Below are 72,089 nucleotides of genomic sequence, written 5' to 3' on the forward strand. Positions count from 1 at the left end.
CTTGAATAGGGGTCAGACAGGTGGAGGCATTTTTGGAATTGTAGTATTACAATTGCCCCCAAAATATGCAAATACTGGTCACATGACCTCATTAAATATTCAAAATGGCCACCATTATTCTTAATTTACAATGATTTTCACATATTGCTTCTCTTTCTGACCACATTCTAAAGAATTTATCACTTCCCATTTCTCAATTATGTCTAAATGTATACTAAATTCTGTTGTCTACAACTGATGGTTTCACGAAAATGTTTGTAACATCATTTTTATGAACCCAATAAAAGCTTCGTTCAAATCAAAGTGTACACTAACATTACAATCATTTTGCAAAACTCTGAATTTGATTATTTGAGTTTTGCAAAGTTCATCCAATATACATGCAAAAATATAAGAATACACAATTTTATGGTAACCAAAAACAATATTTATTGTTTTTCTTTAGTAAAAAATGTTAAAATTAATGTAGCAACCCCCTAAAAATCAGACTGAAACCCTCAAAATGTCATAAGGGAACCATTTTTGGATAAGGTTGGTTTTGTGGCATGTACATCATTAGTATAATAAAATTAGGTCTTAGAACACAACACTGTCAATGTTGATGATGTCGCTGTCTTTTATAATATTCTGAGCTCTGCATGTCATCTCCAAGTCTTCCTCTTTTCATCCACCAACAGTAACATTGGAGAGAAAAAAAATGCAGAAAGGTCTGCAGTATATTGTCTTTTCAAAGTACAGTACTGTATGCAAAACCTACTAAAACTTTCTCAATTTGTTTTTTTCTCAATTATAAATCGCATGCAAGAAATCTCATTCTGTCTTCAATTGCATTTTGACTGTAAACTCAGACCCCCTTATATGGCGTTAATATTATAACCTAGCACTGGTAGTGAGAATGTCGATATCATTATATGCTATTACATTTTTACGTATTCAGAAACCACAAAGCATTTTAAATACATACAATACCAGCGGATGTTTATAATTCTTACAAAATGCGTTAACTAATGTTACAAAACGCTTTTTATTACAAAACGCTGATACCCTTATTACAAATCGCGTAAACAATATTTTATTACAAAATGCTGATACCCTTATTACAAAATGCGTAGACCATTTTATTACAAAATGCTGATACCCTTATTACATTTTGCGTAAGTTGTTACAAAATGCGTCATATTACAAAATGCCGCAGTACAAATATCTTGGGAACTTTCTAACAAATATGGTTACTTGCATCGTCCGCTCGCACGGCTGGTTAGCCAGACAGAAGTCTTCCACTTACTACGCCGTGCGTGATCACGCTGATATACTGTGCGAAGGAAATCTTATAGAACTTGAAAAATCAGGCAGACCAATCACCGCACACGGCACTTACAAAGAGAAATCCGATATAGCGAAGAGCAGTGTGCAACTACGACATAGATCGACGAACAATCTTCACATCAAAGTTTCCCAGTCACTTACTTGGCATTCTAAACGAAGTTTGTGGAGGACTTGACGATCGTGTTGGATCGAGGTACATTTTTAAACCATGTTTCGCCAAAGTAAATACTTTAGCTAAGCTGCAAGACAGTGCTACAAATTTACACTCTCACTTTGAATGAGTACGGGAAGAATTAGAAATGAAATGTAAACAAAGACAGCGATCGCTGATTGGCTAGTTACAGGTCTCGTACAGTCGTGTGGTAGCGCTTTAAAAACCATGATCTGTGGGTTCGATCGGCCAAGGCCTGATTTCGAGAAGCATCCAGCTGCCCGAACAGCAGGCCTTGGCAAGCAAAGATGGGTTTCTTTTGATGATCTCGGTCACATTAGTATGTCAAATCGTAAATGTTAACAGAGATAATATTTCCTATGTAGTTCAGTTGCATACATTTGAAGTATTAGAGAACCTGTTATCATATGATTTACAGATCAATGGTTGAGTCTATCATTTGTCATTTCCTGCTGGGGTGGAATACTGCATCCTCTGTTGAAAATCAGATAATTAATGTCATTGAAGCAGCTAGGAATATTCTAGGCATATCATTACCTAGTTTTGATGATATATTCATGAAATCAATAAAAAACAAATTTTGGGGTAAGCCTAATTCACGTACCACATGCCGCGCGCCAGGGACTCGTGAGAAATTATTGGGAGGGAGGGAGGGCCTAATAAAAAAGAGTATACGGAATCTAGGAATAGCGTTAGTTTATACATGCCTAGAGTATATTCAGGCAACACCACAATACCCATTTCAACACTACCTTTGTTTCGCCAAACTTACATAAGTCGGGGATTGAAATTAATTAGATGGAATAAAGTCTTTAGAGTTTGACCAATTTCGACACCTCTATATACAGAGAGGCCGACTTTGTCTCGGAGCTGAGTTGTCGCACAGCGAAGAAGTTTGCCTACGGCCGTGTTCTCTTATTGGCATGGCAAACTTATTGGCATGTGAAGACTGGTAAAATTGTGCATTTTGTCGCAAAACCTTCGTGATCTTTGTGACAACTTATGGTGGATCACAGTGATATTTGGGAAAGGGTGTCAGTAATTGTTTTCATTACCAGAAAGTAAATTGAAGTAATGCGGAACAACAAATGTTATGGTAATAACACAGCGTGTAGGTAGAAAAGTTGGCTACAGATGGAGACATACGGGATACCCTATCCATTCACGTGATCGCTAGGTCGGAAGCAATTCACACTCAAAGTCGATGCCGAAAAGACAAAGTGAAATACTATTGGCTGATAATTTTAGTTTTTCTCTATTTTCCCGCCTTTGGCGCAATGTTTTTGCGTTTTGTCACAAAACGCTGCATATTCTGTGGAATACTGCAAACCATCAGCATGGCCTTTTTGAAGCCATGGAATTTCTATCACAAGCACTAATCTTACCGGCCATGCTAAAATTTAGAACACAGAATAGTCTACTCGAGACAAAAAAAAGTAGATGAAATATTTCCGGCCTCACAAACCAGAGATACTGAAAATCGTATTCCATAACGTGCAATGGACTGAAAGGGAAGAGAGCAGCATTCATGTGGGAAGACCACTCGGGGTTGTTATCAACATTCCCCTGTAATTACAGTGATGACTGAAGTTAACGATACGCACTCTATCTTTGTTTACTTGATCCAGTTTGAATTGCAACAACAGTATTCCCCCGAGATCTGATATGCGGCATGTCTGGAGCGGGGAAAATTCACTATAGGAATGTCCATATGACATTTCTAATTTTACCGGCTTTTTATTGCAACACGTGCTGATTTCATCCCCTTAACAAATAGTATCGCCCTATGCGTTGGAACGCTACTGCACTGAAAATCGGCTGAGGCAGAGTCCTGATCCTGCAAAATGCATTGAATCGACAGGCTTTTATCACCGTTTTGCGATAGTGGGCCCTTCACTCACATGTACGTTTGTAAAGTGACCGTGGTTCCAGCCTGAAATTCGTTGAACAAGAAAGGAAAGTCTCTGGCTAGCGTCACAGTGGTTAACTGGAAATGCATTTGTTTACACATGGAGGTATAAAGAGAGAGTCGTCTTTTACCCGTGATTAAGACACCAAGACTGGCCAAGACTGTATCGTGTTTCGAAAATCAATGTTGACCTGGCCTGACACGAGTATGCCTATCGCGTTCATGGTAGGCCTGCCCGCAGCCTATGTTTTGTGATGGGACTGTGGTTTACTTGCACGTGTGCGAAATACAGCGTTTTGGTAACATTTTGATTGATACAAGTTGGCAGGATGGTGGACTTGTCCACAAAATAAACCTGTTTGCAACGTTCTGATTGATACGCCCATACCAGTCACAGTTCGATAGACACCATAGGACCTAGATATTTGTAATATAGCAACCTTAACGTATGGTCTACAAAATCAATGTACAGAATTTTTATTGATCAATTTTTACTATTTCAAATTTACTTGCAGTGTGATTTTGAAAAATACTGGCCCGCCCTCCCTATAATTTCTCTCGAGTCCTTTTCTGCATATACACAGAATCCGCCGGTCCCCAGTTCATGCATTTAGAAGGTGGCGTTGAAGCCCGAATGTTGATTTGTTCATGAAAATGAATCAATGAATTAATGGGAGTGAAAATGCACCTACTTCCGGCTCGCAATACGCGTCGCGTGGCACGCGGCACGTGGCACGTTAATTAGGCTTACCCCAAATTTTGGACTATAATGTCTGACAAGGCTCGTCCACTGCATAGAAATTTTATTAAAATGAGGTCTGGTCCAGATATCACTCAATTAGGTGCGGCGCGACCAAGTTTAAAAACTACTAACCAAATTTCTACGAGGTGAAAATCGCATCGCGGAGACGGTTCATGTCACAATTATTTCAAATTTCATGAAAAAAAAAACCAACTGCCAGAAAATGATCGGTCTACCTGGTTGTTTATGTATTCATAAGAATTATTATGATGACAGGTTAGTCTATGACGTCGGACTATCAAGTACGGTTTCTCTCAGTTGCCGGGAGGGGAAATTTATGGAGGTGCTAACTGGTCCTCGTTAATTGGTATTAGATGATAAACAAAGGCTGGTTCTCGATGGATTACTCTCTTTTGTTCACTCGCCAGGTCCTTTCCATGACGGGGAGACTGGGAAACTACCAAGAGATTCGTAAATGTAGCAATTTTGTCTGGTGGTAATGTGTGTTTTAACAAACGACCCGGTACTTCTTTACAGTGTGAATGTTTTGCCTGTTTTAGATTAGCCAGGATACGAAACCCTCCTACTGATATTCCGGCAGTTCGTATGCAGTGTTCTCTCAAAAGGGTTTGTAGCGTATCGTGCCCGATACCATTTTCATTTGCCGATGTCTGATCAATCAACTCAACAACATATCCGATAGACTAAAAAATACTCCAGTTACTAAAGTTTTTCACGTCTGTCCTTGTTTCTTTATCCGCACGTCAATGTCTTTTGCACTGATAACGTATTGTATCGCGCAGTTACCTCCATGATCGTATTTTAATTGTGCTGTCAATGTACGCATTCTCAAAGCGTGCTCTATTTGAGCGATTGACACAGTGACAATGTCGTTTACAAAATGTGAATGAGAGATTGACCGATGCAAAATAGACGACGTGGAGCAAAGCCAGCGTGAAAAGAACTGACAACACTGTCCGGTGCGACAGGCTTATGATCAGCTTACCACAAGTAAAATTGACAGTTATGGCTACTTATTAAATTCGACCACATTTTGGCTGTTTCACCTTTTGTGAATTGAAATATCTTCCGATGTTACAATACTGCCAGCATTGACAAGCGACGATGTAACTGAGTTGTCACGATCCCCATCAGTTTACCCAAACGTTTGAATCGTGTCTATCCGAGTATGAATAATACCCTATACCTATGGGTGACCGACCATAGCCGAACAATGCCGAAGATCAACCGAGTAGCGTTCCCGTCATGGTAAGGCTGGTAATCACGGAAAAAAGGGCTGGCGTTGAAAAAGTTGTTTTCGTGCAACGTTGTCGGACTACATCAGGGTCGTAGGCAAGCCATAGATCTAGAGTTTTGAGCAAAGGAATTTTGAGTTTTTTTTCATTATTTGAGACACGACGTACGTTGCCATTGTTGCAAGTTTTCAACACGAAATTGTCGTCGTTGACCCCACAATCATGTCGTCACGCGTGCCCTTGAAACAGCAGGAATCGGCAAATCGAAAGAAACAATTGCAAGTCCTGCAGTCGGAGACTATATCTCGGGCGACTGAATAGCTATGTCGCTTTTGGCTATAGTTGTCATAATGGCACCAACCTTGGCAAAATACAACTACACCCTATTGAACTACCAAAACACGTAAATAAAGAATCGTCAGTTCCTACTGAAAATATGTTTGCATGGTCCACTTCCTATGTTTTCTCTGAAACCGAGTAAATGGCCATTACAGGGCAATCACCTCCTCCAAAAACAGAACTACCATAAACACATGTGTTCATGCTTATCAGATTGATTTCCCAATCATAACGTCAACCCCAACTTTGATGAAAAGTCACAAATCTGAAACAGGGATATTTAAAAATCCTTTTTTTACAAATGATTGAACAAAATTTTGCAAAGCGTTGTAAATTACGGAATAAAGTTGAAAATTTTACATTTAGAGAATTTAAATGAATGCGTTGCTTCGGTTAGGTGTGTCGCTTTTATCTTGTTTGCTGTGCATTCAATACTTGTTAATATGGACAGCACTAGTAAGGAGAGAAATTTGGCGTCAGTCTTTGGCCATGTGATTTGGTACTGCTGATCAGTCGACCAAGCTCATTTTTATTGCAGACGCATTTGTTGTGTAATTGGCATTTTTTCCAGCATTTTCAATTAGATCTCTGTGGTGTGATCATTGTAAAGTTGCGTATTTTGTGCGTGTCGGCACTTGTGTGCAAGGGCCACGGTCCTTGTATCGTGCAAGGGCGAATCAGAAATACATAAGGTTTTAAGAAAAAGATCTGTCAACCTTCCGCCGATCCAGTTGATGAAGTTGCAGGGGTGAACAACGAACTATTTGGCTATATGTTGTTTCACTGGACGCTTGTCACTGATACTTGTCTCATTTTGTCATGAAAGTAAATAGCCACTCACATGAGTGGTAGCTTGCAGAATGGAAGTTCAAGCGACGGAACTGCGAGTAAAACCAATCATTTTGCGGTATATTTAATCTACGGCCCCCGTTTGATAATAGCAGAGCCATTTTGATGTCATATCCACCCATGTCGTATGTATCCACCATAGCTGACATGTCAACGCCTTCGACGTGCCAGTCAAGCTAACTCGACGTCATAATTGCGATAGACGTTCGTTTTATCGCTACTAGGTCATCACCCTCTACTGTTAATTATAAGGGGACTTCGGCCGAAAATTTAAAAGATATTTCTGAACTTTTTAACCAATATTTTCATTCAATTTTCACTAAAGATAATGTGACAGATATACCAGAATGTAATCAGTACTCCTGCAATGCTCTTAATATTTTCGACATATCAGCTGATCAATTACTAGCTGCATCGAAAGAGATCGAGCCGACGAAAGCGTGTGGTCCTGATGGCATTTCAGGAATTATTTTAAAGAACTGCGCTGAAGAGCAGTCTGTTCCTCTTAAAATTATATTTAATAGGTCTTTGCAACAGGGTGTTTTCCAGCTATATTCAAGCGGGCAAACTTTGTCCTTATTTTTAATGCTGGGGACCGAACTGAGGTTGGAAATTACAGACCAATCTCACTTTTGCCCGTATTTAGTAAGATTTTTGAGAAACTAGTTTACAATAATCTTTTTAATCATGTTAAATCTGTCATATGTGAAAGCCAACATGGGTTTTTCAGCGGCCGTTCGAATACGACAAATCTGATATCTTATATTAATTATATCAGCTCCGTGGTGGACAAAGGAGGGCAGGTTGACTCTATTTACTTGGATTTTTCAAAAGCTTTTGACCATACTTTATTAATTCATAAACTTCAGTCATATGGTATAAGTGGTAATCTGTTAACCTGGCTCTCCACATATCTTGAATGTCGGTTACAAAGTGTAGCTTTTGAAGAGGAACTGTCATCATGGGGACATGTTACATCAGGTGTACCCCAAGGGTCTATTTTGGGTCCGCTCCTTTTTGTACTTTACATCAATGACATGTCTGAATGTATGAGCCATGCAAATTTATCTTTGTATGCTGACGATTTCAAGTTATTTATGGCCATTACTGATATGTCCGATTGCGTCAAACTGCAACAAGATATCAACCAGGTTGTAAAGTAGACGAGCATATGGAAGTTGTCATTAAATGTTAAAAAAATGTTCATGTATTTCATTCACTTTTGGTATTAATGTTGGCCACTCTTACTCCATAAATTAGAGGACACTCAAAATTGAATCTCCAGACATGTGCTTTATTACTTTCGCGCCATGCTGCTCAAGAATCAGAACGAGGTTATACATCCCTTAATGCAATGCATGGTACGTTATAACAACGTACTGGAAATATCATATATCTGATACACTACATCCCTCCTTTTTTTGGAGATAGACATTTTTCATGGCAATATCAAATGAAATGTTATCACAACGTTAGAAGCAATCAGTTCAATGTTCATTGTTCCTAAACAGTCTTAAACTGGTTGTGATACAAACGATCATCTGATGAAGAAGTAAATGCAATGATTGGTGTCATCAAAATCATTTTCTCTTAACAGTCTCATTCGAAATCAATCCAAAATTTCAATGATATTGACAAATGTTTTAGAACATTTTCAAAGTTACCAGCCCACTACAAAGTCAGAGTATCTTGTTGGGAATTTCGTGGATCTGGTAGGTATTTCCTTACTGCCTACAGGAGGAGTCTTCAATGTCTGTTGACCCTTGTTGGCATTTTCTGATACCAACTGGTCATCACACGATACGTTGATACATGGTAAGTCCTTGCTCGTAGACTGGTTGTCCAAGTGAGTTGGTGAGCTCTCTGGTTTCGATGCGTTGCTGTCAGTGACGTATTTTCTGAGATGTGTAGTATTCCTCGAATGTTGAGCACCATCGGGAGACTCAATTGTAACACTATTTCCAGCCTTGTTTACCAGGGTGTAAGGATTTGGGTTGAATGGGGTGGAGAACTTGTTGGTTTTCTCTTGTTTTACCAGAACTTTGTCTCCAACTTGTACTTCAGAATATTGTGCATTCCTTGTGTCATCCACGTAAATCTTGGCTGTGCCTTTATGCTCAGCATCTCTGTCTCGTATATCCATGTCGGAGTGATGTTCTGTGTTCATCTCTGGTAGTTTACCTCTGATCTTACGTCTGAACAACAGCTCAGCCGGACTCTTTCCTGTTGTTCCATGGTCAATACCTCTGTACTTTGTCACATATTTCCTAAGCTCCTTTCTCTAGTTTAATCCTTCAGCCTGGGCTATGCAGATTCTCTTCATGAGCGATCTGTTTTGGCGTTCTACTTCGCCATTTGCTTGTGCCCATCTTGCTGTAACCTTGAGATGAGTGACTCCGTTGTTGTCACAGTATTCCTGGAATTCCTCTGACCGGAACTGAGGACCATTGTCTGACTTGATTGTCACTGGAAGTCCATGTCGACTGAAGATATCTTCTAAGCAGTCAATTATCTTCTCCGTTGTTGTAGAAGACAGGATAGCATATTCATGGTAGCGAGTATAGTAGTCTACGACGACCAATATGGAGTGTCCAGATGGGAATGGACCAAGTAAATCTGTGGCAACGTCCTGCCATGGACCATCAGACAGTGTTGTTGGTCTCAATGGTTCAGGTTGATCAGGTTTTGCCACCAGCTGACAACCATGACATGATCTACAATGTTTCTCTGCTACCTTGTCCATACCTGGCCACCAGACTTTACTTCTCAGGTTCTGTTTTGTTCCCACAAGTCAAAGGTGTCCTTCGTGTGCCAATGCGAAGGCTTGTGGTCTAAGTTTACAGGGTAGTACAATGCGTGTACCTCTTAGTACTAATTGTCCAATTGTACAAAGTTCTCCTGCTACTGGCTGATATTGCTTGCATTTGTCAAATCTGCCTGTCTTCATAGCAGTTTTCAGCTTGGCAATTTCCTCATCTACTGCAGATGCTTCTTCTACCTCATGTGTTGTTAGCGCTCGTGGGGTGGCATTCAATGCAACAAAACGTACTTATTCTTCAGCCTCGTGCAGATGTTCAGTCTTGTGTTTTCCATCTCTGAATAGACGAGAGAGTGGACCTGGTATGTATACAACTCTGAAAGTATACGGCTGGAGTCGCAAAACCCACATCTCTATGCGAGCACATGGTCGAGATCTGGGGTTGTAGATAGCTTGAAGAGGACGATGATCAGTCACCAAGTCGAATTTCATGCCATTAAATATATGCGTGAAATCTCTCACTAGCCCACACTAGTCCTAGTGCTTACCGTTCTGTCTGGGAGTATATGCGTTCACACTCTGTCAAGCTTCGGCTTGTGTAGCATACCGGAACAAAAGCGCCTTTCTGTTTCTGCACCAGCATTGCTCCTAAGCCTACTGGGCTAGCGTCAGCAATTACCTTTGTTGGTGCATCTTTATCAAAGTATGCCAAGGTCGTTGCCTTTGCTAGGCTCATTTTCAGTTCTGCAAATGCTGCTTTCTGTTCTTGCCCAAAATGGAAATGTATGTCCTTTCTTGTGATTCTCCTCAAAGGTTCTGAGATGGTTGCGAATCTAGGAATGAATCGGCTACTGCAGCTAACCATGCCCATGAAACTTCTCACTTCAGATGCATCTTTGGGTTCTCTTGTTTCCATTACTGCTTTAACTCTGTCCTGTGTTGGCCCTATGCCCTTCTGTGACAGTAGTATTCCCATGAAAACAAGCTCATCCATGTTGAATTGGCATTTCATCGGATAGAGTGTTAATCTACACTCGCGTAGCCGTCTGATGACTGTGTGTAAATGGTGATCATGAGTTTTTTGGTCAGGCCCATGAAGTATGATGTCATCTGATATATTCTCGACGCCATCGATGCCTGCCAGAGCTGTGGCGATTTCATGCTGATACTGCTCACTTGCCGAACTCACACCAAAGAGTAGCCTCTTTTATCGATACAGTCCTTTGTGTGTGGCAAATGTAGTAATCTCACGAGATTCTTGGGTAAGCTCCAGCTGGTGATAACCCCATTTTAGGTCCAATTTGCTGAATACTTTTGAACCGTTCATATTTTGTAGAAGTTCATCCACTGTGGGGATAGGGTGTCTGCCGCGTATGATTGCCTCATTGGCTCTTTGCATGTCTATGCATAGTCTGATGTCATTTCCTGATTTGGGTACGACAACGACTGGGTTTACCCAAGGTGTAGGTCCATCGACTGGTTCAATTATGTCCAAGTTAAGCAGCTCATTAGTCTTTACCTCTACCTTGTCTCTCAAGTTGAACGGTGTTCGTCTTAGAGGCTGTGCTACAGGCTCTAAAGTTGGGTCAATGTGGAGACTCTCTTGTTTGGTTTTGAGTTTTCCCACACCAGTGAACACACTGGGTATTGTTGCTGCAGGCTGTCTGCCATATTTGTTACTGCTGCAACGTTTGCATCATTGCCTATTTTCAATATGCCTAGTTTCATTGCAGTGTCCTTGCCAAGTAAAGGTACACCTTTGCCTTTGATTACCACAAATTCAGCCCTGGTTGAATTTTCACCGGCTCTAGCGTCACTTGTGAAAGTGCCCTTGACTGATAATGGCTTCTCAGATCCATACGGGTAAAGTTTCCTGTTTACTGATGCAGCTCGTGACATACACTTTATCAGTTTGGACTTCAATCGCTCCCATGACGGCTCATCAATAATGTTGCTCGTTGCACCCGAGTTTACTAACGTTTGGAGTTTCACACCACCAATGTTTATGTCAAGTATGTTTGAATTACCTTTTCCACAGACTGTGAAAATGTAGTCATGTTGAGAAGTGTCCTGTGGCTCCTCAACTGTGTTTACTCTGGTTTTAGTCTTAGTCTCTTTTGATCTGCATGCTTTGGCAAAATGATTTTTGCCACTACATTTCCTGCATGTCTGTCCTTTTACAGGGCATTTAGGATCGCGCCCAAAGTGTCCATCCATGGCCAGAAGTCGGGATTTTTTCATTTTAGACATTTTTACATTTTAGTAGTGCATGTTTGACATGTTAGGTTGGAACTAACAGCTGAACTAACGTGACCAAAAAAGCCAAACTTGCAAACCTATCGTGTATCGTGCAGACCCAACATATTCGCACCTATCGTTTCTAAAATGTCTAACGTGTATGCCAGGTTGGAACTAACGTGCCTAAAATGCCAAACGTGCAAACCTATCGTGTATCGTGCAGACCTAACGTTAAAGAACCTATGTCTAACATGTATTGCATTTTAGGGCGTACAAATAAGTCCTATTCTATCATGCCAATCGTGCAAACCTATCGTGTATCGTGCACGCCAAACATGGATGCACCTATCGTGTCTAAAGTGTCTAACGTGTATATCATGACTTCACGATTGACATATGGTACCATTCGACTTATCTGGACATACACGTTAGACATTTTAGACACGTTAGGTCCGTACACGTTGGGTCAGCACGTTACACGATAAATTTGCACGATTGGCATGATAGATTTTGACTCTTGGACAACCTAAAATGACATACATGTTAGACATTTTAGACACGTTAGCTTCGTAAATCTTAGGTCGGCACGTTATACGATATGTCTCAAGATTCACGTGATGGCCTACAAACACGGTAAGGTCTAACTCTATCATGCCAATCGTGCAAACCTATCGTGTATCGTGCCGACCTAACGTGTACGCACCTAACGTGTCTAAAATGTCTAACGTGCATGTCATTTTAGGTTCTCGACATGGGTCAAAATCTATCATGCCAATCGTGCAAACCTATCGTGTTACGTGCCGACCTAACGTGTACACACCTAACGTGTCTAAAATGTCTAACGTGCATGTCATTTTAGGTTCTCGACATGGGTCAAATTCGGATAGTTTTCAATCGGATTCGAACCCACAACATATGGGTCAAAATCTATCATGCCAATCGTGCAAACCTATCGTGTATCTTGCAAACCTAACGTGTACGGACCTAACGTATCTAAAATGTCTAACGTGTATATCATGACTGTACCATTCAACTTATCTGGAGACCCTAAAATGACATACTTGTTAGACATTTTAGACACGTTAGATCCGTACTCGTTAGGTTTGCACGATACACGATAGCTTTGCATGATTGCCATGATAGATTTTGACTCGTGGACAACTTAAAATGACATACACGTTAGACATTTTAGACAAGTTAGCTCCGTGAATCTTAGGTCGGCACGTTATACGATATTTCTCAAGATTCACGTGATGGCCTACAAACACGGTAAGGTCTACCTCTATCATGCCAATCGTGCAAACCTATCTTGTATCGTGCAGACCTAACGTGTACACACCTAACGTGTCTAAAATGTCTAACGTGCATGTCATTTTAGGTTCTGCACATGAGTCAAAATTTATCATGCCAATCGTGCAAACCTATCGTGTATCGTGCAAACCTAACGTGTACGGACCTAACGTGTCTAAAATGTCTAAGGTGTATGTCATTTTAGGTTCTCCACATGACTCCAATTTCTATCATGCCAATCATGCAAACCTATCGTGTATCGTGCAGACCTTACGTGTACGGACCTAACGTGTCTAAAATGTCTAACGTGTATGTCATTTTAGGTTTTCAACATCGGTCAAAATCTACCATGCCAATCATGCTGACCTATCGTGTATCGTGCAAACCTAACGTGTACGGACCTAACGTGTCTAAAATGTCTAACGTGCAGACTTTTACAGTGTTTAGTCATGCACGTTTGCCTTACACGTTTGGGTTCTATAATGTACAATGGCATACTAACTCCCCATAGCACGATAGCTTCAACAATGTGAAACGTGCATTTTTACCAACTACTGGCCATAGCTCAAAGTGTCCCATTGACCCACAGCGGTAACATGTTTTCTCTTTCCATGCTCTTGTTTCTATATCTTTGCCCCGTTTCTTAGGTCTATGAGGGTGTCCGTTTCTCTCAGTGAGTCTGTTGACGGTTTCTGTGTCTCCCCTCTTTACTGAAAGTGCAGCCATTTGTACTTCCACTTTCTCACACTGATCTGCTATTTGAAGTGTGTGTGTTAGTGTCAATCCAGTACCTTCTTCCAGTAATATCCGACGTACGTAATCTGGTGAGCATTTATCTAACACTGCATCCCTGATTTGGTTGTCATTGTCCACGCCAAAATTGCAGTCTTTGGCGGCCTTTCTCAGACGAGTAACAAATTGAAGTACTGTCTCACCTTGCTTTTGTACGATTTGGTGAAATGTCTGTCTGGCAAATGCTGGGTGTACTTTGGGCACAAAGAAGGTGTTTAACGCAGTCACAGCTTCACTGTACTCTGTGGCGCTTCCCGTGTTTGATAGAGTTGAGAAAATGTCCTGTACATCTGGACCGGCTAAATGCAATAACAGTGCTCTTTGCCTTTGTTTTGTAGCGGCTGAGGCATTCTCGTCGAGTATTAGCCCTTTTCCGTCCGCATACAGCTCAAAGGATGTCAGCCATCGTGTTGAGCGAGGCCAAAGTGTCGACGGGTCTGAGTAGCACTCAAATTTTGGGATTGGATTATTCTCCATTTTCCCTTCCATTTCCAGCGAGACTGGTGTCGATGTGGAATCCTCGTCGCCAATGTTATATACCACTTTGGTCGGTATTAATGTTGGTCACTCGTACTCCATAAATTAGAGGACACTCAGAATTGAATCTCCAGACATGTGTCTTATTACTTTCACGCCATGCAGTTCAAGAATCAGAACAAGGTTATACATCCCATAATGCAATGCATGGTAACTTATAGCAACATACTAGAGATATCATATATCTGATACACTACACCCACTGTCCGCGTTTTACAAAACACTGAACAAAAGTGTTACAATCGTTTTGAAATATGGGATAAATTCGAAAAGTTTACATTTGACGAAATTAAAAGAATGTGCCCGCTTTGGGGAAGGAAAAATTGGATGGCTTCGGTTAAGAGGTGCGTTGCAATCCATGGCACATTTCGGCCGGCCAATAAACCAGTTCACCTTCAAAAACGTAAATCGAAATGAAGCTAATTTTCAATTTTCAAATGGTTTAATTATCTAGATTATTAACTTTTAGGCCTATTTTTAATTTTAAAATCTTTGGTCTGAGATTGATATATAGGAAACAGGTGTATACTGCCACGAGAATGGCACTTTGCGGCCATTCAAAATTTCCTCTAACAAACTCTATTTCCCACAATGCATATTTCCGTTTTTCCATTTTTCAATTCACCAAATATCTTATTCTCCTATTTTCTTTTGGGAGTTGCAGCTGATAGTATCTATCTTTGGCCTAGGAATGCATCAAATTGTGACAGTTATTTGCGCGGGCAACTAGTTCAATGGATCGAGTAACGAACATACAAGGAACAATACTGGTGCGGCTGTCGGAAAGGAAAGTCCGATATAATCAGTTTGACCTGAGCTGCTGAAGTTGTGCGCGCTTCCCGTTAATATCGCAAACTGGACGTTGTGAACATTTGTGACAGCCATCAGCCTAATCAGAGTGCGGCATCCACATTTAATTTTCTCTGATTAATGTATTCAGCTGTCAATCTTTGTACGCAATGATGTTCTCCTCATAATGATCTTAGTATCCCTTCAATTGTTTTTAATCCGTATGCCGGCTCACTTTATGAATTGCACCCGTTACAACCCAATCCAAATCTTGACCTTGAAGGCGTATGATATCATGTTTGAGGCAGTATCGTCTTACAGTTCGATCAGAGATACCACTTGCCCTGGGCAAAACATTTTGGAGATGAAAACCTATTTCGTGGTGACTTCTTCCTATATCAATCATTTCTTGAATTTATTGCAGCTTAATGCACCAACTTAAATTCATTACCTGAAGTGCACTCTACCAACAAAAGTACAGTTTTTTCTTGTCTTCCAGTATGTGAGACGATGTTAGGGACTGGTCATAGTTTGTTCAGCCTCGCGAGCTCTGTACATACGTGTGTAGTCCACACATTCCAGAGCTTGCAGAAGCCGTCTGAGATTGCGTTCTACATTTGCACTATAAATTGGAAGAAAAATGTTGACATTGCACTAAACAGTCAAAAATGTAAGATGTATAATAATAAGATTATCACGAAAATACCGCAAAGGAAGCACTAGGATGGTGCCGGAACATTGGCGCTGCACATTGCCCTCCGCTTTGCGTCGAGCGGTACACTGCGCCAATATCCTCGTGCATCCTTTGCGGTAATTTCGTAATAACCTCATATTTTTAAAGTTATTCGCCCGAAGGGCGCGCCGAAACTGAATGATGAAATTCTTGGCAAGCACGATGCATTTGATGCATTTTAGGCAAGTATGAGCCCATGTCGAAATTTAAAAATACACTGACCCCCGATAGGGCATTTCAAAATAGGTGACCCCATCACCAAAGTAAAAAACAGGTTGTCCCCCATAAAACCATCGGCCTCCTGGGCCAAAGAAATTGACCAGTTCCTCATTCCCGATAATTTTTAAAAGTATCTTGTGCGAATTATCGTAACCAAGCCCTCCCCTAGTATATTTGGTCACACTGAGATAAATGTTACACCTTAATTCCAATTCGATACAGTTATTTCCACCATAGTAATGAAGTGATACTGGGCCACGCCCCAAATAAAATGGGAAAATTGCACATTTGGTATATTGGAAATAGAAAAAACGGAAATGTGTATAGTGGGAAATAGAGTTGGTCAGAGGGAAATTTGAATGGCCGCAAAGTGCCATCCTCACGGCAGTGTACACCTGTTTCCTATATTTCAATCTCAGCCCAAAGATTTTAAATTTAGAAATAGGCCTTAAAGTTTATAATCAAGATGATAAAACCATTTGAAAATTGAAAATTAGTTCCATTTCGATTTTCTTTTTTGAAAATGCAAATTTGTTTATTGGTTGGCAAAAATGTGCTACGGATTGTGTTGCGCTCATTATTAATGTTGTTTGTTGTGTACTAAATTTTGCGTCAGTTTGGTCAGTGTGATTTTGTAATGGGGATTAGTCTATATACCTATGCACATTGCAGGCACATTTGTTGCGTACCTGGCATTTTTTTCAGAATTTTAAATTTGATCTGTGGTGTGATCATCGCAAATTTTGTGTTTTGTACGCCTCAGCGCTTGTTAGCTAAGGCTAATCAGACACACATAAGCTTAATCACGTTCCACCGATCTAGCTGATGAGGCTGCACGTGTGGACAACGAACCATGTGGCCATATATTACGCTTGTCACTGCTCCTGTATTCTTTTGTCATCAAAGTTTAATCACTCAAAAGAGTGGCAGCTTTTTATTCGCCCCTTTGCATCAAAGCTGAACGCCTCACGGCAAATCCTTGCATAAATGCATATAAGCTGGTAACCCTCAATTTTCACGGGTTGAAAGGGTTTTTGGCCGGACACTTACTGGCGGCGTTACTTGCATGAAAAGTTATTGAATTTTGCCTTTTCACATTGTTCCTGTCGCCACTAGATCATGATCGATATCTTACTTTGAAACGTTACATTTAGATGATACAGACTGTCGGTCTGAAGGACTTAGCCGACTGCAAATACGGTTATATAAATAATAAAGCTTTCTCTCGAGATTGAGCGCTCTGTATAGGACCGCGATCGATTCCTAATTGTTGAAACCAACGTTTGGTATGCAGTGTCCGATTTCTTTAACAGACTGCCTGACTAACAAACATTAAATCACAGTCCCCCCACCCCTGTGATTAAATGTTGTAATTTCTGAAGCACGTGTGTTTCACGCTATATAGCCGATTCTTTGACTGAAGGGTACACGAAACGTCCCTAGGCCTACATAAACTTACAGTATTAGTGCAATACACAGTAGAAGTCAGTTCTCGATTCCACTCTCTTTGATATTGCAATCATGGAGGTAATGGTACAACTTTGTTCAATAAATAGCGAAAAAATCACACACGAAGATACCGATACCTTAGCATGTTACACGATTAGTAAGTGACGTTATGTTAGCAAGTACTTTGCTTTTACAAATGCATAAGCTTAGCTTAACAATAGCGGTTCAGGGACATTAGCCATGTCGTATACGCCGGCCCATGAAGCAGATAAGCTGACGGTTATAATTGGATATTCGTATTTTTCAAATTTCTCAAAAGTGTTAAGTGCTTTGTAGCTGAATGTTGCAATATTACAAATAACTCAACATAAGTGTATAATTTAAAAAGAAAAGCAGATGAGCTTCCATTGGCAGATGAAACCGGCAATACTTTACTATCCAATTATCCCAAGTTAGTTCCAATCGTGTTGTACGTATCGAAAGGTAAACAACCGACAGTTCTCTTCCGGTCAAGTCAGATCATCCACTGAACCGAAGACGAACTGGTGATAAACCGTTGCTAAACCTGATGTGTAAACGGCTGATTTCATGCAATGCTGGCCGTGAAAGAAACAATGTTTACTTTCCCCTGTAGGGTTTCTGACTTAATGGTTGTATGTTGAAATTTCTCCATCTATCTGATGTATGGGCAAAATGTAAACATTGGTTGCATGTTATGTATTTCAGTCTTTTCTGACTTAATGGTTGTATGTTGAAATTTCTCCATCTATCTGGTGTATAGGCAAAATGTAAACATTGGTTGAATGTTATGTATTTCAGTCTATGTCAAATATTGTTCATGAGAAATCAAGAGAAGTTTGCTATGTACCTGTAAAAGATAAAATTTTCGCCAATGCATATAAACTGCCCTGCGGGTTGATTGTCTTATAAGTATCACATTACTGGAAAGAGGACGAGAAACTAATCAAATTGATGTAATATATTTACCCTGAGTGCCTCTATACTAGCTGTTTGTTATATCTTTATCACTGCCCATGGGCCAAGGCACACTAGGAGGCCAAGACGAAGGTTTTGGAGCTTATAACTGAATAATTTCCACCTTAAATTGGCCAGCTTCAATATGTGAAATGCTTAGATGGTGATCTATGACAGGTTTAAATCTTGTAGATGTTGATTAAAGAATAAGAAAAGTTTTTTTTTCTTCTTAATCTGCAATATTTATATTGTTGAGAGAGTTATTGCTTTGCTATTTGGTAGATATATAGCGAGGGACAATGTATGTGATATTTTTGTCGAAAAGCATAAAATTGGTCTATTTTGGTCTAAAGTATTGTGTTCAAGAGTTAGATATCAGGTAGCAGGTATCCACTTTGGATTTATAAGTTCAAAATATTGATGAAATTTAGCTAAGGAAATATGAGCTAATTAGAAGACAGAAGTCTGTTATTGTTACATGTAATATTAACCAGTGTAGCTGACACAGTTTTACATAAAATTATCATGGAAATATCTATTTGTTGTGTTTAAAAGAAGTTTTGGGTAGAGATCTGTTAAAGTTTTGCTTGTTTAAATGTGGTATTTTTGAAGACCCTGGTCCAATTGCAACAAATTGAGAATTGCTTCACATTTTACCTGTGTATTTGTGGTACATACATGCTAAACTCCCGGGGGGGGGGGGTAACTCCATGGCTAATAGTACGGGGGGGCTCCGCACGAACATGGAAACCCAAACTGTTGTGATACCAGTTTTGAGCAAAAAACCCTACCCTTTCTGATACCTAGGTGTGGAAACGCAGCTATCTCTTGGCGGGGTAGCGTGAGTTGCTATGTGAGTGGCGGGGTTGACCTTTGACCCCGCCAACAGATAGCTGCGTTTCCACAGCTATCTGATACCACAAGGGTCAATCCTAGGTCCGTTGTTATTTTTGCTTTTTATTAATGATTTATCATTATGTGCCGATACTCCAACTTTACACATGTATGCTGATGATCAAAATTTACTGGCAAGTGGAAAATCTATTGATGATGTTATTGAAAAAATGAATAATTCAGTTTTGCCAATTTCCAATTGGATAACGGCGAATTCAATGTGCATTAATGTCAGCAAAACAAAGTATCTTCTGGTAACGACTTCTCACAAGTTGAATAGTTTAAAAGAGTCAAACCAATCGTTGTCTATTTGTATTAATGAAACTGAAATTTCTCGTAGCAATCACGGAAAAATATTAGGAGTAACTATTGATGAATGCTTATCATGGAACGACCATATAGAATTTCTTTGTAAGACTCTTAGTAAGAGAATAAGTCTTTTGTTAAGATTACGTCCTTTTATTCCGATGAACCATCGTCTTGTTTTGTATAATGGATTAATTCAGAGCTCTATTGACTATTGTTGTGTTGTATGGGGAAATACCACAGCAAAATCTTGACAAAATTTTCATATTACAAAAGAGAGCATTACGTATTCTGTTTGAATTGCCCAATGATTACTCTTCAGTCAGTTTGTTTTCTTCGTTAAATGTCATGTCTGTTAGACAAAGAATTGTATACTTTATGGCAATGTTAACTTTCAGGTGTATGACTGGCAGTGCTCCACATTATCTGTCGGATTTATTTGTATTTCAGAGTAATGTCCATTATTATCAAACGCGCTCGGTTTCTCGACAGGATTGTTATATTCCGAAATCTGCTTTGAATATTGGACAACGGAGTTTTCATTATCGTGCAACTAAATTATGGAATTCACTGCCAAATGATATTAGATTAGCTTCGACTATTGGAAATTTCAAGGTGCTTCTAAAAGAATATATAACAAAGAACATTCCGCTGTAATCTTATTTATTTATTTTTGCCAGTTTTGTGACTTGTTAATTATCGGGCCCTGGTGAAAATTACTCATTTGAGTAACTCGGACGCTCATTAAAAGTGTAAATAAATAAATAAATACCATACGTATACAGATACGACTCACTCACCTTGCGTACCAGGGGTACCAACAGTCAAACCGACAGATCGGAAATATTGATGGTAGATCTGGGATGTAGATACATGGGTTTCCAGTGTTGACAGCATGATTTTTTAACAAATGTCAGTTTGTGTTTAAAACCAGACCCTTTCTCATACCAACACCTCGTGAAAAGTATACCCTTTCTGATACCAAACAGTGCAAAAAAACGACCCCTTTCGCGCGGACCCTTCCCGTTTAGCCATCTATGGGAGTTAACCCCCCCCCCCGGGGCTAAACTGCAAATAAGTATTTGTTCAAATGAAATCAATATTACCAAATAAATGCTAATGAGCAACAAAAGAGTAAACAGTGAAAATCCCAGCAAACTTTGGTCAGATTGTCTTGGCAAGGCAGCCAAGATAACATATTTTACAGAAAGTGTTGCATTGACGTCACCATTAGTGAATCTACAGTTCTTGTGAACAACCATTCACAAAAAGTGTCATCTGTAAAGAAAGTAAACTTTGCTGCTTAATCCAGCAAGGTCAGGTTACTAATCATAAACCCTTACATCTGTAGATGTAAATATGACAATTTTGTATGAAAAAATGCTTGGAACTTGGTTTGAAAGGTTTCTGTTTCTTTCCATTGTCATTTTGTATATTTATGGAATTGTTTGTCTGTTTAAGTCAAGTAATGGCATCTGTACAAATTCCTTGTTTGATGCTTTAAAATTTGGTTGGACCAGGGCTTTAAAATAGATGTACATATGTGATGGCACAGGCTCCTTGATAGGTTTTTGCTTGGAAGTTTCCCCATTTGTCTTTGATATTGCAATACACTTTTAACTCGGTGGCAGTTTGGGATATACCATTATCATTTAGGTGCGGCAGCATCATGACCAGTCTTACATGTTACCTTTAAAAGTCTCTCATTGTGCAACCATAGACCTTAGAGAAACCAAATATTGTCTACATTAATTCCATGCAATACAATATTATAAGAGGACACCTTTACTTTCGCATGGCAGATTGTATCACTAATTATACTAGGTGGCATGGTATTACCTATGTGTGTGTGATCAAGTTGCAACAGTTGCCAACCTTTTCATACTTCAATAGACAGTGCATTGAAAATCTATCAAATGCACTTGACTATGAATATCACAAAGCTTAAGGTCCATATAAGCCATTAAATATTGTGTATACACTCACTCTGGCTTGCCATGTGTAACCAAATAGTGATACGAGCACAGTGTCACTTTGACGCTATTTTCAATACACGCAGCGTGAACATCACAAATTCTCATCTCAATATTTTCTTTGCTCGCAATATTTATTAAATTCCATAATGCATGACAAAAGTCACGAAGAAATAAACTGTGGTAAAAATTAGTAAAACAACGAAATCTGACAATAAGATGAGAGGGTACACTCAAATAATTGAGTTTCTTTTACAACTATAAAAAGGATAACGATCTGAATGACCAATGTCAGGTACAACACTTTAGCGACATTCTCATGATCGGAGGCATAGATGTTGTAAATACAAGACCTAGTAACCGGTCTGTTGGGTTGCGATACAAGTTGAATTAAAGACATATTGCTCAAAGATTGTCGATGTAGTGACTTTGGCCTCTATTAGTTAATAAGTTAATTTTGAAGGCGCCTAAAATATAAAGTTCTTTTCCAATATGAAAACCCTTTTAAAGATTCGATTCAATGTTAACATCTATGGTATGTGAACTTCCAGTTGGTCTATAAATACCAGCAATCAGAAAACTGATGCTTTTTGGGGCATGATTTCAAGCCACATAATTTCAAGTTGATCACATTCCAAATCAAACCCTTAGTGTAACAAATGTTTGAACGAATATGAGCCAAAAGACTACCATCCTTTTTCAATCTTTTTTCGATCTTTTCGTTCAACTGAAACAGGGAATAGTAAAATCATTGACAGAGTTTACCCTAATTAAAAGGGTTCCAGAGAGAAATAACACGTCAAACGAGAAACGTTTGTCAACGGTTGTACATTCGAGTAACCTTTTGTAACACCGTTGGGAGAGTTTGTACGAGAAGAACGTTTATTTGGAGAGTTCAGAAAGTCTACAGCTAGAACATATTTGCCAAAAATCTAGCTATCTATTGCCATGATATTATATTATATCAACTTGTGTGTCTCTGTCGTCTTGTAGCGGCATTATCGTCACTTGAAGCCCTAAATGCGGAAACCTAGGTTTGGGATCTCAAACGTCGGAAATTAGGTGCCCCAGACCAAGCATTTTACACTGATAACACACGCACACAATATCCACCAACAACAACACACGCAATACGTTAACTAAGATTGCATTTCATTTACGTTGAAATGCGAGCACTAACTTGTTGAAAACCACCTGCTGCAGACACGGAAAACGAGTCAAGAGTCAGCTTAATCAGCTCAGGAGTTCATTAGGCCATGGCTATAAATACCCAGTGAAGCACACGACAAAAATTGACAGTGAAACTATGGCCAAGTGCCAAAATTACAGTGAGGAATTTATAGAATGAGGGTCAAAAGTCTATGCCTGTGTTTGCAAAGAACTGATTATGAAGTTAACCGTTTATTTATTTTATTTATTTATTATCCCTTGAAATTTGCATCAACCCTTTTTGCTGGTTGTGGATCCGGGTTTATCACTGCTACAACAGTTATTTTAGCATCAGTGAAATGAGACCTCTCACTCTCGTCCAATTAGAATGGCGCATAGTAACATGATATAATGCAATCTTTATTTAACATTTAGATAATGCTACGTAGGCTTAAATTCAAGTCAAGTTCAGAAAATTGACATGTACGAAAATGAACTTTAATAACTGCAAATATAAACTTAATTGCTGATTGTTTTAATAAAAGTAATCCATAAGCAGACACATTTGAATCAAAATTAATTTTTCTATTTAGAATTCTTATCCACCGTTACTACCTGTTAGGAGTATGGATTGAAGATTTTCATCGAACCCATCGATTCCTGTAATTCCGAAACTGAACATATACAAAGTCCAGTGTACATAAGCATAAAGTCATTAAAACATGTTGCTTTACTCAGTTTCTATAACAAGCCAAATAATTAGTGATCACCTACTCGAAGTGATATACAGTTTTGTAGTGGTAAAAATCAGAAAATGTTAACATACCCTGCCTTAAAGGTAAACGCAACAATAATTACACATTATACACAACCATTGTGGGAAGTAACTGTAGATTGTCTATAGTATGTGCAATGCATCATACACAGGATACAAGAGATAAATCATCATCATATTTCTCTTCATTAAATGGTATACCGTAAGTAGATATGGCTTATTTAAATGTCGGGTGGTTAAAATAGAGAAGCATCGATATTGTATATATTTACATTTTTTGATCAATACACAAAAACACTTTACTGACTTACAGTGATTACCACAAGTTTTGTGAGTCGCTTCTCAAGTGTAAACTCTGTTTGTGATATGTGTTTGTTTCTTTGTTTTTTAGTGGAATACATATTTTGGATTATACAAAAATGTTTCATTCGTTCAAGAACAGAATGCTAATTATCTAGCCACGGAATTTTGAAGTTCCAGTCCGGTTGGCATATTCAATGTCACTTCCTTGAGATGCCATATATTACGTATTTTCGACTAGATGGGAGTCTTGTCTTTTTCAATACTTTGCTCGACTTCTGTCCTTTGTCCTTCTGCCCTTTGTTTTCCGGATTTCTTGCGCCATTGCGTTATCATGAATCGTATTGCTAATATTCCGACTATTGCTGACAAACTTATCCCAATTGAGACGAATTTTCCAGCAGCCCCGTCTGAAAGTTAACATTTCAATCATTATGTTTCGAATATAAACACGCTTTTAATGACAAACCAGATGTGAAATGAATGTGCCCACGTGTTTTACATCAGATTAATTAATAGTAGTATGCTTCATAAAACAATCAGATATCTTTTATACCATTATATGTAGCAGGTTTCATCAACTTTCGCACAATACTCTCGGAGTTTAATCACTAATTACAAAACTTTATTGAATATGCAAGTGAGATGTTAATGAGCTTGACACTGGTCAATGCTTCATTGGACAATTAGATATCTTTCAGATCAACATCTGTAGCACGTTTCTTTAACTTTAATACTGTAATTTTAAAGTAATATCACCAATTACAAAGTTCATCAAATATGCAAATGAACCCTTAATTAACTTGACACTGTTCAATGTTTCATAGTACAATTAGATATTTATCAGATCAATATCTGTAGGAGGTTTCACAGTAGAGTTTTATACCTAATTACAAAGTTCATTTAATATGCAAATGAACCCTTAGTTAACTTCACACTACTAAATGCTTTACAACACAGTCAGATATCTGTGGGATCAGTATCTGCAGCAGATTTCATCAAATTTGATGCCGTTATATCAGAATTATATGACTAACTAAGAAACTTCATAAAATATTCGAATGAGCTATTTATTATGTTGACACTGCTAAATGCTTTTCAGTACAATAAGATACATACCAGATCAATATTTGATGTATGTATCATCAAATTTGATACAGGAATTTCAGAGTTATGTCACTAATTACAAAAGTTCATTAAATATGCAAATGAGCAGATCATTCACATGACACTCACATTATCATCATAATTTTACTGACGTATTAACCCGCTAAAGTGTGACACTTAAAGGTCTGGTGAAATGCCCATGTTGCTAAATCACAGAAATACAGTTGATGGTCTATAAAACAGTTACATTGATTTCTTTTTTCGTTTAGCGCGCGTGATTATGAAATATAGCAAAAGAAAAATGCAATGTTGGCGTGTCCCCCGAGCCTCTCCAGTCGACTTTTTTCGGCTTTCCGAAGTTTGCCCGACTCCGTATCTCATAACGGGAAGTAAGTATTTCACACCTCCGTAAGCTCCCCACAGGGGGTAACTTCTAGGGTTTCCGCTTACATGATCAGGACAGTGTCCTCCTTCACTATGGGATGACGTTGTTCTATTGGTGGCTGTGACAGCGGCAAGAGCATGAACGGCTCAACTGTAAACTTTTTCAGTGTTGAGTGTTTGAACCATAATGTGCTTGTCTCTTCTGGTTCGTACGATCGGCCACGGTCCCTCGGCTGAGCCTGCCTTGCTACTCGCTACACAGAAGGTTGGGACCGTAATGCAAATCAACTGCATGAACACCAACACTGAACGTTGTGACTGCCACTTATAAAATGCACTAGTCTGAACGTCGGGACCGCAATTCAAATCGACAGTAACTTAAAACGTAAAAGGGACAGTGATTAAAATGAACTACAACACGGAAGGTTTGGACCGCGATGCAAATCAGCTGCATGAACAGCAACACTGAACGTTGAGACTACCATTATAACGAACAAAAACACGGAACGTAGAGATCGCGATACAAATCATGGAGGTAGAGTCCTCCCTGATACAAATCGACAGCAACACGGAACGCGTCGTTGGGACGGCGATTAAATTGAAGAACAACGGGGAATACCGGATCACGAGGACTGGACCGCGATGCAAATCGACCCTCAACATGGAATTAAAATGCACAACACAGAACAACTAGACCGCAATGTATATCAACTGCAACACCGAACCTTGTTGCCTCGATTAAAATGCGTATGTCTGCTATGTATAGCAAAAGTTTCAATTCTCGCGAGCGAGCGTTCCTATGCCTGCTGTACACTAGCCCTGCGTACGATGCTGTGTGTTCCGCTACAGCTAAATGTGGTGAGCGGGGCGATTAGCTGTAGCCGAACACACAGCATCGTACGCAGGGCTAGCTGTACACTAGACAAAATTACGTCAAATTTATCGCGAGGGCTCGATTGCGTGTGTTAAGTTTCAATTCTCGCGAGAGCCATTTATGCATGTTGTACACTAGACTAGATGACGTCAAATCTCTCGCGAGACTTGGCTCGATTGCAAATATGGACGACGGAAAGAATGCAATACAATGGCAATAGACACAGTTTTTGTGAATCGCCGAGAGAGAACCGCAGATTAAACAAAAGACTAAAAAACCCACGTTTTTTCTTTATTTTACCATATTTTTTAAACAAAAATCAGTTTCGCCACTGTGGCGAATTAGGATCGATTTTTTTCGCCACTTCGGATTTCGATTCGCTTTGGCGAACGAACGTGGCGAATGGGCAGCACGAACACTGAGGCTGTTTTGTTAGCGGATACCGGGCAGAGATAAGGCGGCGTCTGACCGCTATTCGATGTAAATGAACACACCTGTGACGTCACAGACGGCCAACCATGATCCCCGCTGCGGGCGTGACCTGAGTGTCGCAAAATGACCCCATGAAAGCCTCGCATAGAAATATCAAAAAAATTAACACTTGCGCGTACTTTTAGGTTGCAATTATGTTGCGAGTGTAATAGTATTGACCCCCTGGAAGATATTCAGTCACATGAACGGGACCATTTCACCAGACCTTTAAGTTTTGCCGTAAAAAAAGTACGAGTCAAAGGGGAAAGATGCGAAATATCGCCGATTTTTGCCCTTTCCATCAAATTACAGGATGGGTATGGTAAGTACAGGACATGTTGCCGCCACAAACCCAATATTTCAATCGTCTGGCATTTATTTCGTGTGCTTTTCTTGACTTGAAAATATAGATATTGGAATCCCAGTTGCTCCCCTTGTCTGGTAATAAAGAGGGAGTGACTAACCCTAACCCTAAGCTTAACCCTAACTTAAGCCTAACCTTAACCCTTTGCCTGACCCTAACGTAAGCTTAAAGGCGGAGCCTCCCTTTAAAAGGGCGCCAGCCTATGGCGGCGTTCACTGTGTAAGTGGACACCAAACAGGCAACATGAGGGCACAAGCTCCAGAAAATGCCACTTTTTATTTTTTTCCAACCGCAAAAACGCTGACAGACTGCCAAGCGGTCAGCACGAAGTGGCTGCCGATCGAACTCTGTGGTTATATTCCAATTCTAACGTGGCTGGAAGACGTTTTTTAAGGAAATTCGAGTGTGGTGCTGAGGAATAAATGACCGTTGGCAATTTGAACCGACCGTCAATCAAACGGTTATATAAGCTCTACATGCAGGATTAGCAAAAGGTGACAAAAGATTGAAATCAGTTTGTGTAATTAATGTAATAGAAATCAAACATCGTACTGGCCATGTGTTTGACTGGGAGGAGAACTCCACTAATGCGAGAACCAGGGATTGAAAAGTGCGGCTTTAACCCTAACCCTAACCATCGGAAATACATATAAACAGATAAATAAATAAATAAACAAACTGCTCTTTATTGACAAATATAAACAAAATAGCTTTTGCTGTTATTTTATTAAAAATAACAAATAAACAAACAAACACAAACACTTACACACAAACGAACAGAGACACCAATACACAAGGAGGAAGAGCACCCTGTTCTCTTACATCTTCAAACTGACTTCGTTTTAGCTTTGATTTTCATTCGTAACGTTCAAAACATAATCTGTTCATCGAACAGTTATGCTGCCGCACCTAGATTTCATAGGAAAATTATGCATGACGAACGCGGATCATATTGCCATGGAGAAATTGCCAACGACATGAATGGCAGGCACACGTCGCCACTCGCGGAAATGAATGCATAATTTTTGATTGAACAATTTTGCTCGAGCGATTGCTAGGTCTCATGGTCCTTTGGAATCCTAACAAAAACTGACTCTGAAAAGTTGGACAAGCAATCAATACTGCTGAAAAAAGAAGATCGCGAAATGATCAGTTCAGGGTACCGTAAAACATTTAAAGACGTAGAACTTTTGCGACATTTGGGTATACAGTGAGTTTGGCGTGTCTGTCGTTAATTGGTCTACCTTCAAAACAATTTGCAGCCTTTCTCTCGGCCTCCGAGAGTATATCCGAAGGATCACGCACCTCGGAGTAACAGTTATGATAAGTTCGCTTTGTTTTATGAAATGTAAACTTGTTATCACGTCGATATAATGCGGATACGTAAAGATCGGCCTTGTGAATTTAGTTTCAAGACCAACGAGCATTCAGGATGTTTTAGCGGGCCACAAACGTACACTGCGAAACATCAACTTGACTGTCGATTGCTGGTAGCACCCTTGAGCTGCCCTGTAAAATCTAGTCCGTGTATCGAGCATAGCCCAAAACCATGGAGGTAAAAATAGCTCCATGGTTAAAACCAGACATGTTTGTCGACAACACTTTTCTCCCAGAAAGTTTTTGTCTAAATGTCAATTTATCTGATATTTATACCATATACTATTTGAAAAGACCTTGCACAGCACTGTTCTCCCAGAAGGTTTTTGTCTAAATGTCAATTTATCTGATATTTATACCTTATACTATTTGAAAAGACCTTTATGAGGAAGGTATTCAAAGGACGAGCTTCTAGCAACAGGAGCAATATTTTGCTCTCAAGAGCGAACTGAAGACAAATATTTTTGTAAATCAAAAGACATCATTCGGTAACATACATTTCCTCTTCTTTCGTGAAGAAATGCCAAGTTCTTGACTATTATGTAGAAAGTGTTCGTTTTATTCCTCTTAATAGATTTTTGCAGTATATTAAGGTAAACTGAAATAATGACACAGAAAAAAGATCAGCATGGGGAGTGTTATTAAGCACCATTGCCTCATCTTTTCTATAAAGTATAAAGACCTTACTATCACTGATGGCCTTCAGTCATCTGAGAAAGACGTATTTATTTTTAAGTAGTGATGCATTTCTGGTAATTTATCGGGGTAATATACGAAAGTTATAGTCCTGATGACCATATAATATGAGATCACGAAAATTTAATGTTGGAGATCATATGCTTGTCTCTGAAGTGTACTCCTGCAGCCCACACGTTCATTGTTCGTATTCCCAAAACTGTTATTCAAATGTAGAAACTTTTATACGAATAATTGATTGCATTGATTGTGATGTCCATGATAAATCTGGTTGAAAAGGGAAAAATGCTCACCAGCGTCTGATTCGTCCTTCGCAGACTGCGTTCCCGACTTCGCGTCACCTTGACTTTTGGTCTTGACTAAAGAAGTATATCCGTCAGTACTCAGTGCTCGATTTTCCATCTCAGCTTAAGTTAAATGAAAATGTTGAATCTTATTGTCAGTTTTGCTAGGTTAAGGAGCGGTTGAAATGGCTGTCATGCAACTCGAAGCTTTAAAATTTGTTCGTGAGAAGTCACCTGAGATTCATCTCATTAACAATGTTATTATATTTGAACTTTCAATAGCAAAGCATGATTGTGTATGGAGATCAGTATACAGCCAGGAAAGAAAGAAAATGTCAAGTATTTCAAAAATAAACGTTTCTGACAACAACTGGCCTTTGTCGATCGGTCTTTTCAACCCCGGGGAAGTGTACGTAATGTAGAAATATACTACAAAACATGATTATGAAAGAATAAATAAGACAATCAATAAACATTGACTACATAATTATTAATCAGGAGTATTGTTTAACTCAGCAATCTGTCGTTTCTTTTTTGATGAGTTTACCTGTACACAAGACAATATTTCTATCTTACCTTCCTTAACTAAATTCACAGACGCCGGTCCAGTTCTTCTCAAATCTTCATTATCTTCATTTTCTAAGAGGAATAAGTGCATTTTGCGATATAAAAAGTCGGTACTTAATGCTCGATTTTCCCTCTCGGCTTAAAGCTAAATGGCAATTTTGAACAGTGCTGCCAGTTTTGTAAGGTCAAGGAGCGGCTGAAATGGCAATCATGCAACTCCAAGCTTTGACGTTCGTTTGTATGAACTCACCAAAGATTCCCCACATAACAAAACCATTTTCTTGAACTTTCAATAGCAAATCATGGTTGTGTATGGATATAAGTTATACAGCCAAGAAAGAAAGAAAATATCAAGCATTTCAAAACTAACGTGTCAGGGCAACAACTGGCCGTTGTCAATTGGCATTTTCTCTTGACCGCCGGAAAAGTGTACGTAAAGTAGAAATACATTAGAAAACATGAATATCAAAAGAATAGGACAGCCAATAAATTTGCATTGACTATATAACTATTAATCAGGAATATTGTAAAACTCAGCAATCTGACTTTTTTCTTTTTTGACGAGTTTACCTGTACACAAGACAATATTTCTATCTTACCTTCCTCAACTAAATTCACAGATGCCGGTCCAGCTCTTCTCAAATCTTCATTATCTAAGACGAAAGAGTGCATTATCCGATATAAAAAATTGGTATTTAATGCTCGATTTTCCCTCTCTGCTTAAAGCTAACTGGCAATTTTGAACAGTGCTGTCAGTTTTGCTAGAAGACATACGCAATCTCATAACAGAAATGTACAATGAAAAACACATTGACCATCACACATATTAATATCTGAATCCAGTCAATAGAAAAATAAGAACACCACTTTGGTACCTTCTACCGAAAATTCACAAAGTGCCGCCACAGGAGCTATATTCATAGGACGGCCAATCATAAGTGGATGCTCCAGTCCAACATTTCACATATCAGAGTTCATTGACCATTTTCTCAAACAAATCGTCAAGAAACAACCAACATACATCAAAGACACAACAGACTTTATGCGGAAAATTGAGACAATCAAAGTTCCGACCAATGCGACACTAGTAACACTGGATGTAAATTCCATGTACACGAATACACCACATGATGAGGCAATTGAATCAGTCGGCAGAGCATTAAATCAGGAAAGATCATCAAACAATTACATAATCAAGCAACCACCAACGAAATACATGATAGCTCTGCTAGAAATAATCTTAAAAAACAACACATTTGAATTCAATGATGAATTCTACCGGCAAATCTACGGCGTAGCCATGGGTTCGCCATCTTCGCCACAATTGGCGGACCTCACATTCCACGAGACAGAAATGAGAATAATACATAAACACAAACAACAAATATCGACCTGGCTGAGGTTCAGGGACGATATTTTTCTGATTTTCATCGGAACACAACACGAACTCAATCAATTCATATCAAACATAAACAAAATGCATCCCATGTTCAAATTTTTGTTTGAAAGCTCCCCTCAAGAAATCACATACTTAGACCTGACTATCTACAAAGGTCATCGATACAACAAAGAGAATATTCTCGACATCAAGACGCACACAAAGCCAACAGATACATTCCAATTCTTACAAAGAAACTCATGCCATCTGGCAGCAACATTCAATGGTCTGATCAAAGGTGAAACATTATGATACATCAGAACATGCAACAACGAAACCGAGTTTACACAGAAAGTCACACAATTTAGTGAAAAATTACAAGACCGACAATACAAGAAAAATGAAATAGAACGCATTATCAGAGAGACAAATCATAAAAAAAAGAAAACGACTGCTTGAACAACAAAAAGAAAAAAATAACGCCACCAACAATACAATAGTCTTCATAACAACATACAGCCCATACATAGAAACAACAAAAATCAAGCAAGCCCTGACAGAAAACTGGCGTGAACTTGAAAGAGACGAAACACTAAAAAAACTGTTCCAAAATAAACCAATAATAGCATACAGAAGGAACAGAAATATAGGCGACACACTTATAAGCGCCAGACTTCACAAAAACTACAATAGCTCAAACTCAGGTTCACAAGAACCTATACAAACACAACGAGATCAAACAGTAGATGTTTTAGCTTCCTTCTTTGCACAACAGACTCAAGTGGAACAACATATTACAAAATACAAACAATCAACAATTCAACACGTCTCACCGAACAAAACTGAATTTTAAGCGACTGATGAAGAAAACTCTGTTTTCGAAACGTAGCGCCAAAGGATCGTAGTGTCACAGTAATCTCTCCGCTCCAACCCGGAGTAACACAAGACACGTAGATTACGGCTACGTCTCGCCATGGCTAAAACAACAATTTACATGAAACAGCCAAACAGGATATACACTTATATTATACACGATATCATACATAAAACGCAAACAACCCAAATGTGAACGATGTGTGGAGTTGCTTTCCCTTTACTAATTATTAATCAGGAATATTGTTTAACTCAGCAATCTGACTTTTTTCTTTTTTGATGAGTTTACCTGTACACAAGACAATATTTCTTTCTCACCTTCCTCAACTAAATTCACAGATGCCGGTCCAGCTCTTCTCAAATCTTCATTATCTCAGACGAAAGAGTGCATTATCCGACATAAAAAAATTGGTATTTAATGCTCGATTTTCCCTCTCTGCTTAAAGCTAAATAGCAATTTTGAACAGTGCTGTCAGTTTTGCTAGGTCAAGGAGCGTCTGAAATGGCAGTCATGCAACTCGAAGCTTTGACGTTTGTCAGTATGAACTCACTAAACATTCCCCTCGTAAACAAAGCCATTGCTTTGAACTTTCAATAGCAAATCATGTTTGTGTATGGAGATGAGTTATACAGCCAAGAAAGAAAGAAAATATCAAGCATTTCAAAACTAACGTGTCTAGAGAACAACTGGCCGTAATCAATTGGCATTTTCTTTTGACCGCCGGGAAAGTGTACGTAAAGTAGAAATACATTAGAAAACATGAATATCAAAAGAATAAGACAACCAATAAATTTTCGAGGACTATATAATTATTAATCAGGAGTATTGTTTAACTCAGCAATCTGTCGTTTCTTTTTTGATGAGTTTACCTGTACACAAGACAATATTTCTATCTTACCTTCCTCAACTAAATTCACAGACGCCGGTCTAGTTCTCCTCAAATCTTCATTATCTTCATTTTCTAAGAGGAATAAGTGCATTTTGCGATATAAAAAGTCGGTACTTATGGCTCGATTTTCCCTCTCGGCTTAAAGCTAAATGGTAATTTTGAACAGTGCTGCCAGTTTTGTAAGGTCAATGAGCGGCTGAAATGGCAGTTATGCAACTCGAAGCTTTGACGTTTGTGTATATGAACTCACCAAAGATTCCCCACATAACAAAGCCATTGTCTTGAACTTTCAATAGTAAATCATGGTTGTGTATGGAGATGAGTTATACAGCCAAGAAAGAAAGAAAATATCAAGCATTTCAAAACTAACGTGTCCGGACAACAACTGGCCGTTGTCAATTGGCATTTTCTTTTGACCGCCGGAAAAGTGTACGTAAAGTAGAATTACATTAGAAAACATGAATATCAAAAGAATAAGACAGCCAATAAATTTGCATTGACTATATAACTAATAATCAGGAGTATTGTACAACTCAGCAATCTCAGACTGACTCTTTTGTTTTTCGATGAGTTTACCTGTACACAAGACAATACTTCTATCTTACCTTCCTCAACTAAATTCACAGATGCCGGTCCAGCTCTTCTCAAATCTTCATTATCTCAGACGAAAGAGTGCATTATCCGATATAAAAAATTGGTATTTAATGCTCGATTTTCCCTCTCTGCTTAAAGCTAAATGGCAATTTTGAACAGTGCTGTCAGTTTTGCTAGGTCAAGGAGCGTCTGAAATGGCTGTCATGCAACTCGAAGCTTTGACGTTTGTTTGTATAAACATTCCCCTCGTAAACAAAGCCATTGCTTTGAACTTTCAATAGCAAATCATGGTTGTGTATGGAGATGAGTAATACAGCAAAGAAAGAAAGAAAATATCAAGCATTTCAAAACTAACGTGTCTAGAGAACAACTGGCCGTTGTCAATTGGCATTTTCTTTTGACCGCCGGGAAAGTGTACGTAAAATAGAAATACATTAGAAAACATGAATATCAAAAGAACAAGACAACCAATAAATTTGTGAGGACCACATATTATTAATCAGGAGTATTGTTTAACTCAGCAATCTGTCGTTTCTTTTTTGATGAGTTTACCTGTACACAAGACAATATTTCTATCTTACCTCCTCAACTAAATTCACAGGCGCCGGTCCAGTTCTTCTCAAATCTTCATTATCTTCATTTTCTAAGAGGAATAAGTGCATTTTGCGATATAAAAAGTCGGTACTTAATGCTCGATTTTCCCTCTCGGCTTAAAGCTAAATGGCAATTTTGAACAGTGCTGCCAGTTTTGTAAGGTCAAGGAGCGGCTGAAATGGCAGTCATGCAACTCGAAGCTTTGACGTTTGTTTGTATGAACTCACTAAACATTCCCCCCGTAAACAAAGCCATTTCTTTGAACTTTCAATAGCAAATCATGGTTGTGTATGGAGATGAGTTATACAGCCAAGAAAGAAAGAAAATATCAAGCATTTCAAAACTAACGTGTCCGGACAACAACTGGCCTTTGTCAATTGGCATTTTATTTTGACCGCCGGAAAAGTGTACGTAAAGTAGAATTACATTAGAAAACATGAATATCAAAAGAATAAGACAGCCAATAAATTTGCATTGACTATATAACTATTAATCAGGAGTATTGTACAACTCAGCAATCTCAGACTGACTTTTTTGTTTTTCGATGAGTTTACCTGTACACAAGACAATATTTCTATCTTACCTTCCTCAACTAAATTCACAGATGCCGGTCCAGCTCTTCTCAAATCTTCATTATCTCAGACGAAAGAGTGCATTATCCGATATAAAAAATTGGTATTTGATGCTCGATTTTCCCTCTCTGCTTAAAGCTAAATGGCAATTTTGAACAGTGCTGTCAGTTTTGCTAGGTCAAGGAGCGTCTAAAATGGCTGTCATGCAACTCGAAGCTTTGACGTTTGTTTGTATGAACTCACTAAACATTCCCCTCGTAAACAAAGCCATTGCTTTGAACTTTCAATAGCAAATCATGGTTGTGTATGGAGATGAGTTATACAGCCAAGAAAGAAAGAAAATATCAAGCATTTCAAAACTAACGTGTCTAGAGAACAACTGGCCATTGTCAATTGGCATTTTCTTTTGACCGCCGGGAAAGTGTACGTAAAATAGAAATACATTAGAAAACATGAATATCAAAAGAACAAGACAACCAATAAATTTGTGAGGACCACATATTATTAATCAGGAGTATTGTTTAACTCAGCAATCTGTCGTTTCTTTTTTGATGAGTTTACCTGTACACAAGACAATATTTCTATCTTACCTTCCTCAACTAAATTCACAGACGCCGGTCCAGTTCTTCTCAAATCTTCATTATCTTCATTTTCTAAGAGGAATAAGTGCATTTTGCGATATAAAAAGTCGGTACTTAATGCTCGATTTTCCCTCTCGGCTTAAAGCTAAATGGCAATTTTGAACAGTGCTGCCAGTTTTGTAAGGTCAAGGAGCGGCTGAAATGGCAGTCATGCAACTCGAAGCTTTGACGTTTGTTTGTATGAACTCACTAAACATTCCCCCGTAAACAAAGCCATTTCTTTGAACTTTCAATAGCAAATCATGGTTGTGTATGGAGATGAGTTATACAGCCAAGAAAGAAACAAAATGTCAGGCATTTCAAAACTAACGTGTCTAGAGAACAACTGGCCTCTGTCAATTGGCATTTTCTTTTGACCGCCGGGAAAGTGTACGTAAAGTAGAAATACATTAGAAAACATGAATATCAAAAGAATAAGACAACCAATAAATTTGCGAGGACTACATAATTATTAATCAGGAGTATTGTTTAACTCAGCAATCTGTCGTTTCTTTTTTGATGAGTTTACCTGTACACAAGACAATATTTCTATCTTACCTTCCTCAACTAAATTCACAGACGCCGGTCCAGTTCTTCTCAAATCTTCATTATCTTCATTTTCTAAGAGGAATAAGTGCATTTTGCGATATAAAAAGTCGGTACTTAATGCTCGATTTTCCCTCTCGACTTAAAGCTTAATGGCAATTTTGAACAGTGCTGCCAGTTTTGTAAGGTCAAGGAGCGGCTGAAATGGCAGTAATGCAACTCGAAGCTTTGACGTTTGTTTGTATAAACTCACCAAAGATTCCCCACACAACAAAGCCATTGTCTTGAACTTACAATAGCAAATCAAGGTTGTGTATTGAGATGAGTTATACAGCCAAGAAAGAAAGAAAATATCAAGCATTTCAAAATTAACGTGTCCGGACAACAACTGGCCGTTGTCAATTTGCATTTTCTTTTGACCGCCGGAAAAGTGTACGTAAAGTAGAAATACATTAGAAAACATGAATATCAAAAGAATAGGACAGCCAATAAATTTGCATTGACTATATAACTATTAATCAGGAATATTGTACAACTCAGCAATCTGACTTTTTTGTTTTTCGATGAGTTTACCTGTACACAAGACAATATTTCTATCTTACCTTCCTCAACTAAATTCACAGATGCCGGTCCAGCTCTTCTCAAATCTTCATTATCTAAGACGAAAGAGTGCATTATCCGATATAAAAAATTGGTATTTAATGCTCGATTTTCCCTCTCTGCTTAAAGCTAACTGGCAATTTTGAACAGTGCTGTCAGTTTTGCTAGAAGACATACGCAATCTCATAACAGAAATGTACAATGAAAAACACATTGACCATCACACATATTAATATCTGAATCCAGTCAATAGAAAAATAAGAACACCACTTTGGTACCTTCTACCGAAAATTCACAAAGTGCCGCCACCAGGAGCTATATTCATAGGACGGCCAATCATAAGTGGATGCTCCAGTCCAACATTTCACATATCAGAGTTCATTGACCATTTTCTCAAACAAATCGTCAAGAAACAACCAACATACATCAAAGACACAACAGACTTTATGCGGAAAATTGAGACAATCAAAGTTCCGACCAATGCGACACTAGTAACACTGGATGTAAATTCCATGTACACGAATACACCACATGATGAGGCAATTGAATCAGTCGGCAAAGCATTAAATCAGGAAAGATCATCAAACAATTACATAATCAAGCAACCCCAACGAAATACATGATAGCTCTGCTAGAAATAATCTTAAAAAACAACACATTTGAATTCAATGATGAATTCTACCGGCAAATCTACGGCGTAGCCATGGGTTCGCCATCTTCGCCACAGTTGGCGGACCTCACATTCCACGAGACAGAAATGAGAATAATACATAAACACAAACAACAAATATCGACCTGGCTGAGGTTCAGGGACGATATTTTTCTGATTTTCATCGGAACACAACACGAACTCAATCAATTCATATCAAACATAAACAAAATGCATCCCATGTTCAAATTTTTGTTTGAAAGCTCCCCTCAAGAAATCACATACTTAGACCTGACTATCTACAAAGGTCATCGATACAACAAAGAGAATATTCTCGACATCAAGACGCACACAAAGCCAACAGATACATTCCAATTCTTACAAAGAAACTCATGCCATCCGGCAGCAACATTCAATGGTCTGATCAAAGGTGAAACATTATGATACATCAGAACATGCAACAACGAAACCGAGTTTACACAGAAAGTCACACAATTTAGTGAAAAATTACAAGACCGACAATACAAGAAAAATGAAATAGAACGCATTATCAGAGAGACAAATCATAAAAAAAGAAAACGACTGCTTGAACAACAAAAAGAAAAAAATAACGCCACCAACAATACAATAGTCTTCATAACAACATACAGCCCATACATAGAAACAACAAAAATCAAGCAAGCCCTGACAGAAAACTGGCGTGAACTTGAAAGAGACGAAACACTAAAAAAACTGTTCCAAAATAAACCAATAATAGCATACAGAAGGAACAGAAATATAGGCGACACACTTATAAGCGCCAGACTTCACAAAAACTACAATAGCTCAAACTCAGGTTCACAAGAACCTATACAAACACAACGAGATCAAACAGTAGATATTTTAGCTTCCTTATTTGCACAACAGACTCAAGTGAAACAACATATTACAAAATAAAAACAATCAACCATTCAACACGTCTCACCGAACAAAACTGAATTTTAAGCGACTGATGAAGAAAACTCTGTTTTCGAAACGTAGCGCCAAAGGATCGTAGTGTCACAGTAATCTCTCCGCTCCAACCCGGAGTAACACAAGACACGTAGATTACGGCTACGTCTCGCCATGGCTAAAACAACAATTTACATGAAACAGCCAAACAGGATATACATTTATATTATACACGATATCATACATAAAACGCAAACAACCCAAATGTGAACGATGTGTGGAGTTGCTTTCCCTTTACTAATTATTAATCAGGAATATTGTTTAACTCAGCAATCTGACTTTTTTCTTTTTTGATGAGTTTACCTGTACACAAGACAATATTTCTATCTTACCTTCCTCAACTAAATTCACAGATGCCGGTCCAGCTCTTCTCAAATCTTCATTATCTCAGACGAAAGAAAGCATTATCCGATGTAAAAAATTGGTATTTAATGCTCGATTTTCCCTGTCTGCTTAAGGATGTACGATCGGAAAAAGTAAAAGTAATGTCAATTTTTTCAAATGGGGATTTTTGAATACCTACATATGTGAATAGTCCAAAACTGGGAAAAAAACATGGGGTCACCGCGCTTGTTTTTTTACAAAATGACATTAAAAATTCACGGTTTTTCACAAAATCATTAAAAATCAATAAAACAGGTCATCATTTTCATATTTATATCATGATTGCATTTTCACGTTTACACTGTAAAAGAATAAAAAAATTATAAACCTAAGCTACTTTGAAGATTTTACTTACATTAAAATTGAGTTAAAAGTCATCATATTTATTTTTTAACCAAAATTGCAACAAATATGCCCCAAATTTTAGGAATGGGAGAGGGTAATTTATTAATTATTGATAGTTTCTACTAATGTCAATTTTCTCAAACTTTGCCAAATAATAGCACTTTCTGTGAATTTTTCAAAACCACATTTTGTTTAGTAGGTCACCGAGCTCGAATTTTCACAATTTTGCAAAAACTAACTAGGATTTACAGGTTCTGGCGATAAACCATGCTCTCCCGGGTTCGTCGCACCAGGGCGCTCTTCAAATGCTGCTCACCTGCCGTGGCTACCTACAGTGGCCCTAGCCCTAGCGCCCTGTCCAGGCATGGTCATGATTCAAGCCTACCATTAAACTTTAATTAGAGGGAAATCACAGAACAAAGCAAAGACTTTTAGGTTCTTCTACTTTTCGAGTCTATATATTAATACAGCATACAAAAAATCACGTAATATTTATTGCCGTGACGCTTATCGGTGGGGATTAGGTTGACTTCGCTGCAGGCTAAGTAAGTTGTCACACACTACGTGGAGCCAGAAGCCGAGGCCGTGAACTTGGCGTTTCTCCAACACACGATGACAATCGTAAAGGCAAGCCCGCAACTGACACAAGTGTCAAGATTTTCGGCTAGTTCACTCAAATCGACTATGCGACGGCCATTCTTCCATTCTCCGGTAGGTCTACTAGCGACACTATACCACGAATAGCAAATCAGACGTCACACTTCTGATTTACGCTGTACAGGCTACGGTCATGTTGCATTTTTTTTTATCTCTTTGCTGAATTCTCGTACCTTCCAGCGTGTTTTGAGGGCTCGCCGAACATTTTCTCGGCGCGATTTTCCTTTACCTGCAGACGACATTTGATTTTGTACAACGCAAAAACGTTCGGAACGTCACTATGCGCGCGTGGTTACTATGGATACTTTTCTGCGCGGAAATCGGCGCAGTACGCTTATATTTTTCCGATCGTACATCCTTAAAGCTAAATGGCAATTTTGAACAGTGCTGTCAGTTTTGCTAGGTCAAGGAGCGTCTGAAATGGCTGTCATGCAACTCGAAGCTTTGACGTTTCTTTGTATGAACTCACTAAACATTCCCCTCGTAAACAAAGCCATTGCTTTGAACTTTCAATAGCAAATCATGGTTGTGTATGGAGATGAGTAATACAGCCAAGAAAGAAAGAAAATATCAAGCATTTCAAAACTAACGTGTCTAGAGAACAACTGGCCGTTGTCAATTGGCATTTTCTTTTGACCGCCGGGAAAGTGTACGTAAAATAGAAATACATTAGAAAACATGAATATCAAAAGAACAAGACAACCAATAAATTTGCGAGGACCACATATTATTAATCAGGAGTAGGCTATTGTTTAACTCAGCAATCTGTCGTTTCTTTTTTGATGAGTTTACCTGTACACAAGACAATATTTCTATCTCACCTTCCTCAACTAAATTCACAGATGCCGGTCCAGCTCTTCTCAAATATTCATTATCTAAGACGAAAGAGTGCATTATCCGATAAAAAAAATTGGTATTTAATGCTCGATTTTCCCTCTCTGCTTAAAGCTAAATGGCGATTTTGAACAGTGCTGTCAGTTTTGTAAGGTCAAGGAGCGTCTGAAATGGCTGTCATGCAACTCGAAGCTTTGACGTTTGTTTGTATGAACTCACTAAACATTCCCCTCGTAAACAAAGCCATTGCTTTGAATTTTCAATAGCAAATCATGGTTGTGTATAGAGATTAGTTATACAGCCAAGAAAGAAAGAAAATATCAAGCATTTCAAAACTAACGTGTCTAGAGAACAACTGGCCGTTGTCAATTGGCATTTTCTTTTGACCGCCGGAAAAGTGTACGTAAAGTAGAAATACATTAGAAAACATGAATATCAAAAGAATAGGACAGCCAATAAATTTGCATTGACTATATAACTATTAATCAGGAATATTGTACAACTCAGCAATCTGACTTTTTTTCTTTTTTTATGAGTTTACCTGTACACAAGACAATATTTTTATCTTACCTTCCTCAACTAAATTCACAGATGCCGGTCCAGCTCTTCTCAAATATTCATTATCTAAGACGAAAGAGTGCATTATCCGATATAAAAAATTGGTATTTAATGCTCGATTTTCCCTCTCTGCTTAAAGCTAAATGGCAATTTTGAACAGTGCTGCCAGTTTTTAAGGTCAAGGAGCGGCTGAAATGGCTGTCATGCGACTCGAAGCTTTGACGTTTGTTTGTATGCACTCACCAAAGATTCCCCTCGTAAACAAAGCCATTGCTTTGAACTTTCAATAGCAAATCATGGTTGTGTATGGAGATGAGTTATACAGCCAAGAAAGAAAGAAAATATCAAGCATTTCAAAACTAACGTGTCTAGAGAACTACTGGCTGTTGTCAATTAGCATTTTCTTTTGATCGCCGGGAAAGTGTACGTAAAGTAGAATTACATTAGAAAACATGAATATCAAAAGAATAAGACAACCAATAAATTTGCGAGGACTACATATAATTATTAATCAGGAGTACAGTTGAACTCTGCAGTCTGTCGTTTCTTTTTTGATGAGTTTACCTGTACTTACACAATACAATATTTCTATCTTACCTTTCTCAACTAAATTCACAGACGCCGGTCCGGTTCTTCTCAAATCTTCATTATCTTCATTTTCTAAGAGGAATAAGTGCATTTTGCGAGATAAAAAGTCGGTACTTAATGCTCGATTTTCCCTCTCGGCTTAAAGCTAAATGGCAATTTTGAACAGTGCTGCCAGTTTTGTAAGGTCAAGGAGCGGCTGAAATGGCAGTCATGCAACTCAAAGCTTTGACGTTTGTTTGTATGAACCAAAGATTCCCCACATAACAAAGCCATTGTCTTGAACTTTCAATAGCAAATCATGGTTGTGTATGGAGATGAGTTATACAGCCAAGAAAGAAAGAAAATATCAAGCATTTCAAAACTAACGTGTCAGGACAACAACTGGCCGTTGTCAATCGGCATTTTCTTTTGACCGCCGGAAAAGTGTACGTAAAGTAGAAATACATTAGAAAACATGAATATCAAAAGAATAAGACAACCAATAAATTTGCGATGACTACATATAATTATTAATCAGGAGTACAGTTGAACTCTTCAATCTGTCGTTTCTTTTTTGATGAGTTTACCTCTACACAAGACAATATTTCTATCTCACCTACTTCAACTAAATTCACAGACGCCGGTCCAGTTCTTCTCAAATCTTCATTATCTTCATTATCTGAGAGGAATAAGTGCATTTACCTCTACGCAAGACAATATTTCTATCTTACCTACTTCAACTAAATTCACAGACGCCGGTCCAGTTCTTCTCAAATCTTCATTATCTTCATTATCTAAGAGGAAGAAGTGCATTTTCCGATATAAAAAGTCGGTTCTTAATGCTCAATTTTCCCTCTCGGCTTAAAGTTAAATGAGAATGATGAATCTTACTGTCAGATTTGCAAGGTTGAGGAGCGACTGAAATGACGGTCATGCCACTCGCAGCTTTGAAATTTGTTCGTAAGAAGACGAGGTTCTGCTACTTACAAAGAAATTGTTTTGATCAGCTTTCAATAGCAAATCACGGTTGTGTAGCAGATAAGTTGTACAGCCAAGAAAGAAACAAAATATCAAGCATTTCTACAATGAATATGTACGTACAACTGGCCATCGTCGATTGGTTTTTACCTTCGGGGAAGTGTATGTTAAGCAGAAATACACTAGAATACATGATCAAAAGAATAAGACAGCCAGTAAATTCACATTGACAAAATAATTGCTAATCATAAATATGGTCGCTCTTAACAATCTGTCTTTACTCTTGTTGACGTCGAGTTTATTTGTACACAAGTAAATTTTTCTATCTTACCTTCTCCAACTAAATTCATAGACGCCGGTCCATTTCTTCTTAGACCTTCATTATCTATGAGTAATGAGTGAATTATCCGATATAAAAAGTCTATGAACGATTTTACATTAAATAGTCTCCGACAAGGATTTACCTTCGCATGGTTAATTTTCCGCTTTTCGAGGAAGAAAGGAGTTGCTCTTTATTTAGTGTTGCTATTTACGATAAGGCACTACAAGTTAAAAGAGAGACGTTTTAGTTTGTCACTAAACGTATTGGAGCAATGTAGTTTTTTTAAAAGAAAGACCTTATTCTATATCGCTTTTGTGTCTATCTTGATTCATCGTTTGTTTGTGAGTTTTTGCTGTGCGTCTGTCTGTTGACCAATAGCTATCTAAACTTACATGTATGTCCTTCAGCTAAATCTACATAATCTACACAGGATAATGACACAAAATGAACATAGCATATTTCACTTATGAAGTAAATAAGCTTTTAACATAACCATCCAGCAAAGTGAATATAAATTATTAAATATTGAAATATGGGAAACAAATATCCTCAAAAGTTACTTTGTATCAGTATGCATTTACCGTATTTATCGCTAACACTATTGAGATCATTGTTATTTATTTAAATGATTGTATTCACTTTTTTCAGAGTCTCTGCATTCAGTTCAGCTTACCGCCTCAACTACATCCAAAGGGCCAGGCACACAAACTTTGCTGATTCTAACATATATGTGCAATTTGTCTGCTGTTGTACCGGTCGTTTGACCTGCGAACAAGCAGCTTCTTATGTATATACACCTATGTATTGATCTAAAATACGACTGAACATTCTCATCTATCTTTACTGACACGCTGTTGTTTGTGAGTTTACCCATCTATAGATCATTATCTCCATCTTACCTTCATGAGCTGAGGGAGAATTCTTTTTTTTACGGGGATGGTTGGGGGAGGGGGGGGGGGTCGGTGGAACTAAAGTGATAAATGAAAAGCAAAAAGTGACCCCCCTCCAAACTAAATTTCTAAAATCCCTCCGCAATTCATCAATTGTAAAGTATGAAACCCACCAAAAAATTAATAAGGGCTTGATTCATTAACCCTTAACCCTTTGCACAGTATAAGATAAGATAAGATAAGATAAGATAATACTTTATTGAGTCCCATTATGGGTAATTAAGATGTCTGCTGACATACAAACACAGAACACTACAACAATAACAACAAACATCTCATCGAGATCTGTTAAAAGCCCTATTAAAATTCACAATTGCACGGGGAATGAACGAATTTGAATAACGGTGGGTTCTAGAAGCCGGCAGTCTCAATCTGCCGCTTCTGTCAATACGTAAAGTGTCAAACTCCTGTCGAAGTGGATGTGAACTGTCTGCCAGAATACGCGACAGTTTGTCCTGAATTCGCCCTTGATAATGCGAGTCTACCGACCGTTTGTTGTTACCGATAATCATCTCTGCCTTCTTGATCATCTTATCTAGCTTCCCTTTCTCATGTTGTGGAATGTTCCCACCCCAGCAAACAATACAGTAGTTGAAAACACTGGTTATCACAGCTCCATAAAAGACGAGAGAATGTCATTGTTGACGTTAAAAGAACGCAATTTTCTTAAACAATATAACCTGGAATTAAGTTTCTTAATGATAAAATCAATGTGATGTAGCCATTTAAGCTTATTATCGATAACAAGACCTAGATACTGATAAGTATCAACTCTTGCTACTACTTCCCCCTTGATTGTAACTGGCGCAGGATCACTTTGTTTTCTTCGAAAATCAATTATCATTTCCTTTGTCTTAGCAACATTTAAAATTAAATAATTTTTGTTGCAATAGTTGACAAAACGGTCTATCTCATGGAGGTAATTAGTTTCTTCATCACGATCAATTAATCCAATCATGCCAGAATCATCAGCAAATTTGATTAAAGGACATGTCGCTTTGGAAGATCTACAATCAGCTGTGTAAAGGGTAAAAAGAAACGGTGCTAATACTGTTCCTTGTGGAGCTCCCGTATTCGAGAAAATTACATCTGATAATAATGAGTTGAACCTAACACACTGTGCCCTACTTGTAAGATAATCAATGATCCATGCAATCATTGGCGCTGGTATGTTCATTTGCATTAATTTCCGACCCAACAGATGAGGCTGAATAGTGTTGAAAGCACTAGAAAAGTCGAAAAATATTACACGAACAGAGCTGTCAAGCTTATCTAAATGAGAATAGATCTTGTGTAATTCATACAGGATAGCATCATCTGTACTTCTGTTTCGCCTGTATGCAAATTGTAATGGATCAATAAACTGTGAAACCAGGGTGTTCAGTTGCTTGAGAACAATGCGTTCACAAACTTTCATAACAGCTGATGTTAACGCAACAGGGCGGAGATCATTCATACAGGTGATAGTGTTCTTTTTTGGAACCGGGACAATGAATGATTTCTTCCAGCTCGATGGAACAGATTTCCCCGTGAAACACAAATTAAAAATCATAGAATACACGTAAGCTATCTGATTCGCACATAATTTCAAAATACGAGGGGAGATTGAATCAGGACCGGCAGCTTTATTGGGGTTTACTTTTGAGAATAACTGCCTGACTTCTTCTTCAGTAGTACTAAAACAAGTTCGCCATCAGAGTTACATGCTTTTTCAAATCATCCAGTTCTCGACTGAAATCATGATTGTCAAACCTATTATAGAATAAATTAAGATCGTTCACATAATTAAGTGATGCATTGGGTAAAGATGTGTTCGAGTTATTGTTTCTACCGGCATAACCACTCATGAGTTTCATTGAGGCCCAAACGCGTTTCATATTATTTACTTTGAAATTTTCTTCTAATTTCCGCTTGTACTTAGCCTTCTCAATCCGAATAATGTACTTGATTTTCCTCTGCACTTCTTTCAGTTGATCTTTATCCTTCTTCGCGTAGACACGCCTTTTCCAGTTGATAACTTCCTTAACCTCTTTCGTTATCCAAGGTTTGTTGTTTGGAAATAATTTAACCTTTTATTTGGCACAACAGACTCAACGCAGAATGTGATATATGCCCCAACAGTTTCAACCAGTTCATTTAATGAAGTGGCAGTATTAATGAACAGCTCCCAGTTTGTACATTGCAGTGAGGCGCGTAAAGTCTCAATTGCGTCAGGTGACCACTGTTTTATGGTAATTGTTTTGACAGGTTCTCTTTGAACAATGGGACGGTATTTGGGGACAAGGTGTATCAGGTTATGATCTGAATAACCAAGTGGAGCAAGCTGACGGGATGAATAAGCATCGTGAACATTAGTATAACATAAATCAATAGTTTTGTCGTTTCGTGTTGGACAATGCACATGTTGACAGAAACTATTTGTAGACTTTTTCAATGTGCAATGATTAAAATCGCCATTTATTATGTGGAGCGCATCGGGCGCATTTTTCTCCATATCTTGAATGGTATTGCTGATAGCATCCACAGCAGAATTAGCATTGGCACTGGGTGGTATGTAGACAGTAGTCAAAATAACATGGGAAAACTCTCTTGGTAAATAATATGGTCTTAACGCAATGGTTAATATCTCAGCAGTAGGAGTACAAGTCCATACCTTCACGTGGACGTTATTAGGGTGGCACCACTTTTCATTGATGTAAACACATACTCCGCCTCCTTTCTTCTTACCAGACGATTTAGTTCTATCTCCACGTATTAACTGGAAACCATCGATACGTACTTGTGTGTCGTTAATGGAATCATTGAGCCAGGTTTCAGTAAAACACATGATACTGCTAGTCCGAAAGTCATGCAGAAATTTAACGTTAGCTGCTAGTTCGTCAACCTTATTATTCAGCGATCGCACATTTCCAATAACTAGAGTTGGGAGAAATGGTTTGTACTTTCTTTTGCGAGTTCTCTGTCTCATGCCGCCTCTTTTACCTCTCCTTCTCACTTTCATTTCTTTCGGTAGGTCATTAGGTAGAAAGCAACGGTAGTTTGACGGAAGGTGTTTTCTTATGGTCTGGGCCTGGGCTGAAAAATTTGGCCCTTCAAAAGTATTTGCGAGCAAATTAGTGACTCTTCCCGTAAAAAGCGACTACCCCCTGAAGTGACAGTCCGTATCAATAATATCTTAATTGAGATATAATTTTCATTTGACCTTTGAACTTTCAAAGAATCCTTTTTAAACTTTACAAATAATCACTTGGGTAGAATCCAAATATCATATTTGTCTTTAACATCTGCTCTTTCAAACATCGTATTCTCATCACGTACATGAATATCAATTGTCAGATATTAATAAAAACAAAGATGTTGCTAGTTTTGTATTGAAAAAAGTATTCATAGTTTTCTCATAGACCACAATGTAAAGTGAATCGACAGTTTGGTGAAATTCCAAAATCAAATTTCTTGCACAAACACGTACTTTTAATCACCCTATTCTAATCAAGTACACTAATATCAATAACAAAGCATCAATTATACACAGATTTAGCTCGGTTGTGTACTAAAAAATAATATTCAAAGCTTTCTCACAGAGTACAATGTATGGTGAATAAGCATTTCGGTAAAATTCCAAAATAAAATTTCTTGCTCACACATGCTCCTGTAACCACCCCTAGTCTATCAAGTAGAAAATATTAATAATGAAGACTCGCTATTCACTTATTGTTAAATTTGACTCCCCACTCCCGCAAAAGGGTTTGTAAAAGTCAACTCCACTGATTTCCACCGGACCCCCCCCCCCCCAACATTACAAGACGAGTGCTCTCTAAATCCTTTGGTTTCGGTCCAGTACTTTCAGACTGGCATAGTCTATGCAGGATTATATTACCACAAATAAAGTACAATTTACCAATTATAATATCCCGTCCAAATCAACGCTATTGACCAATTCAAATAACATCGTAAGACCAAGGCGCCCAATCAAATTGTTCGGCTGAAAATGATTATCTACGAAAAACAAATCACTGTTTTTGTTTTCTTAATTCAATGGCAAATGCTTATGTGTGAGGCATATAAATTATGCAGGCATTTGGATGAATACGCGAAGTTACATTTTCGAAAACACACATGGGCATGCAAGCAGTTGTTGGAAATTAGTTTAGTGTCATAAAATTTGTATTATCTACTGCACATAACTGTATATCACGCGATACATCCTTGTCACTGAAGGTCACCATTTTCTGAATCCCTTAATAAAATCAGCGAGCATTCTTTAGCTACTTTCATTTTTAATGTCTAGATGGCGACAGTCAGCATGCAAATTTTTCCGGTTGATGAGTTAAATTCAGGTTTTATTGTGAACCGCATTCTTTCACTGCGTATTTAGCTGAAAAATCACTTTTTTGTTAATTCTATTTTACTTAAATTGTTCACCCAAGATTAAAATATCAGAAGGAATTTACCACAGTGGAACAGTTCCTGGTATAAGGGAGCGATTACTACTTTGAACAACAAAACAGGTAGAAAATATTTTGTCTGCTAATCAATAATAATATTGAATGAACAACTGAATCCAGAAGATGGTCCTAAGTTATTGCAAAGGCACTTCCAAGTATATAGGTACAAATATTATGGCTTCCCTGTCTACAAATAAACTGTCCGTCAATCTTTTATACTCTTGTCAATTAAATATTCTTACCTCCAGCAGGTATAACAACAGAGATTGCTCCAGTTCTTTGTATATCTTCCTGGTCTGTAAAAGTACCGAAATACATACATAAATACATAAATACATACATAATTCATACATACATACATTCATACATACATACATACATACATACATACATACATACATACATACATACATACATACATACTGACGTACGTACGTGCGTGCATGAGTGCGTATGTATGTATGTATGTATGTATGTATGTATGTATGTATGTATGTATGTATGTATGTATGTATGTATGTATGTATGTATGTATGTATGTACGTATGTACGTTTGTACGTATGTACGTATGCATGCATGCATGCATGTATGTATGTATGTATGTATGTATGTATGTATGTATGTATATGTGTGTATGTATGTATGTATGTATGTATGTATGTATGTATGTATGTATGTATGTATGTATGTATGTATGTATGTATGTATGTATGTATGTATGTACGTACGTGAGTATGCAGATGCAGAATAATCTGATGTTTTAGTGATTTGACTTGTTTAGCTACTAAGGCGGAAGTACATCTGACCTGTTGAGTATGTATGTATGTATGTATGTATGTATGTATGTATGTATGTATGTATGTATGTATGTGTGTGTATGTATGTATGAATGTATGTATGCATGTATGTGTGTGTATGTAAGCATGCAGAGACAGACAGACAGACAGAGAATGCTTTATGATAATGGCAAGTGAACTGAATCACTCCAACGGACGAATTTATTTCTTGTCAATTTAACTAAAGAATATTGCAAGATAAAGATTGGGTTTACTTCTTCAAATACGCAATTTTCCGTTCAGAAGGAAATATTTAGCTTCCTTTGTACAGATTTTGTTTTTCTCAAAAAATTATGTCCAATGAAAATTTGGAGATTTTGATACTGTCATCAATTTAATAGGTTCCGAGTGATGTAACATATAGCTTTAATCAACAACGAGGCAAACTTAAGTACATAAAACAGATGGGAAAGTCAAAGAGATGAAATCAGTCTTATGCCTCCCGAAAAGGCTATAGAAAATATGAAAATTCTTACAACTCATATCAATCAGCCTTAACGAAAAAACTTGCAAATGTAACACTGTGTCAATAAGTTATGGCTGCCATGAATGTAAGGAGGCAATGCTGGCTTAAGTAGTCATCCATAAAAAGAAAACAGAAAAGGTTCCGAATGACTTAAGCTAGAGGACAGGGGAAATATTACAGATAAATGTACTGAATAAGCAAAGACTGAGTCACAAAAAAAACCAAAAAAATCCCAAAAAACAAAAATTAAAATATATACTAGCATACACTTAAACGATTAAAATGACAATATAAATTCGAAGGATTCACTAAAGAAGCCATGTTCGAAAGACTTGTATACACCATACATAATTCCGTCGTGTAATTGTCTTTTAATGCTCTTAAAGTGGACGTTCAAGTCAACATGGTTCGACTGCATCGCTAAATGAATACATATGGCAGCTTGTGTGAGTATAATATCACTTTTCTGAGATAAACATACAATTAGATTATCGTGGTTTTTTATGGATCAATTAAATATATTTACAAGAACACTCTTAGCGTGAACGGGTTCATGCTATGTACAAAGCAACTACGTGGTCATGCATTTGCTGCAGTACAGTTCAATGGTGATGGGATTATAATAGATGAGTCTTCACTCTGTAGTGGCTAATATTTGCACTATGGTTAAAAACAGTCAACTCATATTGGCCGTGATCAATATGTTCAACTTCATTTTCTGACGAACGATTCGCATATATTGTGTGAAACGTACATACCTTCAGCTTCGGCCTCCGGTTTTGCAGTTGTCACACTTGTTCCAGCTTCATGACTATCAATCCCTTCAATGACGTCATCTTTTGGAAAATTATTATTATTATTATTATTATTATTATTATTATTATTACAAGTTTAGGGGCTATAAGTATTATATAGAAATCTAATAATAGTTCATTGAGGCTGTGTGGGAATTCTGATAGAGAGGTGTTGTATATTTTAATTTTCTCAATAGGGGTGACTTCCAATTGATGTAGCCTACGTGCAGCGCAGTTTTCTTGCATCAAAAGTCTCTCTCTCTCTCTCTTTCTCTCTCTCTCTCTCTCTCTCTCTCTCTCTCTCTCTCTCTCTCCTATGAAAAAGATTTCCAATATAAATTAACTGTCTGTCTGTCTGTCTGTCTGTCTGTCTGTCTGTCTCTCTCTCTCTCTCTCTCTCTCTCTCTCTCTCTCTCTCTCTCTCTCTCTCTCTCTCTCTCTCTCTCTCTCTCTCTCTCTCTCTCTCTCTCTCTCTCTCTCTCTCTCTCTCTCTCTCGGCATGGCAGTGAAATTGCCATGCTGCGACCACCGAACGAATATTTTCCATACATTAGGGGTAACATTAAAAGTTCATTATATAAATCTAACCAGTGTAGTCTGGCAGTGTAGTCTGGTAGTCGCGTTCTTCTCTGTTGGAACATGCGCGCGCCCTTCAGAGGCGCGACGCGATTCCCAGAGCATGCGCAATTGAGAGTGCATGCGCGTGACAGTAGAACGTCTCGTGCTATCGTGTCGTTAGCTTAAAAAATGATGGAATGTCAACAGAAACTGGAATTACTGCAGAGAATACTTTTCAGGATATCACATGTGAGTGTCCTAGGTACCAAGTAGGACGTTTAGGAAATCCTTTCAGAACTTCACGCCGCCTGTGGCCATTTTGTGGAGTATAAGCTTATAAGCTTACGTAACTACAGCGTAAACAGTATTTCTACTTTACATATTGCCGGAACATATGCGATGGAAATGTTTGCGTTTCACGTCATTCAGATGGAAATGCCGCTCTCTACTCCAAACTTTGAAAAAACAGGGTGACAGACTTTGGAATGCTAACTGTTGAATAACAATGACGTAATTAATGGGAAGACATTTGTATTCGAGCACGGCTACAGTACAGTTTTTGATTCGAGAACTCTCAGTCTCATCATGTTGGATTCACTGAATTCGAAACAGTCAGTTCTATGCTCAACAATCCAGAGGGTGAGTCGAACTCTTTCCTATGTCCATGTAGAACTTGTACAAAAATAAGGGAATCCACAGGCCTTTGGCGAATCAATAAATGCGTTTTTCACCAAGCTGAAAGGTGGAAATATTAATTATTTTGTAGCACGTCAGTAGTTTGATATGACGAACGCCTTTCACAATAATACTGGCTATTCCATTGAGCATCGTGCTACAGGTCAAAATCTTATTCCCCTGGTTGATATACATATGTAGAGATTTTTATAGACACTATTCTATAGCTATTTACATTTCTTTATCACTTTTTGCGGTTTTGCGGTTTCCTGTTTTTTGTTAGCCGATTAGCCGGCACACGCCAAAACGACTAGTCTTTGCGGTTTTCTATAATTTTGAGTTGGCACGCGCCAAAACGATTAGTCTATTGCGCTCGTATTTCTGGGCACGTATAGTCTCACTATTTACCTCCGGTTGGTTAGTAACCGCAGTTTAATTGACAGCCGATTCTTTATATGTAGGGTAAATTGTTGCAATAAGTGTTTCCTACTACGTTCGCACAAGTGAGAGCCCTATACTATGTCAAGTAGGGCAGTATTAAACGTGATATCTTGTAATATTTCCCCTTGTCTTGGCCTGCTGGGTTTTTAAAAAGTGTTTAAAGGTATACAGGCACCATGTTCAAATTAAGCCGTTGCTACCATGGAAAGGGATCTTGCTAGTCATAGAGTTTATGGGGTCACGCCAGGTCACCTTAAAATAATGCACCACTACATGGTCATAATTTTACTATAGTTAAACAATCAGAAATAATTTGTCTTCATTATTCTTCCTGGAATGAGACAAAGAAATCATTAATTGTCAATCCATAAAATAAATAAGTACCAGCGAATCTTGGGTGCTAAGGGGAATTGGGGTCACAAAATTAATCTTAGATACTAGTAGAATTAATTTTATCACATAAAATTAATTTGAAGGCATAAACTTAATTCGATGAATGCCAAGTTAGTAATATACTACATAACACTTATTTGAGATGACTGCATGAAACAAAATTAAAAATGCTTGAAAAATTATTTCTGGTCTATATAAATTAATTCTAACACACTAAAATTAACGGAAAACATAATTTTGACCAGAATGGCCCCAATATACATTATCTTTATTATTATACACCTGCGTCTGCAATCTTTGGAGTTTTCTTCGTACAGTAAATTTCGGTATCAGAGGACGCAGAGTCCAATAACTTTGCCGCGGAGTACAATAACTTTTGGTGTTATTGGACGCTATTTGACATTTGACCTCAAAACACCATTACGTCAATGCGGGGAAATACTTCTAAACATTGGGTACTTCACAACGTTAGTAGTGGTGAATCAAAAGCCTGTGAATTCGGGTGAAATTATGCTGCCGGCCTACAATTTCTCACACGTACACTGCGCTGCGCGGGTTTGAAATTTCGTTCTGTGCGCTTAGCGGACGCGCTCAACGCGTTCTCAGTTTGCTCGCGATCGCTCAGTGCAGTGCGGGACGGTCATCCCCAAAAAGGCTTTAATTTTGATTTTTTCGAGGTAAAATTGGATTTAAAAAGGTGTATAATTATAAGGTTATTCCCAAAATACTGGGATTTATGTCCTTGAGTACATTTTTAATAGGAATAAGGGAAAAAGGAACATTTTCAATGCCAAAATAGTTACCATGGCAACTTGAAACATTAAAATAAGTCTGTTTTTTGTGTTCTCTGACCCAAATTCCCCCACTAAATAATTTTCATATCAATCAAAGTAACTTTTCATGGAATATTGGAAAAATTGATATTTTCAACCCCTAAAATGGTTACCATGGAAACATGGGGCAGTGAAATCGATATCATATTTGGTCTTTTCGACCCAAAATACCCTAATTGTGAAATTTTCACGGAAATTGAACCTATTATTATTCGCGTTATTATTTCTATATAATACTTATATTAATTATTATTATTACAAGTTTAGGGGCTATAAGTATTATATAGAAATCTAATAATAGTTCATTGAGGCTGTGTGGGAATTCTGATAAAGAGGTGTTATATATTTTAATTTTGTCAATAGGGGTGACTTCCCATTGATGTACGTGCAGCGCAGTTTTCTTCCATCAAAAGTCACGACTATGAAAAAGATTTCCAATATGAATTAACTCTCTCTCTCTCTCTCTCTCTCTCTCTCTCTCTCTCTCTCTCTCTCTCTCCTGTGAAAAAGATTTCCAATAGGCCTATAAATTAACACACACTCTCTCTCTCTCTCTCTGCAGTGAAATTGCTATGCTGCGACCACCGAACGAATATTTTCCATACATTAGGAATAACATTGAAAGTTCATTATATAAATCTAACCAGTGTAGTCTGGCGTTCTTCGCGTTCTTCTCTGTTGGAACACGCGCGCGCCCTTCAGAGGGACGACGCGATTCCCAGAGCATGCGCAATTGAGAGTGCGTGGCGTGACATTTAGAACGTCTTCAATCTCGTGCTATCGTGTCGTTAGCCTTAAAAATGATGGAATGTCAACAGAAACTGGAATTACTGCAGAGAATACTTTTCAGGATATCACATGTGAGTGTCTAAGGTACCAAGTAGGACGTTTAGGAAATCCTTTCAGAAACTTCACGCCGCCTGTGGCCATTTTGTGGAGTATAAGCTTATAAGCTTACGTAACTGCAGCGTAACAGTATTTCTACTGTATATATTGCCGGAACATATGCGATGGAAATGTTTGCGTTTCACAGCTTTCAATTATTCAGATGGAAATGCCGCCCTCTACTCAAAACTTTGAAAAAAACATGGTGACAGACTTTTGAAGGCTAACTCTTGTATAACAATGACGTAATTTTATGGGAAGACATTTGTATTCGAGAACGGCTACAGTACAGTTTTTGATTCGAGAACTCTCATCATGTCGGATTCACTGAAACAGTCAGTTGTATGCTCAACAATCCAGAGGGTGAGTCGAACTTTTTCCTATGTCCATGTAGAACTTGTGCAAAAATAAGCGAATCCACAGGCCTTTGGCGAATCAATAAATGCGTTTTTCACCAAGCTGAAAGGTGGAAAGATTTATTATTTTGTAGCACGTCAGTAGTTTGATATGACTAACGCCTTTCACAATAATACTGGCTATTCCATTGAGCATCGTGCTACAGGTCAAAATCTTATTCCTCAGGTTGATATACATATGTAGAGATTTTTATAGAAACTATTCAATAGCTATTTACATTTCTTTATCACTTTTTGCGGTTTTGCGGTTTCCTGTTTTTTGTTAGCCGATTAGCCGGCACACGCCAAAACGACTAGTCTTTGCGGTTTTCTATAATTTTGGCACGCGCCAAAACGATTAGTCTATTGCGCTCGTATGGGCACGTTTAGTCTCACTGTTTACCTCCGGTTGGTTAGCAACCACAGTTTTGACAGCCGATTCTTTATATTTAGGGTAAATTGTTGCAATAAGTGTTTCCTACGACGTTCGCACAAGTGAGAGCCATATACTATGTCAAGTAGGGCAGTATTAAACGTGATATCTTGTAAAATTTCCCCCTTATCTTGGCCTGCTGGGTTTTTAAAAAGTGTTTAAAGGTATACAGGCACCATGTTCAAATTAAGCCGTTGCTACCATGGAAAGGGATCTAGCTAGTCATAGAGTTTATGGGGTCACGCCAGGTCACACTTAAATAATGCACCACTACATGGTCATAATTTTACTATAGTTAAACAATCAGAAATAATTTGTCTTCATTACTCTTCCTGGAATGGGACAAAGAAATTATTAATTGTCAATCCATAAAATAAATATGTACCAGTGAATCTTGAGTGCTAAGGGGAATTGGGTTCACAAAATTAATTTGAGATACTAGTAGAATTAATTTTATCACAAAATTAATTTGAAGGCATAAACTTAATTCGATGAATGCGAAGTTAGTAATATACTACATAACACTTATTTGAGATGACTGCATGAAACAAAATTAAAAATGCTTGAAAACTTATTTCTGGTCTATATAAAATTAATTCTAACACACTAAAATTAACGGAAAACATAATTTTGACCAGAATGGCCCCAATATACATTATCTTTATCATTATACACCTGCGTCTGCAATCTTTGGAGTTTTCTTCGTACAGTAAATTTCGGTATCAGAGGACGCAGAGTCCAATACCTTTGCCGCGCAGTACAATAACTTTTGGTGTTATTGGACGCTATTTGACCTTTGACCTCAAAACACCATTACTTCAATGCGGGGAAATACTTCTAAATATTGGGTACTTCACAACGTTAGTAGTGGTGAATCAAAAGCCTGTGAATTCGGGTGAAATTATGCTGCCGGCCTACAATTTCTCACACGTACACTGCGCTGCGCGGGTTTGAAATTTCGTTCTGTGCGCCTAGCGGACGCGCTTAACGCGTTCTCAGTTTGCTTGCGATCGCTCAGTGCAGTGTGGGACGGTCATCCCGAAAAAAGCTTTAATTTTGATTTTTTCGAGGTAAAATTGGATTAAAAAAGGTGTATAATAATGAGGTTATTCCCAAATACCGGGATTTATGTCCGAGTACATTTTAAATAGAAATAAGGGAAAAAGGAACATTTTCAATGCCAAAATAGTTACCATGGCAACTCGAAACATTAAAATAAGTCTGGTGTTTGTGTTATCTGACCCGAATTCCCCTACTAGATAATTTTCATATCAATCAAAGTAACTTTTCATGGGATATTAGAAAAATTGATATTTTCAACCCCTAAAATGGTTACCATGGAAACATGGGGCAGTGAAATCGATATCATATTTGGTCTTTTCGACCCAAAATACCCTACTTGTGAAATTTTCACGAGAATTGAACCTATTATTATTCGCGTTATTATTTCTATATAATACTTATAATAATTATTACAAGTTAAGGGTCTATAAGTATTATATAGAAATCTAATAACAGTTCATTGAAGCTGTGGAAATTCTAAAAAAGAGGTGTTGTTTATTTTAATTTTGTCAAAGGGGGTGACTTCTAATTGTCGTACGTGCAGTGCAGAATTATGCATCATACTGTACGGAGAGAGGGGGATATCATTAAGCCAAAGGGTAATGCTTGTCGGAAAAGTGACACTAAGCAGTATAAGCGATACCAGCAGGTATTGACGCGACGCGAATCGCGACGCGATCCCAGGGTCTGGATTTTCTTGCAAGCGACCGGTCGGATTTCAGCCTGATCCGGAGACTTTATGGAACTCCACGCATCCGTTAATCAAAAAAAAAAAATACAAGTACCATAGCCAAATAAAATTAAAAATGAAAAATAAAAACATACCGCGTATTAATAGGTCTACCAGCTAGTATATATTCTCTCCGCCCAGTTAGATAGATGTTTCTTTTGACGTCACTACCCTTTGAATATTCATATACTTGCAAAAACCGAAGGTCGCTGTGTCTGGCAGCTCACATGCACAGCGTAGCGTGACAGGCCCATCGTTGCGTGGGCGCGCGCGCGCACACAAAACAAGGCACAGCGCTAGCGACTGTGGAGAGTCTATGCAGTGCAGCTGACAATATGAGCATGCGCAATTGAGTGTACGTATATGCACGTGAACGTGCAGTCTGGAATTTCTTCGTCTCGTGCGAATCGTTGAGTTTTAAAATGTTGTGCAAGTTGACAGAAACTGGAATTACTGCAGAATATACTTTTCAGGACAACACATGTGAGTCTCTAAGGTAACAAGTAGGACGTTTAGGAAATCCTTTCAGAAAGTTCATGCCGCCTGTAGCCATTTTGTGGACTATAAGCTTATACCGTACCTGGACCGTTTACAGTATTTCTAATACATATTGCCCGATAATATGCGATGGAATTTTGCGTTTCATGTCATTCAATCATTCAGATGGAAACGCCGCCCTTCTCCAAACTTTAAAAAAAAAACAAGGTGATAGACTTTTGAATGCTAACTCTTGTATAACAATGACGTAATTTAATGAGAAGACATTTGTATTCGAGCACGGCTACAGTTTTTGATTCGAGAACTCTCATCATGGACGGCGGTTATATTCAACAATCGAGAGGCTAGGGTGAGTCGAACTTTTTCCTATGTCCATGTAGCAGTTGTGCAAAAATAAGCGAATCCACAGGCCTTTGGCGAATTAATAAATGCGTGTTTCACCAAGCTGAAAGGTGGAAAGATTAATTATTTTTGCCGCATGTCAATAGTTTGATATGACTATCACCTTTTACAATAATACTGGCTATTCCATTGTGCTGTGGGCCCCAGGTTGACACACGTTTGTAGAGATTTTTATAGAAACTATTCTGTAGCTGTTTACATTTCTTTATCGCTTTTTGCGGTTTTACAGTTTCCTGTTTTTTGTTAGCCGATTAGCCGGCACACGCCAAAACGACTAGTCTTTGCGATTTTCTATAAGTGAGTTGGCACACGCCAAAACGATTAGTCTATTGCGCTAGTATTTCTGGGCACGTTTAGTCTCACTGTTTACCTCCGGTTGGTTAGCAACCGCAGTTTAATTGACAGCCGATTCTTTATATTAGGGTAAATTGTTGCAATAAGTGTTTCCTACGACGTTCGCACAAGTGAGAAATAGGGCAAAGTTCATTGAGAGTTGTTGTTAGTTTAATTTTCTTTACAACCAGGGCAGTATTAAACACGAAACATTTAACTTGTAATATTTCCCCCTTGTCTTGGCCTGCTGGGTTTTAAAAAAGTGTTTAAAGGTATACAGGCACTATGTTCAAATTTAGCCGTTACTACCATGGAAAGGGGAGATCTAACTAATCATAGAGTATATAGGGTCACGCCAGGTCACACACAAAATACTGCACCACTACATGGTCATAATTTTACTTTAGTTAAACAATCAGAAATAATTTGTCTTCATTATTCTTCCTGGAATGAGGCAAAGAAATCATAATAAATGATTTTAAAATGAATATTAATACGTCGTTAATTATGAATCCATAAAATAAATATGTACCAGTGAATCATATTTTAAATTTAAAAAAATGGGCGCTACTGTTACTGCTTGTGATAAATAATGGTACATTGGGTGCTAAGGGGAATTGGGTTCATAAAATTAATTTGATATACTAGTAGAATTAATTTTAGCACGTAAAATTAATTTGAAGGCATAAACTTAATTCAATGAATGCATAATAAATTAGTACTATACTATATAACACTTACACCCGTGGCCACTTTAGTGTTGATCAAGCCCACTTGATACAGACAGAAATTCTGCTTGTACAAGGCAAAACTAGCTCTGTCTGGGGTTGTAAATGAGAGTTTACGGTTGGCACCCTGTGTTCAAGATTGAGATACAATGTAACACTATCATGCACTGGTCCATGTACAAGTTTTGTTTATTTCAATATCCCCAGACACACTGTCTGCATGGGACATACAATTTTACTTGATTCTATAGCAGTGAGCTCATAAAAGTGTGTTGCCTCAATAAACTAATTATCGAGTGGAGGCTTTCATGAATGGAAGTGTATGGTGGCCTGGAGTTGTCACTAATAAAAATACGTCTAAATTATTATTGTATTTTGTTTTTATGTCAAATATTATTTAACAAGCGATATTTTAACAAACGAATTCGTGCGTAATAAGTGATATCGAAACAAAAACGAAACATTATCGCAAAAAGCAAATAAGTCAAAATAAATTTGAAAAAAATAATTTTTTTGTTTCTTGAAAAGGAAAAAATCAAAAATTGAAAACAAAAATTGTTTGTTTTATGATTTTATTTTGATAAACAAAGCGGGAACATTTCATTTCAAACATTTTTTAAGAAACAAAAAAATAAAATCATAATTGAAATGAAAATATGATAAGGTGAAATTAAAATGAAAAACATTTCACGTGAAATAATGAAATTTAAAGTTATATGAAAAAAAAATGAAAATAAAAACTCAAAGTAAAATGAAAATTAAAGTAAATTCAAAGTAAAAAGAAAATTAAATTCAAAGTAAAATGAAAACGAAATGAAATGTATTTCAACTATGGCCGACAGTTGTCATAGTAGCCCAGCATCCTTTTCGGTTCCCATAGAGTTACGTGTAGTCTAATGACAATCCTCGGCCGTCGTGTCACAAGCAAAAATTTTCAAAAAGAAAAAAATCACAATTTGGCGATGGCCGAGGATTGTCATAGTATACCAGCATGCTTTTCGGGAAGGAGCCCACAATGGCGGCGATACAAACGCTTCCCTCGCATATAGGGAGAAAAGTGGGCTTTGCATGAGTTTACGAGCGCAGCTTAGCATACCATGTACCTAGATGAGGTCAATGTGCTCGAAAACGCAGACCAGAGCAAGTTCTGGATTCCAAATCGACTGTTTTCGGTGGAGAAATCGCGCGTCGCAAGTCCGCGGCGCTAGCTGTGGTGGGAGGCCCGTAACAGTACTATTAAAGTTAAACACACACTACGCTGTTATACTGACAGGCCAATATATCCACAACAAGTGGACATAAAGTTCGCTGAGGCCGAAGCTCTTTTCAGTAATTTCGCATTCTGGACCCAGTGTGACTGACAAAAGTGCTAAAAGAAATACATGGCCAAATAAAATCATAAAAGTGACGACGATATTAGCATAGCGTGAAACCTGCAGGGTTATAGCCTACTGACTACGGAGCGCGCGCCACTCTATGGACGAGCTTGATTTACTCAAGGGACCGTGATTTACTCGGGGCGACTTCAGCTTGCTTTGTAGCCTGCAGGCCCGTGGTAGAGTGAAGTCCAATTTGTCTATATAACTATAAATGTAGCCACTGTGGCAAGGGTCCGGGAATAAGACTTTCCCGACGACCGAGAGCCCCGGCCGGCCGAGAGCTTGTAATGGCCTCAGTGAGGGCGAGTGTCGAAGACGCGAGTCTCGCCTGCGTACGACCGGGCAGCGATTTATCACCCTTGTTCTTCACTGTATCTGCACACAACACGATTGGAACTAATTTGGGATAATTGGATGGTGAAGTATTGCCTGTTTGATCTGCAAATGTAAGCTCATCTGCTTTCTTTTATAAGTTACACACTTGTTGTTATGAGTGATTTGTAATATTGCGACAATCAGCCAAAGACCACCTAACACTTTTGGGAAATTTCAAAAACATGAAAATCCAATTATCCCAAATTAGTTTAGAGATTCGGTTGTAGTTGTTGTTTGTATTGTTCTTGATGTTGATTAGTCGTTTTGTTGTTGTTGTTGTATGTCGTTCTTGTTGACCAATAAAATCAATGGATATAACTGTGTTATTTTTGTTGTTGTTTCAACAGCATTGCGGCGGGAGTTGCACTGAGTCAAATAATGATAGTGTCCTTGTAATGTTTCTTATGACATCTACATTACGTTTGAAACAACATAACAATTATGTTCGTTGAATTTTATTGGTCAACAACAACAAGATTAATAAACATAAACAACAATGCAAATAACAACAACCAGATCTCTGTGTCCCCCGTGATGTGCCTTCGACACTCGCTCTCGGGCCATTAACTCTCGGTCGCCGGGAAAGTCTTTTTCCCGCACCCTTGCCACAGTGGCTCCATTTATAGTGTTATACGCAAATGGGGCACTCGAGCCGGCTGCTGAGACTGTGTTGACACTCTACCTCGGGCGTATTGCAAGTAATATTAGTCTAGAAGTTATGAATATGATAAATAAATATCATATATTAAACTTTTTTCATTATACAAACCTTACCTGTGGCTAGTGTGTGTCTATTACTTTACCCTAGCTATCTGTGTATAGTGTTTCAAAGAAAACAGTCCATATATGTTAATTGCCCTCCCTTATCCCCGTCATTAATTTGTTCTACCGACCACCGACGTGGGGGGGGGGGGGTTATCCCCCTGACCAGAAACTCATAAGGTAGTAGTCGGTAATCAGCAGAACAAATTAATGACGGGGATTAGGGAGGGCAGATATAAACTGTTTTCTTTGAAATACTATACACAGATAGCTAGGGTAAAGTACTAGCAATACGCACAAACTAGACACAGGTAAGGCTTTTAGGATGAAAAAAGTTCAATGCATGATATTTATTACTCATATTCATAACCAATAAACGAATATTGCTCGCGATGCCCTGTGCTCGGGCAAGCAGACTACACAGCTAGCTTGTAGTTGCTCCGACCGACCTCCATGTTCGGCCACGTACATGTACATGTAAATCAAGCCAAACCATAGACTAGAGTGAGAGCTCCGTAATTAGGAAGCTTAGGCCTAACCCTGCAGTTTTCACGCTATACTTATAGCGTATTCACTGTTATGATTTAATTTGCTTATTTATTTCTTTAAGCACTTTTGTCAGTCACATTGGGTCCAGAATGCGAAATTACTGACAAGTGCTTCGGCCTCAGCGAACTTTATGTCCACTTGTTGTGGATATATCGGCCTGTGGGACCAGCTGGAAACAAGGAGAACAGACGTGGAATGCAGGACATAACCCAAGTTATATAGACAGTAACCAGTATCAGCACAGAGCCCACTATCAACAACGAAGATCCCGGTACGCCCTTAGAGACTTTAGAGAACGACCGATATCCAATGAGTATACCAATAATTTAGCTGATTCAGCTAATTTATTTACTAAGTTAATTGATTTTGTAAAGTATATGAATTATTGAAACCACTGCAAAAATATATACATATATAAACTTGATAAATTCATAATAATTGAATCATAGAAATAGAGGGTCTGGCCCTGCCAACCGCTTCAGCAAACTTTTTTTTTTTTTTTTTTTCCCTGAACTCATAACCTTCACTCATATGAACAATTGGAATTCACTTCTGGTACAATTTACCTCAAAATTTAAACAAAAGTTTTGACTAAAACTTTAATCTACATAAAGCGGCAATAGAACTTTGACCGAAGTCACAATATAACGATTTTTGCTGCATTGACTCTCGCAATTATAGTGAGCGTACTTTGAATCACTTTTTTTTTTTTTTTTACTTACCCGCTTGTTAGGTTTCTAATTCAAAGGAAAAGTAATCCAATTTATATTGTTGTTAGTATCTTTTGTCCCTTTTTTCACTTTTTTGACCTTTTTCTAATTTGATATATCAGTGCAATCTAACTCATGAAAAACAGGACAAATAATAGATCCCATAATGATTTAAAGCAACAAACCTCATTCAAATTTGGTAGTTGGAATGTAAATGGCCTATATAACAAATTGTATGAAGATGAGTTTATTGACTATATGCTCTCCCATGATGTTGTTTGTATTCAAGAAACATGGTTAAATGATAATTTTAAGGATATAATATTACCAAGTAAACTGATCAGTTTGAAATCATAAGAAAGACCGAACCAAAAGGAATAAGTGCAACCGTAAGAGAGGTGGTGTTGCGATAGTTTACAATAACAAACTAAAGCCTTTTATTTCAACAGAAAAATCTAAATCTAACAATTTTCTGTGGTGTAAAATAGACAAGAAAATTATAAATAAGCCAAACCCAAAGGATCTTTACATTGGATGTATATATATCCCCCGGATAATTCCGTAATACACAAAAATAATATAGATCCATTCGACCAACTTGAAGAGGAATTTTATTTTTCTCCTCGAAAGGAGATATAATACTACTTGGTGACTTTAATGCCAGAATTGGTCAGCTTGATGACATAATTGACGACACAAACAACCAGTATATCCCTATCCCACCTAACTATACAAATGACAATTTTAATACAAGAAATAATTATGATATTTTATCAAAATGTAGTGTAAACAAATTTGGTAAAAAACTGATAGAGGTATGCTTAAATTGTAATTTACTTATTCTAAATGGGCGTACCATAGGAGACTCTATGGGAAAGTATACCTACTACTCTCACAATGGAAGCAGTACAATTGACTTCGGAATCATATCAAAATCACTTAATGAAGCAGTACAGTATTTCAAAGTTAATAACCTAACACATATGTCAGACCATTGTTCTATTTCCCTTGCTATTTCAGCCATGATAATATAAAATAAAGCACCTGAGCCCCAACATATTCTTAGTCCCCTCCCAACTAAATATCTTTGGAATGAAGAAACCAAAAGAGATTATGTTTCATGTTTACAGGCAGACATAAAAAAAAATAAATAAGTTTGTCGAAAATAAGTATAATGATGCAAATGAAGCAGCAGCAGAGTTTGATGCAATGCTGAACAGTATAGCAGAAAAATGCGTAAAAACAACCTCGTCTGCACCTAGAAAACGGAAAAAACAAAAGGTTTATAAAAATGGTTCGATAAAGATTGTCTCCAACTCCGGAAAGAACTCCAAAACGTTACTAAAATACTTCAAAAATTCCCTCTTGACCCTATAATACGAGGAAAATTCTTTACTTTGAAAAAACAGTATAACAAAACCATTAGACAGAAAAAGAAAGAACTTAAATTGGCCCAGATAAAACAATTGGAATTCTCAAAAGATGAGCCTGCACAATTTTGGAAAATACTGAAAGAAATGAATGACATCCCATCTTCCAGCCCAACTTCCGATACAATACACCCTAATGAATGGCTCCTCTATTTTAAAAATCTCCTCAATAATAAATACCCCATGACAGATATTGATAATAGTAGAGATACTTTAGATACTCAGGGACCAATCCCCAACCCATCTGAAAATAACTTTATAAATGATAAAATACAGGAAAGCGAAATCAGAAAAGCTATCAGTCATCTTAAAAATAACAAGGCCTCAGCAGAAGACAAATTATGTAATGAAATGTTCAAATGTGGAAGTTATTATTTAATAAAAGCTATACAAAAATTATTTAATATTGTTTTTGAATCTGGCAAAATACCACGGAAATGGAATACTGGGTTAATAGTACCAATATTTAAATCCGGGTCTAAAACAGACACTTCAAATTACAGAGGCATTGCAATATCTAGCTGCCTTGGTAAATTGTTCACCAGTGTGTTGAATGGTAGGCTAGTATCTTTTTTAAACATGAATAATCTAATGACTAACAAACAATTCGGTTTCAGGAAAGACTGTCGAACAACAGACAACTTGTTTATACTGAAAACAATTATCAACAAATATTTACATAGTAAACACACCAAGGATGGTAAAGGTCCAAAATCAAATAAATTGTATGCCTGTTTCATTGATTAAGGAAAGCCTTTGACAGTGTTTGGCATGAGGGTCTTTATCAAAAGTTAAACAATAATAATATTGGCGGTCATATGTTTAATATCATAACAAATATGTACAATAATTTAAATTACAGGATAAAAACGAGTGAGGGATTAACAGAAACCTTTCAGTCCACAACAGGAGTAAAACAAGGATGTAACTTAAGCCCAACCCTTTTAATATTTTCATAAATGATCTTCCAATATTTTTGACAATGACAGCTCTGACTCTCCTACATTGCTTGATACAGTAGTTAGCTGTCTACTTTATGCGGATGATATAGTAATTCTATCAAAATCAAAGACAGGCCTTCAAAATTGTTTAGACAAATTATCAACATATACCCAAAAGTGGAAATTACATGTCAATACAGACAAGTCCAAAGTAATGATTTTTAATAAGACAAATCGGCTTCTATGTAGCAACATATTTTTTTTGAGGGAAGGGAACTTAATGTTGTGAATCAGTTTAATTACCTGGGAGTCACGATAACACCAAATGGTAAATTTAAAACAGGCATAAATATATTAAAGAAAAAAGGTATGAAGGCTCTCTTTGCTCTTAAGGGAAAAATAGGCCCGGTTATCAACTTAAGCATTCCCCTACAACTCAGTTTATTCGACAAATTGATCAGACCGATTCTTACATATGGTAGTGATATATGGGCTCATGAAAGTAAATACAATATGTCTATTGAAGATGTGCACATAAGTCTTTGCCGGTTTATTTTAAAAATTCCAAGGCATACCCCTAAGATGGCAATATACAGTGAACTAGGGAGATACCCAATTGAAACTTTTGTACAAACTCAACAGATCAAATATTATAATAGAGTGCTAAATAGCCAAAATCCATTGATAAAAGAAGCCGTGATAGTGAATAAAAATAGCAAAAGCAACTGGTACACTAAAATTGAGTCACTCTTAACTAAAATGGAAGAATCACAAATATTAAATTCCCACGACATCTGTACAGATAGTAAATTATCAATTATTAAAAACAAGTTGTGTAATATCTTTAAGTCCAAATGGAAAGAAGATATATTTTGTGACACCAAAAATAAAAAAGGAAATGGAAACAAGTTAAGAACATATAGAATATTCAAGAAGGATATAGCACTTGAAAAATACCTTATAGAAATAAAAAACCCACAACTGAGAGACACATTAACAAAATTCAGGCTCAGTAACCATAAACTCCACATAGAAACTGGAAGACAATCTAAAACCCCTATCAACGAAAGAATTTGCAAAAGATGTACACATAATAATATTGAAGATGAGACTCATTTCCTATTTATTTGTGAATACTATAAATCAGAACGAGATACATTATACAATACTATTCAATCAGTACACCCAACATTCCGATCATTATCACATAACAGTCAACTAGAATTCATGATGAATAACAAGAAATTATACATTCCCATAGCAATGTACATTAACAAGTGTCTACTTCTGAGAGATCAATAACAAACAAGTACGATGAAAAACAAATATTCTTTCCAGTTTGTGTTCCATTTATGTATGTACCTTTATTTACTTATTTATTTATTTCTGATTTTGACTTTTTTTGGCAACTTATTGTATTGCTTCTTTGAAGTCTCTATGTATGACGATGTTTACCTTTTCCTTAGGGTAAAGTGTGTCAATAAAGCAGTTAGTACTTGACAAGTACCAGCACAGGAACTACAGATAGTACTTACGAAGTATAACAGCGTAGGACTGTGTGTTTATTAGTACTGTTACCGGCCTCCCATCACAGTTAGCGCCGCGGACTTGCGGCGCGCGATTTCTCCACAGAAAGCAGTCGATTTGGAATCCAGAACTTGCTCTGGTCTGCGTTTTCGAGCACACTGACCTCATCTAGGTACATGGTATGCTAAGCTTCGCTCGTAAACCCATGCAAAGCCCACTTTTCTCCCTATATGCGAGGGAAGCGTTCGTATCGCCGCCATTGTGGACTCCTTCCCGAAAAGCATGCTGGTATACTATGACAATCCTCGGCCATCGCCAAATTGTGATTTTTTTCTTTTTGAAAATTTTTGCTTGTGACACGACGGCCGAAGATTGTCATTAGACTGCATGTAACTCTATGGGAACCGAAAAGGATGCTGGGCTACTATGACAACTGTCGGCCATAGTTGAAATACATTTCATTTCGTTTTCATTTTACTTTGAATTTAATTTTCTTTTTACTTTGAATTTACTTTTATTTTCATTTTACTTTGAGTTTTTATTTTCATTTTTTTTCATTTAACTTTAAATTTCATTATTTCACGTGAAGTGTTTTTCACATTAATTTCACTTTATCATATTTTCATTTCAATTATGATTTTATTTTTATGTTTCTTAAAAAATGTTTGAAATGAAATGTTCCCGCTTTTTTAATCAAAATAAAATCATAAAACAACCAATTTTTGTTTTCAATGTCTAATGTTTGATTTTTTCCTTTTCAAGAAACAAAAAAAATATTTTTTTCAAATTTATTTCGACTTATTTGCGATAGTGTTTCGTTTTTGTTTCGATATCACTTACTACGCACGAATTATTTTGTTAAAAAAGCGCTTTTTGAATAATATTTGACATAAAAACAAAATACAATAATAATTTAGACGTCTTTTATTAGTGACAACTCCAGGCCACCATAGAAGTGGTATCTTGTGTCTCAATTTTTAACACAGGGTGTCAATCGTTAGCTCTCATTTACAACCCTTGGCAGGGTCTGTTTTGTCTTTATACAAGCAGAATTTCTGTCTGTATCAAGTAGCCTTGATCAACACTAAAGTGGCCACGGGTGTATTTGGGTTGACTGCATGAAACAAAATTAAAAATGCTTGAAAAATTATTTCTGGTCTATATAAAATTAATTCTCACTCACTAAAATTAACGAAAAGCATAATTTTGACCAGAATGGCCCCAGTATACATTATCTTTATTATTCTTACTAGCCGAAGGCAAAGAAATTACAATTATTATTATACAACAAATGTTAAAAGTTGTTACTTAGAAATCAATGAAATAAATAAAAAACAGTGAATTATGGTTTAAATTTAAAAAATGTTACCATGGCAACATAAAACAAAAATGAACATGGAGTCATGCTTTGATAAATACTCTTAGGAGAGCATTTGCATAGTAACTGGGATAACATTTAATGGAATTTGGAAAAAAAATGAAATTTTAAAACATAAATAGGTTACTATGGAAACAAAGGGCAGTAAAATTGGATATCATATTATATCTTTCTAACCCAAAATATCCGTTTGTTATAATATTTCTTTTGATTACTGGATTTTTACACTGGATATTTAGTCTTTCTAACACAAAATATCCCTTTGATATAACACTTTCTGTTTATTACTGGATTTTAGGTGGAATCTTTGAAAAACTGGTAATTTTTACTCCTGAATGGTTACCATGGAAACATCTCACCTTTAAATCGTGTGATTTTTTTTTGTGTGCTAATCAGAAAAACCCTTATGATCAATTTTTTTACATCAATCAATAGTTATTGAATAGGAATTAGGGAAAAAGTCACATTTTCAATCCCAAAATTGTTACCATGGCAACTTGAAACATTAAAATTAGTCTGGTTTTTGTGTTCTCTTACCCGAACCCCCCAAGTGAATAATTTTCATATCAATCAAAGTAATTTTTCATGAGATATTAGAAAAACTGAAATTTTCAACCCCTAAAATTGTTACCATGGAAACATGGGGCAGTGAAATCGATATCATATTTGGTCTTTTCAACCCAAAATACCCCTATATTGAAATTTTCAGGGAAATTGAACCTATTATTATTCGCGTTATTATTTCTATATAATACTTATATTATATTAATATATAATACTTATATTAACAAGTTTAGGGGCTATAAGTATTATATAGAAATCTAATTACAGTTCATTGATGCTGTGGGAATTCTGAAAAAGCAGGTGTTCCAATACAGGCCCATCGTGGCAGTCGTGGGCGCGCACAATACAAGGCACAGTGACTGTGGAGACGAGTCTATGCAAGTGTATTTGCTGCAAATATACCTTCACGCATGCGCACTCGTTTGCCAGTGTAGTCTGCCAATATGAGCATGCGCCATTGAGTTTACCTGCGCGTGAATGTGCAGTCTGTATACTACGTCTCATGCTATAATCTTGTCGTTGAGCTTTGCAAGTTGACAGAAACTGGAATTACTGCAGAGAATACTTTTCAGGACATCACAAGTGAGTCCCTTAGGTAATAAGTAGGACTTTTAGGAAATCCTTTCAGAAAGTTCACGCCGCCTGTGGCCATTTTGTGGAGTATAGCTTATACGTACCTGGAGCGATGGTATACAGTATTTCTACTGTACATATTGCCAGATAATATGCGATGGAATTTTGCGTTTCACGTCGTTCAATCATTCAGATGGAAATGCCGGCCTTCTCCAAACTTAGGAAAAATCAGGGTGATAGACTTTAGAATGCTAAGTCTTGTATAACAATGACGTAATTTAATGAGAAGACATATTTGTATTCGAGCTCGGCAACATTTTTTTGATTTCTCTCATCATGGCGGATTCACTGAAACAGTGAGAATTCAACAACTTTTTCCTATGTCCATGTAGCAATTGTGCAAAAATAAGCGAGTCCACAGGCCTTTGGCGAATCAATAAATGCGTTTTTCACCAAGCTGATAGGTTGAAAGATGCGTCCGTCACTTTGGGACGAGCTAGATAAATGCAGTCAAACCCAGCTGGGTATAGAAATTTGCCATGGTATGACTTTGTTCTGGAGACGACCTGCCGTGCGGTGGAACTTTGCAACAAAGTTTCCATATCTGAACTGACGTACTTGAATGACAGGCACAGGAAACGATGGCCAATAAAAACGCATTCTCGTTGCATTTTGATAATAATGTATCAATCACAATGACACGGAAATTATGCCTCCTCCCAACAGAAGGGCCATGGTCTATTTTTAGCCCTGCTAAAGTATGTCTTAGTGCTGAACAGGCCATGTCGTTGTCATGTTGTCATGGCGACTTTTAAAATTTGCATACAACTGTGAGAGTGAAACGGGTTGTTTATAGGTCACAAAACTTTTGAGTCCCACTGTCGTCAATTACACCTGTTTCCTTGGGCATTAAAGGTGTGCAAGTATACACATCAAAAGACTAGAAAATTCACTTCATGGGCAGAACCTTGTAAAATAGCCCTTTCTTGTCTGGTTAACGAAAAAAGATACCCCTGATCTAAAATATGCATGGGCTACAAGCCAGTGTCACCGAGCTACCAACTTCAGAATATGGTTGCCCAAGTGGACTACCAGGGAAAAAAAGTTAATTTCGAGCCCTGGGCAATATTAAACATGAAACATTTAACTTGTAATATTTCCCCTTGTCTTAGCCTGTTGGGGTTAAAAAAATGTTTAAAGGTATACATGGACCATGTTCAAATTTAGCCATTGCTACCATGGAAAGGGGAGATCTAGCTAATCATCAGAATCATAGAGTTTATGAGGTCACGCCAGGTCACACAAAAAATAATGTACCATTACATGGCCATAATTTTACTTTGGTTAAACAATCAGAAATAATTTGTCTTCATTATTCTTCCTGGAATGAGGCAAAGAAATCAAAATAAATTATAATAAAATGAACATTATTATACGTCGTTAATTATAAATCCATAAAATAAATAAGTACCAGTGAATTATGTTTTAAATAAAACAAAAAACTGTGCGCTACTGTAACTGCTTGTGATAAATATAATGGTACATTGGGTGATAAGGAGGATTGGGTTCGGATACTTGTAGAAATAGAATTAATTTCAGCACATAAAATTAATTTGAAGGCATAAACTTAATTCGATAAATGCATAATAAGTTAGTAATATACTACATAACACTTATTTGGGATGACTGCATGAAACACAATTAAAAATGTTTGAAGAATTATTTCTGGTCTATGTAAAATTAATTCCAACACACTAAAATTAACGGAAAACATAATTTTGACCAAAATGGCCCCAATATATATTATCTTTATTATTCTTTCTAGAATGAAGGCAAAGAAATTACAATTATTATTATTATTATTATTATTATTATTACAAGTTTAGGGGCTATAAGTATTATATAGAAATCTAATAACAGTTCATTGAAGCTGTGTTGGAATTCTGAAAAAGAGGTGTTGTTTGTTTTAATTTTGTCAATCGTGTGACTTCCAATTGTTGTATGTGCAGCGCAGAATTATGCATCATAAGGGACGATTCAGAATTTACTTCCAGGGGGAGGGTGGAGGATTTTCTATTTTCTCGGTGATTTTTTTCCATGGCCCCCCCTAGTAAATTATAGAAAAAAATCTATGGCCCCCCCTCATCTTTCCTGGGTTTTTTTCCATGCCCCCCCCCCCCTAATATATACATGCATGCTTATACATTATAGACATATCCAGACATATCCAGTCTAACAAGTTGCAGGAACTGTAGTGGACATTTAATCGATGATATAACAAATCATTTCAGGGTTATATGACTATAAAGAGAATGATTTGCAGGGACTGCAAGTGGCACACTTTTGGAAAGGGTAGCAATAAACATATCTGGTTGTAAATTTCTGAAGAATATTAATTACTAAATATGAATACTTTTTTCGTTATGTCTCACTGATACATATGATGCACACAAAGACAAGCAAAGATGTCAGTTAGAAATGGTGAACAGAAAATCAGAGGAGCAGATAATTGGCAAAGTGATATATATCTTGAAGTTTAATGGTACATCTCATTTGCAGATATCCAGATATTTCTGGAAAGTGAGATGTACATATACATGCACACGTTCAGCATACATTTTCATTTGATGATGCTGAATATTTGCAGACTCACGGTGAAAGTTTTAAACATTAGGAATTAAAATTGGTGAAAGCCAACTTGTTTTTAATTTTCTCTTTTTTCTAATTTGGTTGTCATAAAACCAAGTTGCTGCCACTGAAAGCAACAAGGCTGAGGAATATTTTAGAACATTTCTTGAACAAAACACCTTATCCAAAACATGAATTCACATGTTATTCTGCTCATTCCATTCACAATCCAATGTTCATATTAAAATGCAGATAACCCTGTGTAAGTCAAAATTCACATTTTGTCAGCAGTATTTTTCAACATTGACAGAGCATTCATATTCCAAATTTTTTTAACAAACTTTAATTTTAAAATAGTCATGATGCGCATGTTTTCAGATGACACGAAACAATACATGTTAATTTGTTTTTTTTGCCTTTTCTGCCAGCCGCCACTGTGAAATCTTTGATTATACATATTAGAATGAATGGGACACAAAAGTATTAGCATCAATACACAATGTGTAAGCCTATCCACATTTCTCCTAGCCTCATACACACTGAGATCACTTCTTGGACTACAGCAAATTT

General features: G+C 37.5%; 2 protein-coding genes across 3 annotated transcripts; both read right to left on the bottom strand.

The window, feature by feature from the left end:
- Window positions 1-10,558: 10,558 nt before the first annotated feature.
- LOC139116363 (uncharacterized) lies at window positions 10,559-14,148 on the bottom strand. Its single transcript, XM_070679000.1, has 2 exons — window positions 13,382-14,148; window positions 10,559-11,033 (listed from the first exon to the last, which is right to left on the bottom strand). Exons 1-2 carry the CDS (start codon window positions 14,146-14,148, stop codon window positions 10,559-10,561), a joined length of 1,242 nt encoding a protein of 413 aa, XP_070535101.1.
- Window positions 14,149-23,094: 8,946 nt separating this feature from the next.
- On the bottom strand, window positions 23,095-41,787 carry LOC139116011 (uncharacterized). 2 transcript variants are annotated; one of them, XM_070678504.1, is made up of 14 exons: window positions 41,576-41,787; window positions 40,991-41,044; window positions 38,533-38,586; window positions 36,564-36,617; window positions 35,974-36,036; window positions 35,386-35,448; window positions 34,807-34,860; window positions 33,641-33,694; window positions 33,045-33,107; window positions 32,464-32,517; window positions 30,494-30,547; window positions 29,904-29,966; window positions 29,337-29,450; window positions 23,095-24,180 (listed from the first exon to the last, which is right to left on the bottom strand). In XM_070678504.1, the coding sequence occupies exons 1-14, from the start codon at window positions 41,655-41,657 to the stop codon at window positions 24,008-24,010; spliced, it is 999 nt and encodes a 332-aa protein (XP_070534605.1). In that variant the 5' UTR covers window positions 41,658-41,787; the 3' UTR covers window positions 23,095-24,007. The 2 variants fall into 2 exon arrangements, with proteins under 2 accessions (XP_070534605.1, XP_070534606.1); XM_070678505.1 differs by lacking the exons at window positions 40,991-41,044; window positions 41,576-41,787 and adding an exon at window positions 40,408-40,514.
- Window positions 41,788-72,089: the final 30,302 nt, after the last annotated feature.

The sequence above is a fragment of the Ptychodera flava genome, chromosome 17 (genome assembly GCF_041260155.1).
Source record: "Ptychodera flava strain L36383 chromosome 17, AS_Pfla_20210202, whole genome shotgun sequence".
Lineage (NCBI taxonomy): Eukaryota > Metazoa > Hemichordata > Enteropneusta > Ptychoderidae > Ptychodera > Ptychodera flava.

Coding starts and splice junctions, on each gene's coding strand:
- LOC139116363 (XM_070679000.1), bottom strand. CDS start 14,148: ATGGAGAATAATCCAATCCCAAAATTTGAGTGCTACTCAGACCCGTCG. Junction 11,034..13,381: donor AAGCTATCGTGCTATGGGGA/GTTAGTATGCCA, acceptor CAAACGTTGCAG/CAGTAACAAATATGGCAGAC.
- LOC139116011 (XM_070678504.1), bottom strand. CDS start 41,657: ATGCACTTATTCCTCTTAGAAAATGAAGATAATGAAGATTTGAGAAGA. Junction 36,618..38,532: donor TGTGAATTTAGTTGAGGAAG/GTAAGATAGAAA, acceptor CTTTCGTCTTAG/ATAATGAAGATTTGAGAAGA. Junction 29,451..29,903: donor TGTGAATTTAGTTAAGGAAG/GTAAGATAGAAA, acceptor ATTTAACTTAAG/CTGAGATGGAAAATCGAGCA.